The sequence below is a fragment of the Mesoplodon densirostris genome, chromosome 6 (genome assembly GCF_025265405.1).
Source record: "Mesoplodon densirostris isolate mMesDen1 chromosome 6, mMesDen1 primary haplotype, whole genome shotgun sequence".
In the NCBI taxonomy this organism is placed as follows: Eukaryota; Metazoa; Chordata; class Mammalia; order Artiodactyla; family Ziphiidae; genus Mesoplodon; species Mesoplodon densirostris.
In genome coordinates, this window is record NC_082666.1 from 96656517 (window position 1) to 96728605 (window position 72089).

Sequence of the window (72089 nt, forward strand, 5' to 3'; positions counted from 1 at the left end):
AGGGTATTTCAAATGGCTTGTCTGCAATGAAAGGTGCTATGTAGGGAATCACAGAAAGTCGAGGGGAAAATATGTCAATATATACATTGCTATATGTTGAACTAAGCCTTAGGACAGCAACAATGTAGAGCACCTGACACTTAGAAACTTGCAAGTAAGCTAGAATCTTCAAAAGTTCAAATCTTTATAAGTAAAAAGATTTATTAAAATGAATAACCAAGTGTTTTAATTGACATCAGAAGATCAAACAAATAAACCCTGAGAACATAGATAAAAGATAAATAAAGATATGAGCAGAACTTAATACAACAGGAAAAGTATAAAATTGAGGTGAATTGGTAAGTCCAAAGAATATTCTTTGAAAAGATTGAAAAGACACACTTTGATTAAGGAAAACAAAAACATAAGTAAAGAATATACAGAAAGAGTCAGGACAATGTTATAGCAGAGAATATATGAAATGACAGTAAATTTGAACATTTCTGTAAAGGGGACCATTTCCTAGCTCCTAAAGTTTACCAAAACTGACACAAGTGGAAGTCATTTAAGGTCTTCATGTCTGCCCTTGGCATTCTCGGAACGCCCTGGCCTCAGAATGCAGCAACTGTAGTCCATGGTAACCTGCGGAGAGGGGGCGGGGCTGAGGGAGGTTGGAACACTGCCCTCACTGAGGGAGTGGGTGTGGCCATCTCTGCTGTGACTGAACAAAGGGAAGGGGAGCATGGGGCCGAGGGCAGGGCCCTCAGAGCCCGGCAGGCCCAGTGGGGTGTCACAAGCATTTAGGCCCAGGCCAAAGGGCGCCTTCTTTGTCTGAACAGCTGCCCAAACTCTCACCTTTCCACTCAGGCCGCCCTCTTACTTGAAGTGTGTGTGGAACCAGTCCAAGCAGTACACCTCGATGCACAGCTAACCATAGGTCTGGGCATCGTAGCTTCCTGTCAGGTGACCGAAGTTCGCAGGTAGATGGGTCCCTGGGAAACACGCGGAGAGGCTCCTGCCCGGTCCACAGGCCACCCACTACCCCAGGCCCAGATTGAGGCCACAGAGCAGCCCAGTCTGAGTCCCCTCCCTCTAGAGGGAGTATTGGACCAACATTTCTAGAAAACGGAGTCCTCGCGGGCAACTCATTGGAGGGACACAAATTAATCTTTGCCGACTTTCTGCTGAAACTTAGGAGCATTCACACCTAAGCCTCTTAAAAGGTCATCTGTTTAGCTAAACATGAGCTCATGATCTAAATTTACACAATAATGAAGAGATCAGCTAAAAGGGGAGACAATCCGCAAAAACAATCAATACCAGAATTAGATTTCCAAGGCCATCCATCAGATGTTGGAATAATCAGGTGCAAGGCAGGATATATACATAAAACTGGAACTGAAATAAGAAACCAGGATGTTTTCAAAGTCTGGTAGGATCTCTAAAACATTTTTAAAGTACATGTCATTGATAAAGCTAAATACTCAAAGTTTGTGTAATACAACAGATTAATCATTGAGAAGAGTGTAATTATGCTGTTTTGAAAACTATGGCAGGTCAGATTTTCTGCCTAATTATATAAGAAGATTTATCTAAAACATACACATTATTTCAAAGACTTATTGGCTGTGAAATAAGTTAAGGGTATTTCAAATGGCTTGTCTGCAATGAAAGGTGCTATGTAGGGAATCACAGAAAGTCGAGGGGAAAATATGTCAATATATACATTGCTATAGGTTGAACTAAGCCTTAGGACAGCAACAATGTATTGGACCATACCCTTAGAAGCTTACAAGTAAGCTGGAATCTTCAAAAGTTCCAATATTTATAAGTAAAAAGATTTATTAAAATGAATAACCAAGTGTTTTAATTGACATCAGAAGATCAAACCAATAAACCCTGAGAACATAGATAAAAGATAAATAAAGATATGAGCAGAACTTAATACAACAGCAAACGTATAAAATTGAGGTGATTTAGTAAGTCCAAAGAATATTCTTTGAAAAGATTGAGAAGACACACTTTGATTAAGGAAAACAAAAACGTAAGTAAAGAATATCCAGAAAGAGACAGGACAAAGTTATAGCAGAGAATATATGAAATGCCAGTAAATTTGAATATTTCTGTAAAGGGGACCATTTCCTAGCTCCTAAAGTTTACCAAAACTGACACAAGAGGAAATCATTTAAGGTCATCAGGTCTGCCCTTGGCATTCTCGGAACGCCCTGGCCTCAGAATTCACCATCTGTAGTCCATGGTAACCTGCGGAGAGGGAGCGGGGCTGAGTGAGGTTGGAACACTGCCCTCACTGAGGGAGTGGGTGTGGCCATCTCTGCTGTGACTGAACAATGGCAGGGGAGCAGGGGTCCCAGGGAACGGCCCTCAGAGCCCAGCAGGCCCAGTGTGGTGTCACAAGCATTTAGGCCCAAACCAAAGGGCGCCTTCTTTGTCTGAAGAGCGGCCCAAACTCTCACCTTTCCACTCAGGCCGCCCTCTTACTTGAAGTGTGTTTGGAAGCTGTCCGCGCAGTACACTTCGCTACACAGCTAACCATAGGTCTGGGCATCGTAGCTTCCTGGCAGGTGACCGAAGTTCGCAGGCATATGAGTCCCTGGGACCCACGCGGAGAGGCTCCTGCCCGGGCCACAGGCCGCCCACTGCCCCAGCCCCAGATCAGGGGCCGCAAAGCAGCCCTGTCTGAGTCCCCTGCCTCTGGAGGGAGTATTGTACCAACACTTCTAGAAATAGGTGTCGTCGCGGGCAACTCATTGGAGGGACACAAATAAATCTTTGCCGACTTTCTGCTGAAACTTAGGAGCGTTCACACCTAAGCCTCTTACAAGGTCAGCTGTTTAGCTAAACATGAGCTCATGATCTAAATTTACACAATAATGAAGAGATCAGCTACAAGGGGAGACAATCAGCACAAACAATCAATACCAGAATTAGATTCCCAAGGCCATCCATCAGATGTTGGAATAATCAGGTGCAAGGCAGGATATATACATAAAACTGGAACTGAAACAAGAAACAAGGATGTTTTCAAAGTCTGGTACGATCTCTAAAACATTTTTAAAGTACATGTCATTGATAAAGCTAAATACTCAAAGGTTGTGTAATCCAACAGATTAATCATTGAGAAGAGTGAAATTATGCTGTTTTGAAAACTATGGCAGGTCAGATTTTCTGCCTAATTATATAAGAAGATTTATCTAAAACATACACATTATTTCAAAGACTTATTGGCTGTGAAATAAGTTAACGGTATATCAAATGGCTTGTCTGCAATGAAAGGTGCTATGTAGGGAATCACAGAAAGTCAAGGGGAAAATATGTCAATATATACATTGCTATACGTAGAACTAAGCCTTAGGACAGCAACAATGTAGAGGACCTGACACTTAGAAACTTGCAAGTAAGCTGGAATCTTCAAAAGTTCAAATATTTATAAGTAAAAAGATTTATTAAAATGAATAACCAAGTGTTTTAATTGACATCAGAAGATCAAACCAATAAACCCTGAGAACATAGATAAAAGATAAATAAAGATATGAGCAGAACTTAATACAACAGCAAACGTATGAAATTGAGGTGATTTAGTAAGTCCAAAGAATATTCTTTGAAAGTTTGAAAAGACACACTTTGATTAAGGCAAACAAAAACATAAGTGAAGAATATACAGAAAGAATCAGGACAATGTTATAGCAGAGAATATATGAAATGCCAGTAAATTTGAACATTTCTGTAAAGGGGACCATTTCCTAGCTCCTAAAGTTTACCAAAACTGACACAAGAGGAAGTCATTTAAGGTCATCATGTCTACCCTTGGCATTCTCGGAACGCCCTGGCCTCAGAATGCAGCAACTGTAGTCCATGGTAACCTGCGGAGAGGGGGCGGGGCTGAGCGAGGTTGGAACACTGCCCTCACTGAGGGAGTGGGTGTGGCCAGCTCTGCTGTGACTGACAAAGTCCAGGGGAGCATGTGGCCGAGGGCAGGGCCCTCAGTGCCCGGCAGGCCCAGTGGGGTGTCACAAGCTTTTACGCCCAGGCCAAAAGGCGCCTTCTTTGTCTGTACAGCTGCCCAAACACTCATCTTACCACTCAGGCCGCCCTCTTACTTGAAGTGTGTGTGGAACCTGTCCACGCAGTACACCTCGCTGCACAGCTAACCATAGGTCTGGGCATCGTAGATTCCTGCCAGGTGACCGAAGTTCGCAGGCAGATGGTTCCCTGGGACACACGCGGAGAGGCTCCTGCCTGGGCCACAGGCCGCCAACTACCCCAGCCCCAGATTGGGGGCCACACAGCAGCCCTGTCTGAGTCCTCTGACTGTAGAGGGAGTATTGGACCAACACATCTAGAAAACGGGGTCCTCGCGGGCAACTCATTGGAGGGACACAAATAAATCTTTGCCGACTTTCTGCTGAAACTTTGGAGCGTTCACACCTAAGCCTCTTACAAGCTCAGCTGTTTAGCTAAACATGATCTCGTGATCGAAATTTACACAATAATGAAGAGATAAGCTACAAGGGGAGAAAATAAGCAAAAACAATCAATACCAGAATTAGATTCCCAAGGCCATCCATCAGATGTTGGAACAATCAGGTGCAAGGCAGGATATATACATAAAACTGGAACTGAAAGAAGAAACCAGGATGTTTTCAAAGTCTAGTACGATCTCTAAAACATTTTTAAAGTACATGTCATTGATAAAGCTAAATACTCAAAGGTTGTGTAATACAACAGATTAATCATTGAGAAGAGTGAAATTATGCTGTTTTGAAAACTATGGCAGGTCAGATTTTCTGCCTAATTATATAAGAAGATTTATCTAAAACCTACACATTATTTCAAAGACTTATTGGCTGTGAAATAAGTTAAGGGTATTTCAAATGGCTTGTCTGCAATGAAAGGTACTATCTAGGGAATCACAGAAAGTCGAGGGGAAAATATGTCAATATATACATTGCTATATGTTGAACTAAGCATTAGGACAGCAACAATGTAGAGCACCTGACACTTAGGAACTTGCAAGTAAGCTAGAATCTTCAAAAGTTCAAATCTTTATAAGTAAAAAGATTTATTAAAATGAATAACCAAGTGTTTTAATTGACATCAGAAGATCAAACAAATAAACCCTGAGAACATAGATAAAAGATAAATAAAGATATGAGCAGAACTTAATACAACAGGAAAAGTATAAAATTGAGGTGATTTGGTAAGTCCAAAGAATATTCTTTGAAAAGATTGAAAAGACACACTTTGAATAAGGAAAACAAAAACATAAGTAAAGAATATACAGAAAGAGTCAGGACAATGTTATAGCAGAGAATATATGAAATGCCAGTAAATTTGAACATTTCTGTAAAGGGGACCATTTCCTAGCTCCTAAAGTTTACCAAAACTGACACAAGAGGAAGTCATTTAAGGTCATCATGTCTGCCCTTGGCATTCTCGGAACGCCCGGGCCTCAGAATGCAGCAACTGTAGTCCATGGTAACCTGCGGAGAGGGGGCGGGGCTGAGGGAGGTTGGAACACTGCCCTCACTGAGGGACTGGGTGTGGCCATCTATGCTGTGACTGAACAAAGGGCAGGGGAGCTTGGGGCCAAGGGCAGGGCCCTCAGAGCCCGGCAGGCCCAGTGGGGTGTCAAAAGCATTTAGGCCCAGGCCAAAGGGCGCCTTCTTTGTCTGAACAGCTGCCCAAACTCTCACCTTTCCACTCAGGCCGCCCTCTTACTTGAAGTGTGTGTGGAACCCGTCCACGCAGTACACCTCGCTGCACAGCTAACCATAGGTCTGGGCATCGTAGCTTCCTGTCAGGTGACCGAAGTTCGCAGGTAGATGGGTCCCTGGGACACACGCGGAGAGGCTCCTGCCCGGGCCACAGGCCGCCCACTACCCCAGCCCCAGATTGAGGCCACAGAGCAGCCCTGTCTGAGTCCCCTCCCTCTAGAGGGAGTATTGGACCAACATTTCTAGAAAACGGAGTCCTCGCGGGCAACTCATTGGAGGGACACAAATAAATCTTTGCCGACTTTCTGCTGAAACTTAGGAGCATTCACACCTAAGCCTCTTACAAGGTCATCTGTTTAGCTAAACATGAGCTCATGATCTAAATTTACACAATAATGAAGAGATCAGCTAAAAGGGGAGACAATCCGCAAAAACAATCAATACCAGAATTAGATTTCCAAGGCCATCCATCAGATGTTGGAATAATCAGGTGCAAGGCAGGATATATACATAAAACTGGAACTGAAATAAGAAACCACATGTTTTCAAAGTCTGGTAGGATCTCTAAAACATTTTTAAAGTACATGTCATTGATAAAGCTAAATACTCAAAGTTTGTGTAATACAACAGATTAATCATTGAGAAGAGTGTAATTATGCTGTTTTGAAAACTATGGCAGGTCAGATTTTCTGCCTAATTATATAAGAAGATTTATCTAAAACATACACCTTATTTCAAAGACTTATTGGCTGTGAAATAAGTTAAGGGTATTTCAAATGGCTTGTCTGCAATGAAAGGTGCTATGTAGGGAATCACAGAAAGTCGAGGGGAAAATATGTCAATATATACATTGCTATAGGTTGAACTAAGCCTTAGGACAGCAACAATGTAGAGGACCTGACCCTTAGAAGCTTACAAGTAAGCTGGAATCTTCAAAAGTTCCAATATTTATAAGTAAAAAGATTTATTAAAATGAATAACCAAGTGTTTTAATTGACATCAGAAGATCAAACCAATAAACCCTGAGAACATAGATAAAAGATAAATAAAGATATGAGCAGAACTTAATACAACAGCAAACGTATAAAATTGAGGTGATTTAGTAAGTCCAAAGAATATTCTTTGAAAGTTTGAAAAGACACACTTTGATTAAGGCAAACAAAAACATAAGTGAAGAATATACAGAAAGAATCAGGACAAAGTTATAGGAGAGAATATATGAAATGCCAGTAAATTTGAACATTTCTGTAAAGGGGACCATTTCCTAGCTCCTAAAGTTTACCAAAACTGACACAAGAGGAAGTCATTTAAGGTCATCATGTCTGCCCTTGGCATTCTCGGAACGCCCTGGCCTCAGAATGCAGCAACTGTAGTCCATGGTAACCTGCGGAGAGGGGGCGGGGCTCAGCGAGGTTGGAACACTGCCCTCACTGAGGGAGTGGGTGTGGCCAGCTCTGCTGTGACTGACAAAGTCCAGGGGAGCATGTGGCCGAGGGCAGGGCCCTCAGTGCCCGGCAGGCCCAGTGGGGTGTCACAAGCTTTTACGCCCAGGCCAAAAGGCGCCTTCTTTATCTGAACAGCTGCCCAAACACTCATCTTACCACTCAGGCCGCCCTCTTACTTGAAGTGTGTGTGGAACCTGTCCACGCAGTACACCTCGCTGCACAGCTAACCATAGGTCTGGGCATCGTAGATTCCTGCCAGGTGACCGAAGTTCGCAGGCAGATGGGTCCCTGGGACACACGCGGAGAGGCTCCTGCCTGGGCCACAGGCCGCCCACTACCCCAGCCCCAGATTGGGGGCCACACAGAAGCCCTGTCTGAGTCCTCTGACTGTAGAGGGAGTATTGGACCAACACATCTAGAAAACGGGGTCCTCGCGGGCAACTCATTGGAGGGACACAAATAAATCTTTGCCGACTTTCTGCTGAAACTTTGGAGCGTTCACACCTAAGCCTCTTAGAAGCTCAGCTGTTTAGCTAAACATGATCTCGTGATCGAAATTTACACAATAATGAAGAGATAAGCTACAAGGGGAGAAAATAAGCAAAAACAATCAATACCAGAATTAGATTCCCAAGGCCATCCATCAGATGTTGGAACAATCAGGTGCAAGGCAGGATATATACATAAAACTGGAACTGAAAGAAGAAACAAGGATGTTTTCAAAGTCTAGTACGATCTCTAAAACATTTTTAAAGTACATGTCTTTGATAAAGCTAAATACTCAAAGGTTGTGTAATACAACAGATTAATCATTGAGAAGAGTGAAATTATGCTGTTTTGAAAACTATGGCAGGTCAGATTTTCTGCCTAATTATATAAGAAGATTTATCTAAAACCTACACATTATTTCAAAGACTTATTGGCTGTGAAATAAGTTAAGGGTATTTCAAATGGCTTGTCTGCAATGAAAGGTACTATCTAGGGAATCACAGAAAGTCGAGGGGAAAATATGTCAATATATACATTGCTATATGTTGAACTAAGCCTTAGGACAGCAACAATGTAGAGCACCTGACACTTAGGAACTTGCAAGTAAGCTAGAATCTTCAAAAGTTCAAATCTTTATAAGTAAAAAGATTTATTAAAATGAATAACCAAGTGTTTTAATTGACATCAGAAGATCAAACAAATAAACCCTGAGAACATAGATAAAAGATAAATAAAGATATGAGCAGAACTTAATACAACAGGAAAAGTATAAAATTGAGGTGATTTGGTAAGTCCAAAGAATATTCTTTGAAAAGATTGAAAAGACACACTTTGATTAAGGAAAACAAAAAAATAAGTAAAGAATATACAGAAAGAGTCAGGACAATGTTATAGCAGAGAATATATGAAATGACAGTAAATTTGAACATTTCTGTAAAGGGGACCATTTCCTAGCTCCTAAAGTTTACCAAAACTGACACAAGAGGAAGTCATTTAAGGTCATCATGTCTGCCCTTGGCATTCTCGGAACGCCCTGGCCTCAGAATGCAGCAACTGTAGTCCATGGTAACCTGCGGAGAGGGGGCGGGGCTGAGGGAGGTTGGAACACTGCCCTCACTGAGGGACTGGGTGTGGCCATCTATGCTGTGACTGAACAAAGGGCAGGGGAGCTTGGGGCCGAGGGCAGGGCCCTCAGAGCCCGGCAGGCCCAGTGGGGTGTCAAAAGCATTTAGGCCCAGGCCAAAGGGCGCCTTCTTTGTCTGAACAGCTGCCCAAACTCTCACCTTTCCACTCAGGCCGCCCTCTTACTTGAAGTGTGTGTGGAACCAGTCCACGCAGTACACCTCGCTGCACAGCTAACCATAGGTCTGGGCATCGTAGCTTCCTGTCAGGTGACCGAAGTTCGCAGGTAGATGGGTCCCTGGGACACACGCGGAGAGGCTCCTGCCCGGGCCACAGGCCGCCCACTACCCCAGCCCCAGATTGAGGCCACAGAGCAGCCCTGTCTGAGTCCCCTCCCTCTAGAGGGAGTATTGGACCAACATTTCTAGAAAACGGAGTCCTCGCGGGCAACTCATTGGAGGGACACAAATAAATCTTTGCCGACTTTCTGCTGAAACTTAGGAGCATTCACACCTAAGCCTCTTACAAGGTCATCTGTTTAGCTAAACATGAGCTCATGATCTAAATTTACACAATAATGAAGAGATCAGCTAAAAGGGGAGACAATCCGCAAAAACAATCAATACCAGAATTAGATTTCCAAGGCCATCCATCAGATGTTGGAATAATCAGGTGCAAGGCAGGATATATACATAAAACTGGAACTGAAAGAAGAAACAAGGATGTTTTCAAAGTCTGGTAGGATCTCTAAAACATTTTTAAAGTACATGTCATTGATAAAGCTAAATACTCAAAGTTTGTGTAATACAACAGATTAATCATTGAGAAGAGTGTAATTATGCTGTTTTGAAAACTATGGCAGGTCAGATTTTCTGCCTAATTATATAAGAAGATTTATCTAAAACATACACATTATTTCAAAGACTTATTGGCTGTGAAATAAGTTAAGGGTATTTCAAATGGCTTGTCTGCAATGAAAGGTGCTATGTAGGGAATCACAGAAAGTCGAGGGGAAAATATGTCAATATATACATTGCTATATGTTGAACTAAGCCTTAGGACAGCAACAATGTAGAGGACCTGACCCTTAGAAGCTTACAAGTAAGCTGGAATCTTCAAAAGTTCCAATATTTATAAGTAAAAAGATTTATTAAAATGAATAACCAAGTGTTTTAATTGACATCAGAAGATCAAACCAATAAACCCTGAGAACATAGATAAAAGATAAATAAAGATATGAGCAGAACTTAATACAACAGCAAACGTATAAAATTGAGGTGATTTAGTAAGTCCAAAGAATATTCTTTGAAAGTTTGAAAAGACACACTTTGATTAAGGCAAACAAAAACATAAGTGAAGAATATACAGAAAGAATCAGGACAATGTTATAGCAGAGAATATATGAAATGCCAGTAAATTTGAACATTTCTGTAAAGGGGACCATTTCCTAGCTCCTAAAGTTTACCAAAACTGACACAAGAGGAAGTCATTTAAGGTCATCATGTCTGCCCTTGGCATTCTCGGAACGCCCTGGCCTCAGAATGCAGCAACTGTAGTCCATGGTAACCTGCGGAGAGGGGGCGGGGCTCAGCGAGGTTGGAACACTGCCCTCACTGAGGGAGTGGGTGTGGCCAGCTCTGCTGTGACTGACAAAGTCCAGGGGAGCATGTGGCCGAGGGCAGGGCCCTCAGTGCCCGGCAGGCCCAGTGGGGTGTCACAAGCTTTTACGCCCAGGCCAAAAGGCGCCTTCTTTATCTGAACAGCTGCCCAAACACTCATCTTACCACTCAGGCGGCCCTCTTACTTGAAGTGTGTGTGGAACCTGTCCACGCAGTACACCTCGCTGCACAGCTAACCATAGGTCTGGGCATCGTAGATTCCTGCCAGGTGACCGAACTTCGCAGGCAGATGGGTCCCTGGGACACACGCGGAGAGGCTCCTGCCTGGGCCACAGGCCGCCCACTACCCCAGCCCCAGATTGGGGGCCACACAGCAGCCCTCTCTGAGTCCTCTGACTGTAGAGGGAGTATTGGACCAACACATCTAGAAAACGGGGTCCTCGCGGGCAACTCATTGGAGGGACACAAATAAATCTTTGCCGACTTTCTGCTGAAACTTTGGAGCGTTCACACCTAAGCCTCTTAGAAGCTCAGCTGTTTAGCTAAACATGATCTCGTGATCGAAATTTACACAATAATGAAGAGATAAGCTACAAGGGGAGAAAATAAGCAAAAACAATCAATACCAGAATTAGATTCCCAAGGCCATCCATCAGATGTTGGAACAATCAGGTGCAAGGCAGGATATATACATAAAACTGGAACTGAAAGAAGAAACAAGGATGTTTTCAAAGTCTAGTACGATCTCTAAAACATTTTTAAAGTACATGTCATTGATAAAGCTAAATACTCAAAGTTTGTGTAATACAACAGATTAATCATTGAGAAGAGTGTAATTATGCTGTTTTGAAAACTATGGCAGGTCAGATTTTCTGCCTAATTATATAAGAAGATTTATCTAAAACATACACATTATTTCAAAGACTTATTGGCTGTGAAATAAGTTAAGGGTATTTCAAATGGCTTGTCTGCAATGAAAGGTGCTATGTAGGGAATCACAGAAAGTCGAGGGGAAAATATGTCAATATATACATTGCTATAGGTTGAACTAAGCCTTAGGACAGCAACAATGTAGAGGACCTGACCCTTAGAAGCTTACAAGTAAGCTGGAATCTTCAAAAGTTCCAATATTTATAAGTAAAAAGATTTATTAAAATGAATAACCAAGTGTTTTAATTGACATCAGAAGATCAAACCAATAAACCCTGAGAACATAGATAAAAGATAAATAAAGATATGAGCAGAACTTAATACAACAGCAAACGTATAAAATTGAGGTGATTTAGTAAGTCCAAAGAATATTCTTTGAAAGTTTGAAAAGACACACTTTGATTAAGGCAAACAAAAACATAAGTGAAGAATATACAGAAAGAATCAGGACAATGTTATAGCAGAGAATATATGAAATGCCAGTAAATTTGAACATTTCTGTAAAGGGGACCATTTCCTAGCTCCTAAAGTTTACCAAAACTGACACAAGAGGAAGTCATTTAAGGTCATCATGTCTGCCCTTGGCATTCTCGGAACGCCCTGGCCTCAGAATGCAGCAACTGTAGTCCATGGTAACCTGCGGAGAGGGGGCGGGGCTCAGCGAGGTTGGAACACTGCCCTCACTGAGGGAGTGGGTGTGGCCAGCTCTGCTGTGACTGACAAAGTCCAGGGGAGCATGTGGCCGAGGGCAGGGCCCTCAGTGCCCGGCAGGCCCAGTGGGGTGTCACAAGCTTTTACGCCCAGGCCAAAAGGCGCCTTCTTTATCTGAACAGCTGCCCAAACACTCATCTTACCACTCAGGCCGCCCTCTTACTTGAAGTGTGTGTGGAACCTGTCCACGCAGTACACCTCGCTGCACAGCTAACCATAGGTCTGGGCATCGTAGATTCCTGCCAGGTGACCGAAGTTCGCAGGCAGATGGGTCCCTGGGACACACGCGGAGAGGCTCCTGCCTGGGCCACAGGCCGCCCACTACCCCAGCCCCAGATTGGGGGCCACACAGCAGCCCTGTCTGAGTCCTCTGACTGTAGAGGGAGTATTGGACCAACACATCTAGAAAACGGGGTCCTCGCGGGCAACTCATTGGAGGGACACAAATAAATCTTTGCCGACTTTCTGCTGAAACTTTGGAGCGTTCACACCTAAGCCTCTTAGAAGCTCAGCTGTTTAGCTAAACATGATCTCGTGATCGAAATTTACACAATAATGAAGAGATAAGCTACAAGGGGAGAAAATAAGCAAAAACAATCAATACCAGAATTAGATTCCCAAGGCCATCCATCAGATGTTGGAACAATCAGGTGCAAGGCAGGATATATACATAAAACTGGAACTGAAAGAAGAAACAAGGATGTTTTCAAAGTCTAGTACGATCTCTAAAACATTTTTAAAGTACATGTCTTTGATAAAGCTAAATACTCAAAGGTTGTGTAATACAACAGATTAATCATTGAGAAGAGTGAAATTATGCTGTTTTGAAAACTATGGCAGGTCAGATTTTCTGCCTAATTATATAAGAAGATTTATCTAAAACCTACACATTATTTCAAAGACTTATTGGCTGTGAAATAAGTTAAGGGTATTTCAAATGGCTTGTCTGCAATGAAAGGTACTATCTAGGGAATCACAGAAAGTCGAGGGGAAAATATGTCAATATATACATTGCTATATGTTGAACTAAGCCTTAGGACAGCAACAATGTAGAGCACCTGACACTTAGGAACTTGCAAGTAAGCTAGAATCTTCAAAAGTTCAAATCTTTATAAGTAAAAAGATTTATTAAAATGAATAACCAAGTGTTTTAATTGACATCAGAAGATCAAACAAATAAACCCTGAGAACATAGATAAAAGATAAATAAAGATATGAGCAGAACTTAATACAACAGGAAAAGTATAAAATTGAGGTGATTTGGTAAGTCCAAAGAATATTCTTTGAAAAGATTGAAAAGACACACTTTGATTAAGGAAAACAAAAAAATAAGTAAAGAATATACAGAAAGAGTCAGGACAATGTTATAGCAGAGAATATATGAAATGACAGTAAATTTGAACATTTCTGTAAAGGGGACCATTTCCTAGCTCCTAAAGTTTACCAAAACTGACACAAGAGGAAGTCATTTAAGGTCATCATGTCTGCCCTTGGCATTCTCGGAACGCCCTGGCCTCAGAATGCAGCAACTGTAGTCCATGGTAACCTGCGGAGAGGGGGCGGGGCTGAGGGAGGTTGGAACACTGCCCTCACTGAGGGACTGGGTGTGGCCATCTATGCTGTGACTGAACAAAGGGCAGGGGAGCTTGGGGCCGAGGGCAGGGCCCTCAGAGCCCGGCAGGCCCAGTGGGGTGTCAAAAGCATTTAGGCCCCGGCCAAAGGGCGCCTTCTTTGTCTGAACAGCTGCCCAAACTCTCACCTTTCCACTCAGGCCGCCCTCTTACTTGAAGTGTGTTTGGAACCAGTCCACGCAGTACACCTCGATGCACAGCTAACCATAGGTCTGGGCATCGTAGCTTCCTGTCAGGTGACCAATGTTCGCAGGTAGATGGGTCCCTGGGACACACGCGGAGAGGCTCCTGCCCGGGCCACAGGCCGGCCACTACCCCAGCCCCAGATTGAGGCCACAGAGCAGCCCTGTCTGAGTCCCCTCCCTCTAGAGGGAGTATTGGACCAACATTTCTAGAAAACGGAGTCCTCGCGGGCAACTCATGGGAGGGACACAAATAAATCTTTGCCGACTTTCTGCTGAAACTTAGGAGCATTCACACCTAAGCCTCTTACAAGGTCATCTGTTTAGCTAAACATGAGCTCATGATCTAAATTTACACAATAATGAAGAGATCAGCTAAAAGGGGAGACAATCCGCAAAAACAATCAATACCAGAATTAGATTTCCAAGGCCATCCATCAGATGTTGGAATAATCAGGTGCAAGGCAGGATATATACATAAAACTGGAACTGAAATAAGAAACCAGGATGTTTTCAAAGTCTGGTAGGATCTCTAAAACATTTTTAAAGTACATGTCATTGATAAAGCTAAATACTCAAAGTTTGTGTAATACAACAGATTAATCATTGAGAAGAGTGTAATTATGCTGTTTTGAAAACTATGGCAGGTCAGATTTTCTGCCTAATTATATAAGAAGATTTATCTAAAACATACACATTATTTCAAAGACTTATTGGCTGTGAAATAAGTTAAGGGTATTTCAAATGGCTTGTCTGCAATGAAAGGTGCTATGTAGGGAATCACAGAAAGTCGAGGGGAAAATATGTCAATATATACATTGCTATAGGTTAAACTAAGCCTTAGGACAGCAACAATGTAGAGGACCTGACCCTTAGAAGCTTACAAGTAAGCTGGAATCTTCAAAAGTTCCAATATTTATAAGTAAAAAAATTTATTAAAATGAATAACCAAGTGTTTTAATTGACATCAGAAGATCAAACCAATAAACCCTGAGAACATAGATAAAAGATAAATAAAGATATGAGCAGAACTTAATACAACAGCAAACGTATAAAATTGAGGTGATTTAGTAAGTCCAAAGAATATTCTTTGAAAAGATTGAGAAGACACACTTTGATTAAGGAAAACAAAAACGTGAGTAAAGAATATCCAGAAAGAGACAGGACAAAGTTATAGCAGAGAATATATGAAATGCCAGTAAATTTGAATATTTCTGTAAAGGGGACCATTTCCTAGCTCCTAAAGTTTACCAAAACTGACACAAGAGGAAATCATTTAAGGTCATCAGGTCTGCCCTTGGCATTCTCGGAACGCCCTGGCCTCAGAATTCAGCATCTGTAGTCCATGGTAACCTGCGGAGAGGGGGCGGGGCTGAGTGTGGTTGGAACACTGCCCTCACTGAGGGAGTGGGTGTGGCCATCTCTGCTTTGACTGAACAATGGCAGGGGAGCAGGGGTCCCCGGGAACGGCCCTCAGAGCCCAGCAGGCCCAGTGTGGTGTCACAAGCATTTAGGCCCAGACCAAAGGGCGCCTTCTTTGTCTGAAGAGCTGCCCAAACTCTCACCTTTCCACTCAGGCCGCCCTCCTACTTGAAGTGTGTTTGGAAGCTGTCCGCGCAGTACACTTCGCTACACAGCTAACGATAGGTCTGGGCATCGTAGCGTCCTGGCAGGTGACCGAAGTTCGCAGGCATATGAGTCCCTGGGACCCACGCGGAGAGGCTCCTGCCCGGGCCACAGGCCGCCCGCTGCCCCAGCCCCAGATCAGGGGCCGCAAAGCAGCCCTGTCTGAGTCCCCTGCCTCTGGAGGGAGTATTGTACCAACACTTCTAGAAATAGGTGTCGTCGCGGGCAACTCATTGGAGGGACACAAATAAATCTTTGCCGACTTTCTGCTGAAACTTAGGAGCGTTCACACCTAAGCCTCTTACAAGGTCAGCTGTTTAGCTAAACATGAGCTCATGATCTAAATTTACACAATAATGAAGAGATCAGCTACAAGGGGAGACAATCAGCAAAAACAATCAATACCAGAATTAGATTCCCAAGGCCATCCATCAGATGTTGGAATAATCAGGTGCAAGGCAGGATATATACATAAAACTGGAACTGAAACAAGAAACAAGGATGTTTTCAAAGTCTGGTACGATCTCTAAAACATTTTTAAAGTACATGTCATTGATAAAGCTAAATACTCAAAGGTTGTGTAATCCAACAGATTAATCATTGAGAAGAGTGAAATTATGCTGTTTTGAAAACTATGGCAGGTCAGATTTTCTGCCTAATTATATAAGAAGATTTATCTAAAACATACACATTATTTCAAAGACTTATTGGCTGTGAAATAAGTTAACGGTATTTCAAATGGCTTGTCTGCAATGAAAGGTGCTATGTAGGGAATCACAGAAAGTCAAGGGGAAAATATGTCAATATATACATTGCTATACGTAGAACTAAGCCTTAGGACAGCAACAATGTAGAGGACCTGACACTTAGAAACTTGCAAGTAAGCTGGAATCTTCAAAAGTTCAAATATTTATAAGTAAAAAGATTTATTAAAATGAATAACCAAGTGTTTTAATTGACATCAGAAGATCAAACAAATAAACCCTGAGAACATAGATAAAAGATAAATAAAGATATGAGCAGAACTTAATACAACAGGAAAAGTATAAAATTGAGGTGAATTGGTAAGTCCAAAGAATATTCTTTGAAAAGATTGAAAAGACACACTTTGATTAAGGAAAACAAAAACATAAGTAAAGAATATACAGAAAGAGTCAGGACAATGTTATAGCAGAGAATATATGAAATGACAGTAAATTTGAACATTTCTGTAAAGGGGACCATTTCCTAGCTCCTAAAGTTTACCAAAACTGACACAAGTGGAAGTCATTTAAGGTCATCATGTCTGCCCTTGGCATTCTCGGAACGCCCTGGCCTCAGAATGCAGCAACTGTAGTCCATGGTAACCTGCGGAGAGGGGGCGGGGCTGAGGGAGGTTGGAACACTGCCCTCACTGAGGGACTGGGTGTGGCCATCTCTGCTGTGACTGAACAAAGGGAAGGGGAGCATGGGGCCGAGGGCAGGGCCCTCAGAGCCCGGCAGGCCCAGTGGGGTGTCACAAGCATTTAGGCCCAGGCCAAAGGGCGCCTTCTTTGTCTGAACAGCTGCCCAAACTCTCACCTTTCCACTCAGGCCGCCCTCTTACTTGAAGTGTGTGTGGAACCAGTCCAAGCAGTACACCTCGATGCACAGCTAACCATAGGTCTGGGCATCGTAGCTTCCTGTCAGGTGACCGAAGTTCGCAGGTAGATGGGTCCCTGGGAAACACGCGGAGAGGCTCCTGCCCGGTCCACAGGCCACCCACTACCCCAGGCCCAGATTGAGGCCACAGAGCAGCCCAGTCTGAGTCCCCTCCCTCTAGAGGGAGTATTGGACCAACATTTCTAGAAAACGGAGTCCTCGCGGGCAACTCATTGGAGGGACACAAATTAATCTTTGCCGACTTTCTGCTGAAACTTAGGAGCATTCAAACCTAAGCCTCTTAAAAGGTCATCTGTTTAGCTAAACATGAGCTCATGATCTAAATTTACACAATAATGAAGAGATCAGCTACAAGGGGAGACAATCCGCAAAAACAATCAATACCAGAATTAGATTTCCAAGGCCATCCATCAGATGTTGGAATAATCAGGTGCAAGGCAGGATATATACATAAAACTGGAACTGAAAGAAGAAACAAGGATGTTTTCAAAGTCTGGTAGGATCTCTAAAACATTTTTAAAGTACATGTCATTGATAAAGCTAAATACTCAAAGTTTGTGTAATACAACAGATTAATCATTGAGAAGAGTGTAATTATGCTGTTTTGAAAACTATGGCAGGTCAGATTTTCTGCCTAATTATATAAGAAGATTTATCTAAAACATACACATTATTTCAAAGACTTATTGGCTGTGAAATAAGTTAAGGGTATTTCAAATGGCTTGTCTGCAATGAAAGGTGCTATGTAGGGAATCACAGAAAGTCGAGGGGAAAATATGTCAATATATACATTGCTATAGGTTAAACTAAGCCTTAGGACAGCAACAATGTAGAGGACCTGACCCTTAGAAGCTTACAAGTAAGCTGGAATCTTCAAAAGTTCCAATATTTATAAGTAAAAAAATTTATTAAAATGAATAACCAAGTGTTTTAATTGACATCAGAAGATCAAACCAATAAACCCTGAGAACATAGATAAAAGATAAATAAAGATATGAGCAGAACTTAATACAACAGCAAACGTATAAAATTGAGGTGATTTAGTAAGTCCAAAGAATATTCTTTGAAATGATTGAGAAGACACACTTTGATTAAGGAAAACAAAAACGTGAGTAAAGAATATCCAGAAAGAGACAGGACAAAGTTATAGCAGAGAATATATGAAATGCCAGTAAATTTGAATATTTCTGTAAAGGGGACCATTTCCTAGCTCCTAAAGTTTACCAAAACTGACACAAGAGGAAATCATTTAAGGTCATCAGGTCTGCCCTTGGCATTCTCGGAACGCCCTGGCCTCAGAATTCAGCATCTGTAGTCCATGGTAACCTGCGGAGAGGGGGCGGGGCTGAGTGTGGTTGGAACACTGCCCTCACTGAGGGAGTGGGTGTGGCCATCTCTGCTGTGACTGAACAATGGCAGGGGAGCAGGGGTCCCCGGGAACGGCCCTCAGAGCCCAGCAGGCCCAGTGTGGTGTCACAAGCATTTAGGCCCAGACCAAAGGGCGCCTTCTTTGTCTGAAGAGCTGCCCAAACTCTCACCTTTCCACTCAGGCCGCCCTCCTACTTGAAGTGTGTTTGGAAGCTGTCCGCGCAGTACACTTCGCTACACAGCTAACCATAGGTCTGGGCATCGTAGCTTCCTGGCAGGTGACCGAAGTTCGCAGGCATATGAGTCCCTGGGACACACGCGGAGAGGCTCCTGCCCGGGCCACAGGCCGCCCACTGCCCCAGCCCCAGATCAGGGGCCACAAAGCAGCCCTGTCTGAGTCCCCTGCCTCTGGAGGGAGTATTGTACCAACACTTCTAGAAATAGGTGTCGTCGCGGGCAACTCATTGGAGGGACACAAATAAATCTTTGCCGACTTTCTGCTGAAACTTAGGAGCGTTCACACCTAAGCCTCTTACAAGGTCAGCTGTTTAGCTAAACATGAGCTCATGATCTAAATTTACACAATAATGAAGAGATCAGCTACAAGGGGAGACAATCAGCAAAAACAATTAATACCAGAATTAGATTCCCAAGGCCATCCATCAGATGTTGGAATAAACAGGTGCAAGGCAGGATATATACATAAAACTGGAACTGAAACAAGAAACAAGGATGTTTTCAAAGTCTGGTACGATCTCTAAAACATTTTTAAAGTACATGTCATTGATAAAGCTAAATACTCAAAGGTTGTGTAATCCAACAGATTAATCATTGAGAAGAGTGAAATTATGCTGTTTCGAAAACTATGGCTGGTCAGATTTTCTGCCTAATTATATAAGAAGATTTATCTAAAACATACACATTATTTCAAAGAGTTATTGGCTGTGAAATAAGTTAAGGGTATTTCAAATGGCTTGTCTGCAATGAAAGGTGCTATGTAGGGAATCACAGAAAGTCGAGGGGAAAATGTGTCAATATATACATTGCTATAGGTGAACTAAGCCTTAGGACAGCAACAATGTAGAGAACCTGACCCTTAGAAGCTTACAAGTAAGCTGGAATCTTCAAAAGTTACAATTTTTATAAGTAAAAATATTTATTAAAATGAATAACAAAGTGTTTTAATTGACATCAGGAGATCAAACCAATATACCCTGAGAACATAGATAAAAGAAAAATAAAGATATGAGCAGAACTTAATACAACAGCAAACGTATAAAATTGAGGTGATTTAGTAAGTCCAAAGAATATTCTTTGAAAAGATTTAAAAGACACACTTTGAGTAAGGAAAACAAAAACATAAGTAAAGAATATATAGAAAGAGTCAGGACAATGTTATAGCAAAGAATATATGAAATGCCAGTAAATTTGAATATTTCTGTAAAGGGGACCATTTCCTAGCTCCTAAAGTTTACCAAAACTGAGACAAGAGGAAATCATTTAAGGTCCTCATGCCTGCCCTTGTCATTCTGAGAACGCCCTGGCCTCAGAATGCAGCATCTGTAGTCCATGGTAACCTGCGGAGGGGGGGCGGGACTGAGGGAGTTTGGAACACTGCCCTCATTGAGGGAGTGGGTGTGGCCATCTCTGCTGTGACTGAACAAAGTGCAGGGGAGCAGGGGTCCCAGGGAAGGGCACTCAGAGCCCAGCAGGCCCAGTGTGGTTTCACAAGCATTTAGGCCCAGGCCAAAGGGTGCCTTCTTTGCCTGAACAGCTGCCCAAACTCTCACCTTTCCACTCAGGCCACCCTCTTTCTTGAAGTGTGTGTGGAAGCTGTCCACGCAGTACACCTCGCTGCACAGCTAACCATAGGACTGGGCATCGTAGCTTCCTGCCAGGTGACCGAAGTTCGCAGGAAGATGGGTCCTGGGACACACACGGAGAGGCTCCTGCCCGGGCCACAGGCCGCCCACTGCCCCAGCCCCAGTTCAGCGGCCGAAAACCAGCCCTGTCTGAGTCTCCTGCCTCTAGAAGGAGTATTGGACCAACACTTCTAGAAAATGGGATCCTCACGGGCAACTCATTGGAGGGACAGAAATAAATCTTTGCCGACTTTCTGCTGAAACTTAGGAGCGTTCACACCTAAGCCTCTTACAAGGTCAGCTCTTTAGCTAAACATGAGCTCATTATCGAAATTTACACAATAATGAAGTGATCAGCTACAAGGGGAGACAATCAGCAAAAATAATCAATACCAGAATTAGATTCCCAAGGCCATCCATCAGATGTTGGAATAATCAGGTGCAAGGCAGGATATATACATAACACTGGAACTGAAACAAGAAACAAGGGTGTTTTCAAATTCTGGTACGATCTCTAAAACATTTTTAAAGTACATGTCATTGATAAAGCTAAATACTCAAAGGTTGTGTAATACAACAGATTAATCATTGAGGAGAGTGAAATTATGCTGTTTTGAAAATTATGGCAGGTGAGATTTTCTTCCTAATTATATAAGAAGATTTCTCTAAAACATACACATTATTTCAAAGACTTATTGGCTGTGAAATAAGTTAGGGTATTTCAAATGGCTTGTCTGCAATGAAAGGTGCTATGTAGGGAATCACAGAAAGTCGAGGGGAAAATATGTCAATATATACATTGCTATACGTAGAACTAAGCCTTAGGACAGCAACAATGTAGAGGACCTGACACTTAGAAACTTGCAAGTAAGCTGGAATCTTCAAAAGTTCAAATCTTTATAAGTAAAAAGATTTATTAAAATGAATAACCAAGTGTTTTAATTGACATCAGAAGATCAAACCAATAAACCCTGAGAACATAGATAAAAGATAAATAAAGATATGAGCAGAACTTAATACAACAGCAAACGTATAAAATTGAGGTGATTTAGTAAGTCCAAAGAATAATCTTTGAAAAGATTGAAAAGACACACTTTGATTAAGGAAAACAAAAACATAAGTGAAGAATATACAGAAAGAATCAGGACAATGTTATAGCAGAGAATATATGAAATGACAGTAAATTTGAACATTTCTGTAAAGGGGACCATTTCCTACCTCCTAAAGTTTACCAAAACTGACACAAGAGGAAGTCATTTAAGGTCATCATGTCTGCCCTTGGCATTCTCGGAACGCCCTGGCCTCAGAATGCAGCAACTGTAGTCCATGGTAACCTGAGGAGAGGGGGCGGGGCTGAGGCAGGTTGGAACACTGCCCTCACTGAGGGAGTGGGTGTGGCCAACTCTTCTGTGACTGAACAAAGGGAAGGGGAGCATGGGGCCGAGGGCAGGGCCGTCAGAGCCCGGCAGGCCCTGTGGGGTGTCACAAGCATTTAGGCCCAGGCCAAAGGGCGCCTTCTTTGTCTGAACAGCTGCCCAAACTCTCACCTTTCCACTCAGGCCGCCCTCTTACTTGAAGTGTGTGTGGAACCTCTCCACGCAGTACACCTCGCTGCACAGCTAACCATAGGTCTGGGCATCGTAGCTTCCTGCCAGGTGACCGATGTTCGCAGGTAGATCGGTCCCTGGGACACACGCGGAGAGGCTCCTGCCCGGGCCACAGGCCGCCCACTACCCCAGCCCCAGATTGGTGCCGCACAGCAGCCCTGTCTGAATCCCCTCCCTCTAGAGGGAGTATTTAAACAACACTTCTAGAAAACGGAGTCCTCGCGCGCAACTCATTGGAGGGACACAAATTAATCTTTGCCGACTTTCTGCTGAAACTTAGGAGCATTCACACCTAAGCCTCTTACACGGTCAGCTGTTTAGCTAAACATGAGCTCATGATCTAAATTTACACAATAATGAAGAGATCAGCTACAAGGGGAAACAATCAGCAAAAACAATCAATACCAGAATTAGATTCCCAAGGCCATCCATCAGAAGTTGGAATAATCAGGTGCAACGCAGGATATATACATAAAACTGGAACTGAAACAAGAAACAAGGATGTTTTCAAAGTCTGGTAGGATCTCTAAAACATTATTAAAGTACATGTCATTGATAAAGCTAAATACTCAAAGGTTGTGTAATACAACAGATTAATCATTGAGAAGAGTGAAATTTTGCTGTTTCGAAAACTATGGCAGGTCAGATTTTCTGCCTAATTATATAAGAAGATTTATCTAAAACATACACATTATTTCAAAGAGTTATTGGCTGTGAAATAACTTAAGGGTATTTCAAATGGCTTGTCTGCAATGAAAGGTGCTATGTAGGGAATCACAGAAAGTCGAGGGGAAAATGTGTCAATATATACATTGCTATAGGTGAACTAAGCCTTAGGACAGCAACAATGTAGAGGACCTGACCCTTAGAAGCTTACAAGTAAGCTGGAATCTTCAAAAGTTACAATTTTTATAAGTAAAAATATTTATTAAAATGAATAACCAAGTGTTTTAATTGACATCAGAAGATCAAACCAATAAACCCTGAGAACATAGATAAAAGAAAAATAAAGATATGAGCAGAACTTAATACAACAGCAAACGTATAAAATTGAGGTGATTTAGTAAGTCCAAAGAATATTCTTTGAAAAGATTTAAAAGACACACTTTGAGTAAGGAAAACAAAAACATAAGTAAAGAATATATAGAAAGAGTCAGGACAATGTTATAGCAAAGAATATATGAAATGCCAGTAAATTTGAATATTTCTGTAAAGGGGACCATTTCCTAGCTCCTAAAGTTTACCAAAACTGAGACAAGAGGAAATCATTTAAGGTCCTCATGCCTGCCCTTGTCATTCTGAGAACGCCCTGGCCTCAGAATGCAGCATCTGTAGTCCATGGTAACCTGCGGAGGTGGGGCGGGGCTGAGGGAGTTTGGAACACTGCCCTCACTGAGGGAGTGGGTGTGGCCATCTCTGCTGTGACTGAACAAAGTGCAGGGGAGCAGGGGTCCCAGGAAAGGGCACTCAGAGCCCAGCAGGCCCAGTGTGGTTTCACAAGCATTTAGGCCCAGGCCAAAGGGTGCCTTCTTTGCCTGAAAAGCTGCCCAAACTCTCACCTTTCCACTCAGGCCACCCTCTTTCTTGAAGTGTGTGTGGAAGCTGTCCGCACAGTACACCTCGCTGCACAGCTAACTATAGGACTGGGCATCATAGCTTCCTGCCAGGTGACCGAAGTTCGCAGGAAGATGGGTCCCTGGGACCCACACGGAGAGGCTCCTGCCCGGGCCACAGGCCCCCCACTGCCCCAGCCCCAGTTCAGTGGCCGAAAACCAGCCCTGTCTGAGTCTCCTGCCTCTAGAAGGAGTATTGGACCAACACTTCTAGAAAATGGGGTCCTCACGGGCAACTCATTGGAGGGACAGAAATAAATCTTTGCCGACTTTCTGCTGAAACTTAGAAGCGGTCACACCTAAGCCTCTTACAAGGTCAGCTCTTTAGCTAAACATGAGCTCATTATCGAAATTTACACAATAATGAAGTGATCAGCTACAAGGGGAGACAATCAGCAAAAACAATCAATACCAGAATTAGATTCCCAAGGCCATCCATCAGATGTTGGAATAATCAGGTGCAAGGCAGGATATATACATAACACTGGAACTGAAACAAGAAACAAGGGTGTTTTCAAATTCTGGTACGATCTCTAAAACATTTTTAAAGTACATGTCATTGATAAAGCTAAATACTCAAAGGTTGTGTAATCCAACAGATTAATCATTGAGAAGAGTGAAATTATGCTGTTTTGAAAATTATGGCAGGTGAGATTTTCTTCCTAATTATATAAGAAGATTTCTCTAAAACATACACATTATTTCAAAGACTTATTGGCTGTGAAATAAGTTAGGGTATTTCAAATGGCTTGTCTGCAATGAAAGGTGCTATGTAGGGTATCACAGAAAGTCGAGGGGAAAATATGTCAATATATACATTGCTATACGTAGAACTAAGCCTTAGGACAGCAACAATGTAGAGGACCTGACACTTAGAAACTTGCAAGTAAGCTGGAATCTTCAAAAGTTCAAATTTTATAAGTAAAAAGATTTATTAAATGAATAACCAAGTGTTTTAATTGACATCAGAAGATCAAACCAATAAACCCTGAGAACATAGATAAAAGATAAATAAAGATATGAGCAGAACTTAATACAACAGCAAACGTATAAAATTGAGGTGATTTAGTAAGTCCAAAGAATATTCTTTGAAAAGATTGAAAAGACACACTTTGATTAAGGAAAACAAAAACATAAGTGAAGAATATACAGAAAGAATCAGGACAATGTTATAGCAGAGAATATATGAAATGCCAGTAAATTTGAACATTTCTGTAAAGGGGACCATTTCCTAGCTCCTAAAGTTTACCAAAACTGACACAAGAGGAAGTCATTTAAGGTCATCATGTCTGCCCTTGGGATTCTCGGAACGCCCTGGCCTCAGAATGCAGCAACTGTAGTCCATGGTAACCTGAGGAGATGGGGCGGGGCTGAGGCTGGTTGGAACACTGCCCTCACTGAGGGAGTGGGTGTGGCCAACTCTGCTGTGACTGAACAAAGGGAAGGGGAGCATGGGGCCGAGGGCAGGTCCGTCATATCCCAGCAGGCCCTGTGGGGTGTCACAAGCATTTAGGCCCAGGCCAAAGGGCGCCTTCTTTGTCTGAACAGCTGCCCAAACTCTCACCTTTCCACTCAGGCCGCCCTCTTACTTGAAGTGTGTGTGGAACCTCTCCACGCAGTACACCTCGCTGCATAGCTAACCATAGGTCTGGGCATCGTAGCTTCCTGCCAGGTGACCGATGTTCGCAGGTAGATCGGTCCCTGGGACACACGCGGAGAGGCTCCTGCCCGGGCCACAGGCCGCCCACTACCCCAGCCCCAGATTGGTGCCGCACAGCAGCCCTGTCTGAGTCCCCTCCCTCTAGAGGGAGTATTTAAACAACACTTCTAGAAAACGGAGTCCTCGCGCGCAACTCATTGGAGGGACACAAATTAATCTTTGCCGACTTTCTGCTGAAACTTAGGAGCATTCACACCTAAGCCTCTTACACGGTCAGCTGTTTAGCTAAACATGAGCTCATGATCTAAATTTACACAATAATGAAGAGATCAGCTACAAGGGGAGACAATCAGCAAAAACAATCAATACCAGAATTAGATTCCCAAGGCCATCCATCAGAAGTTGGAATAATCAGGTGCAACGCAGGATATATACATAAAACTGGAACTGAAACAAGAAACAAGGATGTTTTCAAAGTCTGGTAGGATCTCTAAAACATTATTAAAGTACATGTCATTGATAAAGCTAAATACTCAAAGGTTTTGTAATACAACAGATTAATCATTGAGAAGAGTGAAATTATGCTGTTTTGAAAACTATTGCAGGTCAGATTTGTGCTTAATTATATAAAAAGATTTCTATAAAACATATACATTATTTCAAAGACTTATTGGCTGTGAAATAAGTTAAGGGTATTTCAAATGGCTTGTCTGCATTGAAAGGTGCTTTGTAGGGAATCACATAAAGTCGAGGGGAAAATATGTCAATATATACATTGCTATAGGTTGAACTAAACCTTAAGACAGCAACAATATAGAGGACCTGACTTTTAGTAACTTACAAGTAAGATGGAATCTTCAAAAGTTCAAGTATTTATATGTAAAAATATTTATTAAAATGAATAACCAAGTATTTTAATTGACACCAGAAGATCAAACAAATAAACCCTGAGAACATAGATAAAAGATAAATAAAGATATGAGCAGAACTTAATACAACAGCAAACGTATAAAATTGGGGTGATTTAGTAAGTCCAAAGAATATTCTTTGAAAAGATTGAAAAGACACACTTTGATTAAGGAAAACAAAAACGTAAGTAAAGAATATAAAGAAAGAGTCAGGACAAAGTTATAGCAGAGAATATATGAAATGCCAGTAAATTTGAACATTTCTGTAAAGGGGACCATTTCGTAGCTCCTAAAGTTTACCAAAACTGACACAAGAGGAAATCATTTAAGGTCATCATGTCTGCCCTTGGCATGCTCGGAACGCCCTGGCCTCAGAATGCAGCATCTGTAGTCCATGGTAACCTGCGGAGAGGGGGCGGGGATGAGCGAGGTTGGAACACTGCCCTCACTGAGGGAGTGGGTGTGGCCAGCTCTGCTGTGACTGAAAAAGGCCAGGGGAGCATGTGGCCGAGGGCAGGGCCCTCAGTGCCCGGCAGGCCCAGTGGGGTGTCACAAGCTTTTACGCCCAGGCCAAAGGGCGCCTTCTTTGTCTGAACAGCTGCCCAAACACTCATCTTACCACTCAGGCCGCCCTCTTACTTGAAGTGTGTGTGGAACCTGTCCACGCAGTACACCTCGCTGCACAGCTAACCATAGGTCTGGGCATCGTAGATTCCTGCCAGGTGACCGAAGTTCGCAGGCAGATGTGTCCCTGGGACACACGCTGAGAGGCTCCTGCCTGGGCCACAGGCCGCCCACTACCCCAGCCCCAGATTGGGGGCCGCGCAGCAGCCCTGTCTGAGTCCTCTGCCTGTAGAGGGAGTATTGGACCAACACATCTAGAAAACGGGGTCCTCGCGGGCAACTCATTGGAGGGACACAAATAAATCTTTGCCGACTTTCTGCTGAAACTTTGGAGCGTTCACACCTAAGCCCCTTACAAGCTCAGCTGTTTAGCTAAACATGATCTCGTGATCGAAATTTACACAATAATGAAGAGATCAGCTACAAGGGGAGAAAATCAGCAAAAACAATCAATACCAGAATTAGATTCCCAAGGCCATCCATCAGATGTTGGAACAATCAGGTGCAAGGCAGGATATATACATAAAACTGGAACTGAAAGAAGAAACCAGGATGTTTTCAAAGTCTAGTACGATCTCTAAAACATTTTTAAAGTACATGTCATTGATAAAGCTAAATACTCAAAGGTTGTGTAATACAACAGATTAATCATTGAGAAGAGTGAAATTATGCTGTTTTGAAAACTATGGCAGGTCAGATTTTCTGCCTAATTATATAAGAAGATTTATCTAAAACCTACACATTATTTCAAAGACTTATTGGCTGTGAAATAAGTTAAGGGTATTTCAAATGGCTTGTCTGCAATGAAAGGTGCTATGTAGGGAATCACAGAAAGTCGAGGGGAAAATATGTCAATATATACATTGCTATATGTTGAACTAAGCCTTAGGACAGCAACAATGTAGAGCACCTGACACTTAGAAACTTGCAAGTAAGCTAGAATCTTCAAAAGTTCAAATCTTTATAAGTAAAAAGATTTATTAAAATGAATAACCAAGTGTTTTAATTGACATCAGAAGATCAAACAAATAAACCCTGAGAACATAGATAAAAGATAAATAAAGATATGAGCAGAACTTAATACAACAGGAAAAGTATAAAATTGAGGTGAATTGGTAAGTCCAAAGAATATTCTTTGAAAAGATTGAAAAGACACACTTTGATTAAGGAAAACAAAAACATAAGTAAAGAATATACAGAAAGAGTCAGGACAATGTTATAGCAGAGAATATATGAAATGACAGTAAATTTGAACATTTCTGTAAAGGGGACCATTTCCTAGCTCCTAAAGTTTACCAAAACTGACACAAGTGGAAGTCATTTAAGGTCATCATGTCTGCCCTTGGCATTCTCGGAACGCCCTGGCCTCAGAATGCAGCAACTGTAGTCCATGGTAACCTGCGGAGAGGGGGCGGGGCTGAGGGAGGTTGGAACACTGCCCTCACTGAGGGACTGGGTGTAGCCATCTCTGCTGTGACTGAACAAAGGGAAGGGGAGCATGGGGCCGAGGGCAGGGCCCTCAGAGCCCGGCAGGCCCAGTGGGGTGTCAAAAGCATTTAGGCCCAGGCCAAAGGGCGCCTTCTTTGTCTGAACAGCTGCCCAAACTCTCACCTTTCCACTCAGGCCGCCCTCTTACTTGAAGTGTGTGTGGAACCAGTCCAAGCAGTACACCTCGATGCACAGCTAACCATAGGTCTGGGCATCGTAGCTTCCTGTCAGGTGACCGAAGTTCGCAGGTAGATGGGTCCCTGGGAAACACGCGGAGAGGCTCCTGCCCGGTCCACAGGCCACCCACTACCCCAGGCCCAGATTGAGGCCACAGAGCAGCCCAGTCTGAGTCCCCTCCCTCTAGAGGGAGTATTGGACCAACATTTCTAGAAAACGGAGTCCTCGCGGGCAACTCATTGGAGGGACACAAATTAATCTTTGCCGACTTTCTGCTGAAACTTAGGAGCATTCACACCTAAGCCTCTTAAAAGGTCATCTGTTTAGCTAAACATGAGCTCATGATCTAAATTTACACAATAATGAAGAGATCAGCTAAAAGGGGAGACAATCCGCAAAAACAATCAATACCAGAATTAGATTTCCAAGGCCATCCATCAGATGTTGGAATAATCAGGTGCAAGGCAGGATATATACATAAAACTGGAACTGAAATAAGAAACCAGGATGTTTTCAAAGTCTGGTAGGATCTCTAAAACATTTTTAAAGTACATGTCATTGATAAAGGTAAATACTCAAAGTTTGTGTAATACAACAGATTAATCATTGAGAAGAGTGTAATTATGCTGTTTTGAAAACTATGGCAGGTCAGATTTTCTGCCTAATTATATAAGAAGATTTATCTAAAACATACACATTATTTCAAAGACTTATTGGCTGTGAAATAAGTTAAGGGTATTTCAAATGGCTTGTCTGCAATGAAAGGTGCTATGTAGGGAATCACAGAAAGTCGAGGGGAAAATATGTCAATATATACATTGCTATAGGTTGAACTAAGCCTTAGGACAGCAACAATGTATTGGACCATACCCTTAGAAGCTTACAAGTAAGCTGGAATCTTCAAAAGTTCCAATATTTATAAGTAAAAAGATTTATTAAAATGAATAACCAAGTGTTTTAATTGACATCAGAAGATCAAACCAATAAACCCTGAGAACATAGATAAAAGATAAATAAAGATATGAGCAGAACTTAATACAACAGCAAACGTATAAAATTGAGGTGATTTAGTAAGTCCAAAGAATATTCTTTGAAAAGATTGAGAAGACACACTTTGATTAAGGAAAACAAAAACGTAAGTAAAGAATATCCAGAAAGAGACAGGACAAAGTTATAGCAGAGAATATATGAAATGCCAGTAAATTTGAATATTTCTGTAAAGGGGACCATTTCCTAGCTCCTAAAGTTTACCAAAACTGACACAAGAGGAAATCATTTAAGGTCATCAGGTCTGCCCTTGGCATTCTCGGAACGCCCTGGCCTCAGAATTCAGCATCTGTAGTCCATGGTAACCTGCGGAGAGGGAGCGGGGCTGAGTGAGGTTGGAACACTGCCCTCACTGAGGGAGTGGGTGTGGCCATCTCTGCTGTGACTGAACAATGGCAGGGGAGCAGGGGTCCCAGGGAACGGCCCTCAGAGCCCAGCAGGCCCAGTGTGGTGTCACAAGCATTTAGGCCCAAACCAAAGGGCGCCTTCTTTGTCTGAAGAGCTGCCCAAACTCTCACCTTTCCACTCAGGCCGCCCTCTTACTTGAAGTGTGTTTGGAAGCTGTCCGCGCAGTACACTTCGCTACACAGCTAACCATAGGTCTGGGCATCGTAGCTTCCTGGCAGGTGACCGAAGTTCGCAGGCATATGAGTCCCTGAGACCCACGCGGAGAGGCTCCTGCCCGGGCCACAGGCCGCCCACTGCCCCAGCCCCAGATCAGGGGCCGCAAAGCAGCCCTGTCTGAGTCCCCTGCCTCTGGAGGGAGTATTGTACCAACACTTCTAGAAATAGGTGTCGTCGCGGGCAACTCATTGGAGGGACACAAATAAATCTTTGCCGACTTTCTGCTGAAACTTAGGAGCGTTCACACCTAAGCCTCTTACAAGGTCAGCTGTTTAGCTAAACATGAGCTCATGATCTAAATTTACACAATAATGAAGAGATCAGCTACAAGGGGAGACAATCAGCAAAAACAATCAATACCAGAATTAGATTCCCAAGGCCATCCATCAGATGTTGGAATAATCAGGTGCAAGGCAGGATATATACATAAAACTGGAACTGAAACAAGAAACAAGGATGTTTTCAAAGTCTGGTACGATCTCTAAAACATTTTTAAAGTACATGTCATTGATAAAGCTAAATACTCAAAGGTTGTGTAATCCAACAGATTAATCATTGAGAAGAGTGAAATTATGCTGTTTTGAAAACTATGGCAGGTCAGATTTTCTGCCTAATTATATAAGAAGATTTATCTAAAACATACACATTATTTCAAAGACTTATTGGCTGTGAAATAAGTTAACGGTATTTCAAATGGCTTGTCTGCAATGAAAGGTGCTATGTAGGGAATCACAGAAAGTCAAGGGGAAAATATGTCAATATATACATTGCTATACGTAGAACTAAGCCTTAGGACAGCAACAATGTAGAGGACCTGACACTTAGAAACTTGCAAGTAAGCTGGAATCTTCAAAAGTTCAAATATTTATAAGTAAAAAGATTTATTAAAATGAATAACCAAGTGTTTTAATTGACATCAGAAGATCAAACAAATAAACCCTGAGAACATAGATAAAAGATAAATAAAGATATGAGCAGAACTTAATACAACAGGAAAAGTATAAAATTGAGGTGAATTGGTAAGTCCAAAGAATATTCTTTGAAAAGATTGAAAAGACACACTTTGATTAAGGAAAACAAAAACATAAGTAAAGAATATACAGAAAGAGTCAGGACAATGTTATAGCAGAGAATATATGAAATGACAGTAAATTTGAACATTTCTGTAAAGGGGACCATTTCCTAGCTCCTAAAGTTTACCAAAACTGACACAAGTGGAAGTCATTTAAGGTCATCATGTCTGCCCTTGGCATTCTCGGAACGCCCTGGCCTCAGAATGCAGCAACTGTAGTCCATGGTAACCTGCGGAGAGGGGGCGGGGCTGAGGGAGGTTGGAACACTGCCCTCACTGAGGGACTGGGTGTGGCCATCTCTGCTGTGACTGAACAAAGGGAAGGGGAGCATGGGGCCGAGGGCAGGGCCCTCAGAGCCCGGCAGGCCCAGTGGGGTGTCACAAGCATTTAGGCCCAGGCCAAAGGGCGCCTTCTTTGTCTGAACAGCTGCCCAAACTCTCACCTTTCCACTCAGGCCGCCCTCTTACTTGAAGTGTGTGTGGAACCAGTCCAAGCAGTACACCTCGATGCACAGCTAACCATAGGTCTGGGCATCGTAGCTTCCTGTCAGGTGACCGAAGTTCGCAGGTAGATGGGTCCCTGGGAAACACGCGGAGAGGCTCCTGCCCGGTCCACAGGCCACCCACTACCCCAGGCCCAGATTGAGGCCACAGAGCAGCCCAGTCTGAGTCCCCTCCCTCTAGAGGGAGTATTGGACCAACATTTCTAGAAAACGGAGTCCTCGCGGGCAAATCATTGGAGGGACACAAATTAATCTTTGCCGACTTTCTGCTGAAACTTAGGAGCATTCACACCTAAGCCTCTTAAAAGGTCATCTGTTTAGCTAAACATGAGCTCATGATCTAAATTTACACAATAATGAAGAGATCAGCTACAAGGGGAGACAATCCGCAAAAACAATCAATACCAGAATTAGATTTCCAAGGCCATCCATCAGATGTTGGAATAATCAGGTGCAAGGCAGGATATATACATAAAACTGGAACTGAAATAAGAAACCAGGATGTTTTCAAAGTCTGGTAGGATCTCTAAAACATTTTTAAAGTACATGTCATTGATAAAGCTAAATACTCAAAGTTTGTGTAATCCAACAGATTAATCATTGAGAAGAGTGTAATTATGCTGTTTTGAAAACTATGGCAGGTCAGATTTTCTGCCTAATTATATAAGAAGATTTATCTAAAACATACACATTATTTCAAAGACTTATTGGCTGTGAAATAAGTTAAGGGTATTTCAAATGGCTTGTCTGCAATGAAAGGTGCTATGTAGGGAATCACAGAAAGTCGAGGGGAAAATATGTCAATATATACATTGCTATAGGTTGAACTAAGCCTTAGGACAGCAACAATGTATTGGACCATACCCTTAGAAGCTTACAAGTAAGCTGGAATCTTCAAAAGTTCCAATATTTATAAGTAAAAAGATTTATTAAAATGAATAACCAAGTGTTTTAATTGACATCAGAAGATCAAACCAATAAACCCTGAGAACATAGATAAAAGATAAATAAAGATATGAGCAGAACTTAATACAACAGCAAACGTATAAAATTGAGGTGATTTAGTAAGTCCAAAGAATATTCTTTGAAAAGATTGAGAAGACACACTTTGATTAAGGAAAACAAAAACGTAAGTAAAGAATATCCAGAAAGAGACAGGACAAAGTTATAGCAGAGAATATATGAAATGCCAGTAAATTTGAATATTTCTGTAAAGGGGACCATTTCCTAGCTCCTAAAGTTTACCAAAACTGACACAAGAGGAAATCATTTAAGGTCATCAGGTCTGCCCTTGGCATTCTCGGAACGCCCTGGCCTCAGAATTCACCATCTGTAGTCCATGGTAACCTGCGGAGAGGGAGCGGGGCTGAGTGAGGTTGGAACACTGCCCTCACTGAGGGAGTGGGTGTGGCCATCTCTGCTGTGACTGAACAATGGCAGGGGAGCAGGGGTCCCAGGGAACGGCCCTCAGAGCCCAGCAGGCCCAGTGTGGTGTCACAAGCATTTAGGCCCAAACCAAAGGGCGCCTTCTTTGTCTGAAGAGCTGCCCAAACTCTCACCTTTCCACTCAGGCCGCCCTCTTACTTGAAGTGTGTTTGGAAGCTGTCCGCGCAGTACACTTCGCTACACAGCTAACCATAGGTCTGGGCATCGTAGCTTCCTGGCAGGTGACCGAAGTTCGCAGGCATATGAGTCCCTGGGACCCACGCGGAGAGGCTCCTGCCCGGGCCACAGGCCCCCCACTGCCCCAGCCCCAGATCAGGGGCCGCAAAGCAGCCCTGTCTGAGTCCCCTGCCTCTGGAGGGAGTATTGTACCAACACTTCTAGAAATAGGTGTCGTCGCGGGCAACTCATTGGAGGGACACAAATAAATCTTTGCCGACTTTCTGCTGAAACTTAGGAGCGTTCACACCTAAGCCTCTTACAAGGTCAGCTGTTTAGCTAAACATGAGCTCATGATCTAAATTTACACAATAATGAAGAGATCAGCTACAAGGGGAGACAATCAGCAAAAACAATCAATACCAGAATTAGATTCCCAAGGCCATCCATCAGATGTTGGAATAATCAGGTGCAAGGCAGGATATATACATAAAACTGGAACTGAAACAAGAAACAAGGATGTTTTCAAAGTCTGGTACGATCTCTAAAACATTTTTAAAGTACATGTCATTGATAAAGCTAAATACTCAAAGGTTGTGTAATCCAACAGATTAATCATTGAGAAGAGTGAAATTATGCTGTTTTGAAAACTATGGCAGGTCAGATTTTCTGCCTAATTATATAAGAAGATTTATCTAAAACATAAACATTATTTCAAAGACTTATTGGCTGTGAAATAAGTTAACGGTATTTCAAATGGCTTGTCTGCAATGAAAGGTGCTATGTAGGGAATCACAGAAAGTCAAGGGGAAAATATGTCAATATATACATTGCTATACGTAGAACTAAGCCTTAGGACAGCAACAATGTAGAGGACCTGACACTTAGAAACTTGCAAGTAAGCTGGAATCTTCAAAAGTTCAAATATTTATAAGTAAAAAGATTTATTAAAATGAATAACCAAGTGTTTTAATTGACATCAGAAGATCAAACCAATAAACCCTGAGAACATAGATAAAAGATAAATAAAGATATGAGCAGAACTTAATACAACAGCAAACGTATGAAATTGAGGTGATTTAGTAAGTCCAAAGAATATTCTTTGAAAGTTTGAAAAGACACACTTTGATTAAGGCAAACAAAAACATAAGTGAAGAATATACAGAAAGAATCAGGACAATGTTATAGCAGAGAATATATGAAATGCCAGTAAATTTGAACATTTCTGTAAAGGGGACCATTTCCTAGCTCCTAAAGTTTACCAAAACTGACACAAGAGGAAGTCATTTAAGGTCATCATGTCTACCCTTGGCATTCTCGGAACGCCCTGGCCTCAGAATGCAGCAACTGTAGTCCATGGTAACCTGCGGAGAGGGGGCGGGGCTGAGCGAGGTTGGAACACTGCCCTCACTGAGGGAGTGGGTGTGGCCAGCTCTGCTGTGACTGACAAAGTCCAGGGGAGCATGTGGCCGAGGGCAGGGCCCTCAGTGCCCGGCAGGCCCAGTGGGGTGTCACAAGCTTTTACGCCCAGGCCAAAAGGCGCCTTCTTTGTCTGTACAGCTGCCCAAACACTCATCTTACCACTCAGGCCGCCCTCTTACTTGAAGTGTGTGTGGAACCTGTCCACGCAGTACACCTCGCTGCACAGCTAACCATAGGTCTGGGCATCGTAGATTCCTGCCAGGTGACCGAAGTTCGCAGGCAGATGGTTCCCTGGGACACACGCGGAGAGGCTCCTGCCTGGGCCACAGGCCGCCAACTACCCCAGCCCCAGATTGGGGGCCACACAGCAGCCCTGTCTGAGTCCTCTGACTGTAGAGGGAGTATTGGACCAACACATCTAGAAAACGGGGTCCTCGCGGGCAACTCATTGGAGGGACACAAATAAATCTTTGCCGACTTTCTGCTGAAACTTTGGAGCGTTCACACCTAAGCCTCTTACAAGCTCAGCTGTTTAGCTAAACATGATCTCGTGATCGAAATTTACACAATAATGAAGAGATAAGCTACAAGGGGAGAAAATAAGCAAAAACAATCAATACCAGAATTAGATTCCCAAGGCCATCCATCAGATGTTGGAACAATCAGGTGCAAGGCAGGATATATACATAAAACTGGAACTGAAAGAAGAAACCAGGATGTTTTCAAAGTCTAGTACGATCTCTAAAACATTTTTAAAGTACATGTCATTGATAAAGCTAAATACTCAAAGGTTGTGTAATACAACAGATTAATCATTGAGAAGAGTGAAATTATGCTGTTTTGAAAACTATGGCAGGTCAGATTTTCTGCCTAATTATATAAGAAGATTTATCTAAAACCTACACATTATTTCAAAGACTTATTGGCTGTGAAATAAGTTAAGGGTATTTCAAATGGCTTGTCTGCAATGAAAGGTACTATCTAGGGAATCACAGAAAGTCGAGGGGAAAATATGTCAATATATACATTGCTATATGTTGAACTAAGCCTTAGGACAGCAACAATGTAGAGCACCTGACACTTAGGAACTTGCAAGTAAGCTAGAATCTTCAAAAGTTCAAATCTTTATAAGTAAAAAGATTTATTAAAATGAATAACCAAGTGTTTTAATTGACATCAGAAGATCAAACAAATAAACCCTGAGAACATAGATAAAAGATAAATAAAGATATGAGCAGAACTTAATACAACAGGAAAAGTATAAAATTGAGGTGATTTGGTAAGTCCAAAGAATATTCTTTGAAAAGATTGAAAAGACACACTTTGATTAAGGAAAACAAAAACATAAGTAAAGAATATACAGAAAGAGTCAGGACAATGTTATAGCAGAGAATATATGAAATGACAGTAAATTTGAACATTTCTGTAAAGGGGACCATTTCCTAGCTCCTAAAGTTTACCAAAACTGACACAAGAGGAAGTCATTTAAGGTCATCATGTCTGCCCTTGGCATTCTCGGAACGCCCGGGCCTCAGAATGCAGCAACTGTAGTCCATGGTAACCTGCGGAGAGGGGGCGGGGCTGAGGGAGGTTGGAACACTGCCCTCACTGAGGGACTGGGTGTGGCCATCTATGCTGTGACTGAACAAAGGGCAGGGGAGCTTGGGGCCAAGGGCAGGGCCCTCAGAGCCCGGCAGGCCCAGTGGGGTGTCAAAAGCATTTAGGCCCAGGCCAAAGGGCGCCTTCTTTGTCTGAACAGCTGCCCAAACTCTCACCTTTCCACTCAGGCCGCCCTCTTACTTGAAGTGTGTGTGGAACCCGTCCACGCAGTACACCTCGCTGCACAGCTAACCATAGGTCTGGGCATCGTAGCTTCCTGTCAGGTGACCGAAGTTCGCAGGTAGATGGGTCCCTGGGACACACGCGGAGAGGCTCCTGCCCGGGCCACAGGCCGCCCACTACCCCAGCCCCAGATTGAGGCCACAGAGCAGCCCTGTCTGAGTCCCCTCCCTCTAGAGGGAGTATTGGACCAACATTTCTAGAAAACGGAGTCCTCGCGGGCAACTCATTGGAGGGACACAAATAAATCTTTGCCGACTTTCTGCTGAAACTTAGGAGCATTCACACCTAAGCCTCTTACAAGGTCATCTGTTTAGCTAAACATGAGCTCATGATCTAAATTTACACAATAATGAAGAGATCAGCTAAAAGGGGAGACAATCCGCAAAAACAATCAATACCAGAATTAGATTTCCAAGGCCATCCATCAGATGTTGGAATAATCAGGTGCAAGGCAGGATATATACATAAAACTGGAACTGAAATAAGAAACCACATGTTTTCAAAGTCTGGTAGGATCTCTAAAACATTTTTAAAGTACATGTCATTGATAAAGCTAAATACTCAAAGTTTGTGTAATACAACAGATTAATCATTGAGAAGAGTGTAATTATGCTGTTTTGAAAACTATGGCAGGTCAGATTTTCTGCCTAATTATATAAGAAGATTTATCTAAAACATACACCTTATTTCAAAGACTTATTGGCTGTGAAATAAGTTAAGGGTATTTCAAATGGCTTGTCTGCAATGAAAGGTGCTATGTAGGGAATCACAGAAAGTCGAGGGGAAAATATGTCAATATATACATTGCTATAGGTTGAACTAAGCCTTAGGACAGCAACAATGTAGAGGACCTGACCCTTAGAAGCTTACAAGTAAGCTGGAATCTTCAAAAGTTCCAATATTTATAAGTAAAAAGATTTATTAAAATGAATACCCAAGTGTTTTAATTGACATCAGAAGATCAAACCAATAAACCCTGAGAACATAGATAAAAGATAAATAAAGATATGAGCAGAACTTAATACAACAGCAAACGTATAAAATTGAGGTGATTTAGTAAGTCCAAAGAATATTCTTTGAAAGTTTGAAAAGACACACTTTGATTAAGGCAAACAAAAACATAAGTGAAGAATATACAGAAAGAATCAGGACAATGTTATAGCAGAGAATATATGAAATGCCAGTAAATTTGAACATTTCTGTAAAGGGGACCATTTCCTAGCTCCTAAAGTTTACCAAAACTGACACAAGAGGAAGTCATTTAAGGTCATCATGTCTGCCCTTGGCATTCTCGGAACGCCCTGGCCTCAGAATGCAGCAACTGTAGTCCATGGTAACCTGCGGAGACGGGGCGGGGCTGAGCGAGGTTGGAACACTGCCCTCACTGAGGGAGTGGGTGTGGCCAGCTCTGCTGTGACTGACAAAGTCCAGGGGAGCATGTGGCCGAGGGCAGGGCCCTCAGTGCCCGGCAGGCCCAGTGGGGTGTCACAAGCTTTTACGCCCAGGCCAAAAGGCGCCTTCTTTATCTGAACAGCTGCCCAAACACTCATCTTACCACTCAGGCCGCCCTCTTACTTGAAGTGTGTGTGGAACCTGTCCACGCAGTACACCTCGCTGCACAGCTAACCATAGGTCTGGGCATCGTAGATTCCTGCCAGGTGACCGAAGTTCGCAGGCAGATGGGTCCCTGGGACACACGCGGAGAGGCTCCTGCCTGGGCCACAGGCCGCCCACTACCCCAGCCCCAGATTGGGGGCCACACAGAAGCCCTGTCTGAGTCCTCTGACTGTAGAGGGAGTATTGGACCAACACATCTAGAAAACGGGGTCCTCGCGGGCAACTCATTGGAGGGACACAAATAAATCTTTGCCGACTTTCTGCTGAAACTTTGGAGCGTTCACACCTAAGCCTCTTAGAAGCTCAGCTGTTTAGCTAAACATGATCTCGTGATCGAAATTTACACAATAATGAAGAGATAAGCTACAAGGGGAGAAAATAAGCAAAAACAATCAATACCAGAATTAGATTCCCAAGGCCATCCATCAGATGTTGGAACAATCAGGTGCAAGGCAGGATATATACATAAAACTGGAACTGAAAGAAGAAACAAGGATGTTTTCAAAGTCTAGTACGATCTCTAAAACATTTTTAAAGTACATGTCTTTGATAAAGCTAAATACTCAAAGGTTGTGTAATACAACAGATTAATCATTGAGAAGAGTGAAATTATGCTGTTTTGAAAACTATGGCAGGTCAGATTTTCTGCCTAATTATATAAGAAGATTTATCTAAAACCTACACATTATTTCAAAGACTTATTGGCTGTGAAATAAGTTAAGGGTATTTCAAATGGCTTGTCTGCAATGAAAGGTACTATCTAGGGAATCACAGAAAGTCGAGGGGAAAATATGTCAATATATACATTGCTATATGTTGAACTAAGCCTTAGGACAGCAACAATGTAGAGCACCTGACACTTAGGAACTTGCAAGTAAGCTAGAATCTTCAAAAGTTCAAATCTTTATAAGTAAAAAGATTTATTAAAATGAATAACCAAGTGTTTTAATTGACATCAGAAGATCAAACAAATAAACCCTGAGAACATAGATAAAAGATAAATAAAGATATGAGCAGAACTTAATACAACAGGAAAAGTATAAAATTGAGGTGATTTGGTAAGTCCAAAGAATATTCTTTGAAAAGATTGAAAAGACACACTTTGATTAAGGAAAACAAAAAAATAAGTAAAGAATATACAGAAAGAGTCAGGACAATGTTATAGCAGAGAATATATGAAATGACAGTAAATTTGAACATTTCTGTAAAGGGGACCATTTCCTAGCTCCTAAAGTTTACCAAAACTGACACAAGAGGAAGTCATTTAAGGTCATCATGTCTGCCCTTGGCATTCTCGGAACGCCCTGGCCTCAGAATGCAGCAACTGTAGTCCATGGTAACCTGCGGAGAGGGGGCGGGGCTGAGGGAGGTTGGAACACTGCCCTCACTGAGGGACTGGGTGTGGCCATCTATGCTGTGACTGAACAAAGGGCAGGGGAGCTTGGGGCCGAGGGCAGGGCCCTCAGAGCCCGGCAGGCCCAGTGGGGTGTCAAAAGCATTTAGGCCCAGGCCAAAGGGCGCCTTCTTTGTCTGAACAGCTGCCCAAACTCTCACCTTTCCACTCAGGCCGCCCTCTTACTTGAAGTGTGTGTGGAACCAATCCACGCAGTACACCTCGCTGCACAGCTAAGCATAGGTCTGGGCATCGTAGCTTCCTGTCAGGTGACCGAAGTTCGCAGGTAGATGGGTCCCTGGGACACACGCGGAGAGGCTCCTGCCCGGGCCACAGGCCGCCCACTACCCCAGCCCCAGATTGAGGCCACAGAGCAGCCAGGTCTGAGTCCCCTCCCTCTAGAGGGAGTATTGGACCAACATTTCTAGAAAACGGAGTCCTCGCGGGCAACTCATTGGAGGGACACAAATAAATCTTTGCCGACTTTCTGCTGAAACTTAGGAGCATTCACACCTAAGCCTCTTACAAGGTCATCTGTTTAGCTAAACATGAGCTCATGATCTAAATTTACACAATAATGAAGAGATCAGCTAAAAGGGGAGACAATCCGCAAAAACAATCAATACCAGAATTAGATTTCCAAGGCCATCCATCAGATGTTGGAATAATCAGGTGCAAGGCAGGATATATACATAAAACTGGAACTGAAATAAGAAACCACATGTTTTCAAAGTCTGGTAGGATCTCTAAAACATTTTTAAAGTACATGTCATTGATAAAGCTAAATACTCAAAGTTTGTGTAATACAACAGATTAATCATTGAGAAGAGTGTAATTATGCTGTTTTGAAAACTATGGCAGGTCAGATTTTCTGCCTAATTATATAAGAAGATTTATCTAAAACATACACATTATTTCAAAGACTTATTGGCTGTGAAATAAGTTAAGGGTATTTCAAATGGCTTGTCTGCAATGAAAGGTGCTATGTAGGGAATCACAGAAAGTCGAGGGGAAAATATGTCAATATATACATTGCTATAGGTTGAACTAAGCCTTAGGACAGCAACAATGTAGAGGACCTGACCCTTAGAAGCTTACAAGTAAGCTGGAATCTTCAAAAGTTCCAATATTTATAAGTAAAAAGATTTATTAAAATGAATACCCAAGTGTTTTAATTGACATCAGAAGATCAAACCAATAAACCCTGAGAACATAGATAAAAGATAAATAAAGATATGAGCAGAACTTAATACAACAGCAAACGTATAAAATTGAGGTGATTTAGTAAGTCCAAAGAATATTCTTTGAAAGTTTGAAAAGACACACTTTGATTAAGGCAAACAAAAACATAAGTGAAGAATATACAGAAAGAATCAGGACAATGTTATAGCAGAGAATATATGAAATGCCAGTAAATTTGAACATTTCTGTAAAGGGGACCATTTCCTAGCTCCTAAAGTTTACCAAAACTGACACAAGAGGAAGTCATTTAAGGTCATCATGTCTGCCCTTGGCATTCTCGGAACGCCCTGGCCTCAGAATGCAGCAACTGTAGTCCATGGTAACCTGCGGAGACGGGGCGGGGCTCAGCGAGGTTGGAACACTGCCCTCACTGAGGGAGTGGGTGTGGCCAGCTCTGCTGTGACTGACAAAGTCCAGGGGAGCATGTGGCCGAGGGCAGGGCCGTCAGTGCCCGGCAGGCCCAGTGGGGTGTCACAAGCTTTTACGCCCAGGCCAAAAGGCGCCTTCTTTATCTGAACAGCTGCCCAAACACTCATCTTACCACTCAGGCCGCCCTCTTACTTGAAGTGTGTGTGGAACCTGTCCACGCAGTACACCTCGCTGCACAGCTAACCATAGGTCTGGGCATCGTAGATTCCTGCCAGGTGACCGAACTTCGCAGGCAGATGGGTCCCTGGGACACACGCGGAGAGGCTCCTGCCTGGGCCACAGGCCGCCCACTACCCCAGCCCCAGATTGGGGGCCACACAGCAGCCCTGTCTGAGTCCTCTGACTGTAGAGGGAGTATTGGACCAACACATCTAGAAAACGGGGTCCTCGCGGGCAACTCATTGGAGGGACACAAATAAATCTTTGCCGACTTTCTGCTGAAACTTTGGAGCGTTCACACCTAAGCCTCTTAGAAGCTCAGCTGTTTAGCTAAACATGATCTCGTGATCGAAATTTACACAATAATGAAGAGATAAGCTACAAGGGGAGAAAATAAGCAAAAACAATCAATACCAGAATTAGATTCCCAAGGCCATCCATCAGATGTTGGAACAATCAGGTGCAAGGCAGGATATATACATAAAACTGGAACTGAAAGAAGAAACAAGGATGTTTTCAAAGTCTAGTACGATCTCTAAAACATTTTTAAAGTACATGTCATTGATAAAGCTAAATACTCAAAGTTTGTGTAATACAACAGATTAATCATTGAGAAGAGTGTAATTATGCTGTTTTGAAAACTATGGCAGGTCAGATTTTCTGCCTAATTATATAAGAAGATTTATCTAAAACATACACATTATTTCAAAGACTTATTGGCTGTGAAATAAGTTAAGGGTATTTCAAATGGCTTGTCTGCAATGAAAGGTGCTATGTAGGGAATCACAGAAAGTCGAGGGGAAAATATGTCAATATATACTTTGCTATAGGTTGAACTAAGCCTTAGGACAGCAACAATGTAGAGGACCTGACCCTTAGAAGCTTACAAGTAAGCTGGAATCTTCAAAAGTTCCAATATTTATAAGTAAAAAGATTTATTAAAATGAATAACCAAGTGTTTTAATTGACATCAGAAGATCAAACCAATAAACCCTGAGAACATAGATAAAAGATAAATAAAGATATGAGCAGAACTTAATACAACAGCAAACGTATAAAATTGAGGTGATTTAGTAAGTCCAAAGAATATTCTTTGAAAGTTTGAAAAGACACACTTTGATTAAGGCAAACAAAAACATAAGTGAAGAATATACAGAAAGAATCAGGACAATGTTATAGCAGAGAATATATGAAATGCCAGTAAATTTGAACATTTCTGTAAAGGGGACCATTTCCTAGCTCCTAAAGTTTACCAAAACTGACACAAGAGGAAGTCATTTAAGGTCATCATGTCTGCCCTTGGCATTCTCGGAACGCCCTGGCCTCAGAATGCAGCAACTGTAGTCCATGGTAACCTGCGGAGAGGGGGCGGGGCTCAGCGAGGTTGGAACACTGCCCTCACTGAGGGAGTGGGTGTGGCCAGCTCTGCTGTGACTGACAAAGTCCAGGGGAGCATGTGGCCGAGGTCAGGGCCCTCAGTGCCCGGCAGGCCCAGTGGGGTGTCACAAGCTTTTACGCCCAGGCCAAAAGGCGCCTTCTTTATCTGAACAGCTGCCCAAACACTCATCTTACCACTCAGGCCGCCCTCTTACTTGAAGTGTGTGTGGAACCTGTCCACGCAGTACACCTTGCTGCACAGCTAACCATAGGTCTGGGCATCGTAGATTCCTGCCAGGTGACCGAAGTTCGCAGGCAGATGGGTCCCTGGGACACACGCGGAGAGGCTCCTGCCTGGGCCACAGGCCGCCCACTACCCCAGCCCCAGATTGGGGGCCACACAGCAGCCCTGTCTGAGTCCTCTGACTGTAGAGGGAGTATTGGACCAACACATCTAGAAAACGGGGTCCTCGCGGGCAACTCATTGGAGGGACACAAATAAATCTTTGCCGACTTTCTGCTGAAACTTTGGAGCGTTCACACCTAAGCCTCTTAGAAGCTCAGCTGTTTAGCTAAACATGATCTCGTGATCGAAATTTACACAATAATGAAGAGATAAGCTACAAGGGGAGAAAATAAGCAAAAACAATCAATACCAGAATTAGATTCCCAAGGCCATCCATCAGATGTTGGAACAATCAGGTGCAAGGCAGGATATATACATAAAACTGGAACTGAAAGAAGAATCAAGGATGTTTTCAAAGTCTAGTACGATCTCTAAAACATTTTTAAAGTACATGTCTTTGATAAAGCTAAATACTCAAAGGTTGTGTAATACAACAGATTAATCATTGAGAAGAGTGAAATTATGCTGTTTTGAAAACTATGGCAGGTCAGATTTTCTGCCTAATTATATAAGAAGATTTATCTAAAACCTACACATTATTTCAAAGACTTATTGGCTGTGAAATAAGTTAAGGGTATTTCAAATGGCTTGTCTGCTTTGAAAGGTACTATCTAGGGAATCACAGAAAGTCGAGGGGAAAATATGTCAATATATACATTGCTATATGTTGAACTAAGCCTTAGGACAGCAACAATGTAGAGCACCTGACACTTAGGAACTTGCAAGTAAGCTAGAATCTTCAAAAGTTCAAATCTTTATAAGTAAAAAGATTTATTAAAATGAATAACCAAGTGTTTTAATTGACATCAGAAGATCAAACAAATAAACCCTGAGAACATAGATAAAAGATAAATAAAGATATGAGCAGAACTTAATACAACAGGAAAAGTATAAAATTGAGGTGATTTGGTAAGTCCAAAGAATATTCTTTGAAAAGATTGAAAAGACACACTTTGATTAAGGAAAACAAAAAAATAAGTAAAGAATATACAGAAAGAGTCAGGACAATGTTATAGCAGAGAATATATGAAATGACAGTAAATTTGAACATTTCTGTAAAGGGGACCATTTCCTAGCTCCTAAAGTTTACCAAAACTGACACAAGAGGAAGTCATTTAAGGTCATCATGTCTGCCCTTGGCATTCTCGGAACGCCCTGGCCTCAGAATGCAGCAACTGTAGTCCATGGTAACCTGCGGAGAGGCGGCGGGGCTGAGGGAGGTTGGAACACTGCCCTCACTGAGGGACTGGGTGTGGCCATCTATGCTGTGACTGAACAAAGGGCAGGGGAGCTTGGGGCCGAGGGCAGGGCCCTCAGAGCCCGGCAGGCCCAGTGGGGTGTCAAAAGCATTTAGGCCCAGGCCAAAGGGCGCCTTCTTTGTCTGAACAGCTGCCCAAACTCTCACCTTTCCACTCAGGCCGCCCTCTTACTTGAAGTGTGTGTGGAACCAGTCCACGCAGTACACCTCGATGCACAGCTAACCATAGGTCTGGGCATCGTAGCTTCCTGTCAGGTGACCAATGTTCGCAGGTAGATGGGTCCCTGGGACACACGCGGAGAGGCTCCTGCCCGGGCCACAGGCCGGCCACTACCCCAGCCCCAGATTGAGGCCACAGAGCAGCCCTGTCTGAGTCCCCTCCCTCTAGAGGGAGTATTGGACCAACATTTCTAGAAAACGGAGTCCTCGCTGGCAACTCATGGGAGGGACACAAATAAATCTTTGCCGACTTTCTGCTGAAACTTAGGAGCATTCACACCTAAGCCTCTTACAAGGTCATCTGTTTAGCTAAACATGAGCTCATGATCTAAATTTACACAATAATGAAGAGATCAGCTAAAAGGGGAGACAATCCGCAAAAACAATCAATACCAGAATTAGATTTCCAAGGCCATCCATCAGATGTTGGAATAATCAGGTGCAAGGCAGGATATATACATAAAACTGGAACTGAAAGAAGAAACAAGGATGTTTTCAAAGTCTGGTAGGATCTCTAAAACATTTTTAAAGTACATGTCATTGATAAAGCTAAATACTCAAAGTTTGTGTAATACAACAGATTAATCATTGAGAAGAGTGTAATTATGCTGTTTTGAAAACTATGGCAGGTCAGATTTTCTGCCTAATTATATAAGAAGATTTATCTAAAACATACACATTATTTCAAAGACTTATTGGCTGTGAAATAAGTTAAGGGTATTTCAAATGGCTTGTCTGCAATGAAAGGTGCTATGTAGGGAATCACAGAAAGTCGAGGGGAAAATATGTCAATATATACATTGCTATAGGTTAAACTAAGCCTTAGGACAGCAACAATGTAGAGGACCTGACCCTTAGAAGCTTACAAGTAAGCTGGAATCTTCAAAAGTTCCAATATTTATAAGTAAAAAAATTTATTAAAATGAATAACCAAGTGTTTTAATTGACATCAGAAGATCAAACCAATAAACCCTGAGAACATAGATAAAAGATAAATAAAGATATGAGCAGAACTTAATACAACAGCAAACGTATAAAATTGAGGTGATTTAGTAAGTCCAAAGAATATTCTTTGAAATGATTGAGAAGACACACTTTGATTAAGGAAAACAAAAACGTGAGTAAAGAATATCCAGAAAGAGACAGGACAAAGTTATAGCAGAGAATATATGAAATGCCAGTAAATTTGAATATTTCTGTAAAGGGGACCATTTCCTAGCTCCTAAAGTTTACCAAAACTGACACAAGAGGAAATCATTTAAGGTCATCAGGTCTGCCCTTGGCATTCTCGGAACGCCCTGGCCTCAGAATTCAGCATCTGTAGTCCATGGTAACCTGCGGAGAGGGGGCGGGGCTGAGTGTGGTTGGAACACTGCCCTCACTGAGGGAGTGGGTGTGGCCATCTCTGCTGTGACTGAACAATGGCAGGGGAGCAGGGGTCCCCGGGAACGGCCCTCAGAGCCCAGCAGGCCCAGTGTGGTGTCACAAGCATTTAGGCCCAGACCAAAGGGCGCCTTCTTTGTCTGAAGAGCTGCCCAAACTCTCACCTTTCCACTCAGGCCGCCCTCCTACTTGAAGTGTGTTTGGAAGCTGTCCGCGCAGTACACTTCGCTACACAGCTAACGATAGGTATGGGCATCGTAGCTTCCTGGCAGGTGACCGAATTTCGCAGGCATATGAGTCCCTGGGACACACGCGGAGAGGCTCCTGCCCGGGCCACAGGCCGCCCACTGCCCCAGCCCCAGATCAGGGGCCGCAAAGCAGCCCTGTCTGAGTCCCCTGCCTCTGGAGGGAGTATTGTACCAACACTTCTAGAAATAGGTGTCGTCGCGGGCAACTCATTGGAGGGACACAAATAAATCTTTGCCGACTTTCTGCTGAAACTTAGGAGCGTTCACACCTAAGCCTCTTACAAGGTCAGCTGTTTAGCTAAACATGAGCTCATGATCTAAATTTACACAATAATGAAGAGATCAGCTACAAGGGGAGACAATCAGCAAAAACAATCAATACCAGAATTAGATTCCCAAGGCCATCCATCAGATGTTGGAATAAACAGTTGCAAGGCAGGATATATACATAAAACTGGAACTGAAACAAGAAACAAGGATGTTTTCAAAGTCTGGTACGATCTCTAAAACATTTTTAAAGTACATGTCATTGATAAAGCTAAATACTCAAAGGTTGTGTAATCCAACAGATTAATCATTGAGAAGAGTGAAATTATGCTGTTTCGAAAACTATGGCTGGTCAGATTTTCTGCCTAATTATATAAGAAGATTTATCTAAAACATACACATTATTTCAAAGAGTTATTGGCTGTGAAATAAGTTAAGGGTATTTCAAATGGCTTGTCTGCAATGAAAGGTGCTATGTAGGGAATCACAGAAAGTCGAGGGGAAAATGTGTCAATATATACATTGCTATAGGTGAACTAAGCCTTAGGACAGCAACAATGTAGAGAACCTGACCCTTAGAAGCTTACAAGTAAGCTGGAATCTTCAAAAGTTACAATTTTTATAAGTAAAAATATTTATTAAAATGAATAACCAAGTGTTTTAATTGACATCAGAAGATCAAACCAATATACCCTGAGAACATAGATAAAAGAAAAATAAAGATATGAGCAGAACTTAATACAACAGCAAACGTATAAAATTGAGGTGATTTAGTAAGTCCAAAGAATATTCTTTGAAAAGATTTAAAAGACACACTTTGAGTAAGGAAAACAAAAACATAAGTAAAGAATATATAGAAAGAGTCAGGACAATGTTATAGCAAAGAATATATGAAATGCCAGTAAATTTGAATATTTCTGTAAAGGGGACCATTTCCTAGTTCCTAAAGTTTACCAAAACTGAGACAAGAGGAAATCATTTAAGGTCCTCATGCCTGCCCTTGTCATTCTGAGAACGCCCTGGCCTCAGAATGCAGCATCTGTAGTCCATGGTAACCTGCGGAGGGGGGGCGGGACTGAGGGAGTTTGGAACACTGCCCTCACTGAGGGAGTGGGTGTGGCCATCTCTGCTGTGACTGAACAAAGTGCAGGGGAGCAGGGGTCCCAGGGAAGGGCACTCAGAGCCCAGCAGGCCCAGTGTGGTTTCACAAGCATTTAGGCCCAGGCCAAAGGGTGCCTTCTTTGCCTGAACAGCTGCCCAAACTCTCACCTTTCCACTCAGGCCACCCTCTTTCTTGAAGTGTGTGTGGAAGCTGTCCACGCAGTACACCTCGCTGCACAGATAACCATAGGACTGGGCATCGTAGCTTCCTGCCAGGTGACCGAAGTTCGCAGGAAGATGGGTCCCTGGGACACACACGGAGAGGCTCCTGCCCGGGCCACAGGCCGCCCACTGCCCCAGCCCCAGTTCAGCGGCCGAAAACCAGCCCTGTCTGAGTCTCCTGCCTCTAGAAGGAGTATTGGACCAACACTTCTAGAAAATGGGATCCTCACGGGCAACTCATTGGAGGGACAGAAATAAATCTTTGCCGACTTTCTGCTGAAACTTAGGAGCGTTCACACCTAAGCCTCTTACAAGGTCAGCTCTTTAGCTAAACATGAGCTCATTATCGAAATTTACACAATAATGAAGTGATCAGCTACAAGGGGAGACAATCAGCAAAAATAATCAATACCAGAATTAGATTCCCAAGGCCATCCATCAGATGTTGGAATAATCAGGTGCAAGGCAGGATATATACATAACACTGGAACTGAAACAAGAAACAAGGGTGTTTTCAAATTCTGGTACGATCTCTAAAACATTTTTAAAGTACATGTCATTGATAAAGCTAAATACTCAAAGGTTGTGTAATACAACAGATTAATCATTGAGGAGAGTGAAATTATGCTGTTTTGAAAATTATGGCAGGTGAGATTTTCTTCCTAATTATATAAGAAGATTTCTCTAAAACATACACATTATTTCAAAGACTTATTGGCTGTGAAATAAGTTAGGGTATTTCAAATGGCTTGTCTGCAATGAAAGGTGCTATGTAGGGAATCACAGAAAGTCGAGGGGAAAATATGTCAATATATACATTGCTATACGTAGAACTAAGCCTTAGGACAGCAACAATGTAGAGGACCTGACACTTAGAAACTTGCAAGTAAGCTGGAATCTTCAAAAGTTCAAATCTTTATAAGTAAAAAGATTTATTAAAATGAATAACCAAGTGTTTTAATTGACATCAGAAGATCAAACCAATAAACCCTGAGAACATAGATAAAAGATAAATAAAGATATGAGCAGAACTTAATACAACAGCAAACGTATAAAATTGAGGTGATTTAGTAAGTCCAAAGAATAATCTTTGAAAAGATTGAAAAGACACACTTTGATTAAGGAAAACAAAAACATAAGTGAAGAATATACAGAAAGAATCAGGACAATGTTATAGCAGAGAATATATGAAATGCCAGTAAATTTGAACATTTCTGTAAAGGGGACCATTTCCTACCTCCTAAAGTTTACCAAAACTGACACAAGAGGAAGTCATTTAAGGTCATCATGTCTGCCCTTGGCATTCTCGGAACGCCCTGGCCTCAGAATGCAGCAACTGTAGTCCATGGTAACCTGAGGAGAGGGGGCGGGGCTGAGGCAGGTTGGAACACTGCCCTCACTGAGGGAGTGGGTGTGGCCAACTCTTCTGTGACTGAACAAAGGGAAGGGGAGCATGGGGCCGAGGGCAGGGCCGTCAGAGCCCGGCAGGCCCTGTGGGGTGTCACAAGCATTTAGGCCCAGGCCAAAGGGCGCCTTCTTTGTCTGAACAGCTGCCCAAACTCTCACCTTTCCACTCAGGCCGCCCTCTTACTTGAAGTGTGTGTGGAACCTCTCCACGCAGTACACATCGCTGCACAGCTAACCATAGGTCTGGGCATCGTAGCTTCCTGCCAGGTGACCGATGTTCGCAGGTAGATCGGTCCCTGGGACACACGCGGAGAGGCTCCTGCCCGGGCCACAGGCCGCCCACTACCCCAGCCCCAGATTGGTGCCGCACAGCAGCCCTGTCTGAATCCCCTCCCTCTAGAGGGAGTATTTAAACAACACTTCTAGAAAACGGAGTCCTCGCGCGCAACTCATTGGAGGGACACAAATTAATCTTTGCCGACTTTCTGCTGAAACTTAGGAGCATTCACACCTAAGCCTCTTACACGGTCAGCTGTTTAGCTAAACATGAGCTCATGATCTAAATTTACACAATAATGAAGAGATCAGCTACAAGGGGAGACAATCAGCAAAAACAATCAATACCAGAATTAGATTCCCAAGGCCATCCATCAGAAGTTGGAATAATCAGGTGCAACGCAGGATATATACATAAAACTGGAACTGAAACAAGAAACAAGGATGTTTTCAAAGTCTGGTAGGATCTCTAAAACATTATTAAAGTACATGTCATTGATAAAGCTAAATACTCAAAGGTTGTGTAATACAACAGATTAATCATTGAGAAGAGTGAAATTTTGCTGTTTCGAAAACTATGGCAGGTCAGATTTTCTGCCTAATTATATAAGAAGATTTATCTAAAACATACACATTATTTCAAAGAGTTATTGGCTGTGAAATAACTTAAGGGTATTTCAAATGGCTTGTCTGCAATGAAAGGTGCTATGTAGGGAATCACAGAAAGTCGAGGGGAAAATGTGTCAATATATACATTGCTATAGGTGAACTAAGCCTTAGGACAGCAACAATGTAGAGGACCTGACCCTTAGAAGCTTACAAGTAAGCTGGAATCTTCAAAAGTTACAATTTTTATAAGTAAAAATATTTATTAAAATGAATAACCAAGTGTTTTAATTGACATCAGAAGATCAAACCAATAAACCCTGAGAACATAGATAAACGAAAAATAAAGATATGAGCAGAACTTAATACAACAGCAAACGTATAAAATTGAGGTGATTTAGTAAGTCCAAAGAATATTCTTTGAAAAGATTTAAAAGACACACTTTGAGTATGGAAAACAAAAACATAAGTAAAGAATATATAGAAAGAGTCAGGACAATGTTATAGCAAAGAATATATGAAATGCCAGTAAATTTGAATATTTCTGTAAAGGGGACCATTTCCTAGCTCCTAAAGTTTACCAAAACTGAGACAAGAGGAAATCATTTAAGGTCCTCATGCCTGCCCTTGTCATTCTGAGAACGCCCTGGCCTCAGAATGCAGCATCTGTAGTCCATGGTAACCTGCGGAGGGGGGGCGGGGCTGAGGGAGTTTGGAACACTGCCCTCACTGAGGGAGTGGGTGTGGCCATCTCTGCTGTGACTGAACAAAGTGCAGGGGAGCAGGGGTCCCAGGAAAGGGCACTCAGAGCCCAGCAGGCCCAGTGTGGTTTCACAAGCATTTAGGCCCAGGCCAAAGGGTGCCTTCTTTGCCTGAAAAGCTGCCCAAACTCTCACCTTTCCACTCAGGCCACCCTCTTTCTTGAAGTGAGTGTGGAAGCTGTCCGCACAGTACACCTCGCTGCACAGCTAACTATAGGACTGGGCATCATAGCTTCCTGCCAGGTGACCGAAGTTCGCAGGAAGATGGGTCCCTGGGACCCACACGGAGAGGCTTCTGCCCGGGCCACAGGCCCCCCACTGCCCCAGCCCCAGTTCAGTGGCCGAAAACCAGCCCTGTCTGAGTCTCCTGCCTCTAGAAGGAGTATTGGACCAACACTTCTAGAAAATGGGGTCCTCACGGGCAACTCATTGGAGGGACAGAAATAAATCTTTGCCGACTTTCTGCTGAAACTTAGAAGCGGTCACACCTAAGCCTCTTACAAGGTCAGCTCTTTAGCTAAACATGAGCTCATTATCGAAATTTACACAATAATGAAGTGATCAGCTACAAGGGGAGACAATCAGCAAAAACAATCAATACCAGAATTAGATTCCCAAGGCCATCCATCAGATGTTGGAATAATCAGGTGCAAGGCAGGATATATACATAACACTGGAACTGAAACAAGAAACAAGGGTGTTTTCAAATTCTGGTACGATCTCTAAAACATTTTTAAAGTACATGTCATTGATAAAGCTAAATACTCAAAGGTTGTGTAATCCAACAGATTAATCATTGAGAAGAGTGAAATTATGCTGTTTTGAAAATTATGGCAGGTGAGATTTTCTTCCTAATTATATAAGAAGATTTCTCTAAAACATACACATTATTTCAAAGACTTATTGGCTGTGAAATAAGTTAGGGTATTTCAAATGGCTTGTCTGCAATGAAAGGTGCTATGTAGGGTATCACAGAAAGTCGAGGGGAAAATATGTCAATATATACATTGCTATACGTAGAACTAAGCCTTAGGACAGCAACAATGTAGAGGACCTGACACTTAGAAACTTGCAAGTAAGCTGGAATCTTCAAAAGTTCAAATCTTTATAAGTAAAAAGATTTATTAAATGAATAACCAAGTGTTTTAATTGACATCAGAAGATCAAACCAATAAACCCTGAGAACATAGATAAAAGATAAATAAAGATATGAGCAGAACTTAATACAACAGCAAACGTATAAAATTGAGGTGATTTAGTAAGTCCAAAGAATATTCTTTGAAAAGATTGAAAAGACACACTTTGATTAAGGAAAACAAAAACATAAGTGAAGAATATACAGAAAGAATCAGGACAATGTTATAGCAGAGAATATATGAAATGCCAGTAAATTTGAACATTTCTGTAAAGGGGACCATTTCCTAGCTCCTAAAGTTTACCAAAACTGACACAAGAGGAAGTCATTTAAGGTCATCATGTCTGCCCTTGGGATTCTCGGAACGCCCTGGCCTCAGAATGCAGCAACTGTAGTCCATGGTAACCTGAGGAGATGGGGCGGGGCTGAGGCTGGTTGGAACACTGCCCTCACTGAGTGAGTGGGTGTGGCCAACTCTGCTGTGACTGAACAAAGGGAAGGGGAGCATGGGGCCGAGGGCAGGTCCGTCAGATCCCAGCAGGCCCTGTGGGGTGTCACAAGCATTTAGGCCCAGGCCAAAGGGCGCCTTCTTTGTCTGAACAGCTGCCCAAACTCTCACCTTTCCACTCAGGCCGCCCTCTTACTTGAAGTGTGTGTGGAACCTCTCCACGCAGTACACCTCGCTGCATAGCTAACCATAGGTCTGGGCATCGTAGCTTCCTGCCAGGTGACCGATGTTCGCAGGTAGATCGGTCCCTGGGACACACGCGGAGAGGCTCCTGCCCGGGCCACAGGCCGCCCACTACCCCAGCCCCAGATTGGTGCCGCACAGCAGCCCTGTCTGAGTCCCCTCCCTCTAGAGGGAGTATTTAAACAACACTTCTAGAAAACGGAGTCCTCGCGCGCAACTCATTGGAGGGACACAAATTAATCTTTGCCGACTTTCTGCTGAAACTTAGGAGCATTCACACCTAAGCCTCTTACACGGTCAGCTGTTTAGCTAAACATGAGCTCATGATCTAAATTTACACAATAATGAAGAGATCAGCTACAAGGGGAGACAATCAGCAAAAACAATCAATACCAGAATTAGATTCCCAAGGCCATCCATCAGAAGTTGGAATAATCAGGTGCAACGCAGGATATATACATAAAACTGGAACTGAAACAAGAAACAAGGATGTTTTCAAAGTCTGGTAGGATCTCTAAAACATTATTAAAGTACATGTCATTGATAAAGCTAAATACTCAAAGGTTGTGTAATACAACAGATTAATCATTGAGAAGAGTGAAATTATGCTGTTTTGAAAACTATTGCAGGTCAGATTTGTGCTTAATTATATAAAAAGATTTCTATAAAACATACACATTATTTCAAAGACTTATTGGCTGTGAAATAAGTTAAGGGTATTTCAAATGGCTTGTCTGCATTGAAAGGTGCTTTGTAGGGAATCACAGAAAGTCGAGGGGAAAATATGTCAATATATACATTGCTATAGGTTGAACTAAGCCTTAAGACAGCAACAATATAGAGGACCTGACTTTTAGTAACTTACAAGTAAGATGGAATCTTCAAAAGTTCAAGTATTTATATGTAAAAATATTTATTAAAATGAATAACCAAGTATTTTAATTGACACCAGAAGATCAAACAAATAAACCCTGAGAACATAGATAAAAGATAAATAAAGATATGAGCAGAACTTAATACAACAGCAAACGTATAAAATTGGGGTGATTTAGTAAGTCCAAAGAATATTCTTTGAAAAGATTGAAAAGACACACTTTGATTAAGGAAAACAAAAACGTAAGTAAAGAATATAAAGAAAGAGTCAGGACAAAGTTATAGCAGAGAATATATGAAATGCCAGTAAATTTGAACATTTCTGTAAAGGGGACCATTTCCTAGCTCCTAAAGTTTACCAAAACTGACACAAGAGGAAATCATTTAAGGTCATCATGTCTGCCCTTGGCATGCTCGGAACGCCCTGGCCTCAGAATGCAGCATCTGTAGTCCATGGTAACCTGCGGAGAGGGGGCGGGGATGAGCGAGGTTGGAACACTGCCCTCACTGAGGGAGTGGGTGTGGCCAGCTCTGCTGTGACTGAAAAAGGCCAGGGGAGCATGTGGCCGAGGGCAGGGCCCTCAGTGCCCGGCAGGCCCAGTGGGGTGTCACAAGCTTTTACGCCCAGGCCAAAGGGCGCCTTCTTTGTCTGAACAGCTGCCCAAACACTCATCTTACCACTCAGGCCGCCCTCTTACTTGAAGTGTGTGTGGAACCTGTTCACGCAGTACACCTCGCTGCACAGCTAACCATAGGTCTGGGCATCGTAGATTCCTGCCAGGTGACCGAAGTTCGCAGGCAGATGGGTCCCTGGGACACACGTGGAGAGGCTCCTGCCTGGGCCACAGGCCGCCCACTACCCCAGCCCCAGATTGGGGGCCACACAGCAGCCCTGTCTGAGTCCTCTGCCTGTAGAGGGAGTATTGGACCAACACATCTAGAAAACGGGGTCCTCGCGGGCAACTCATTGGAGGGACACAAATAAATCTTTGCCGACTTTCTGCTGAAACTTTGTAGCGTTCACACCTAAGCCTCTTACAAGCTCAGCTGTTTAGCTAAACATGAGCTCGTGATCGAAATTTACACAATAATGAAGAGATCAGCTAAAAGAGGAGAAAATCAGCAAAAACAATCAATACCAGAAATAGATTCCCAAGGCCATCCATCAGATGTTGGAACAATCAGGTGCAAGGCAGGATATATACATAAAACTGGAACTGAAAGAAGAAACAAGGATGTTTTCAAAGTCTAGTACGATCTCTAAAACATTTTTAAAGTACATGTCATTGATAAAGCTAAATACTCAAAGGTTGTGTAATACAACAGATTAATCATTGAGAAGAGTGAAATTATGCTGTTTTGAAAACTATGGCAGGTCAGATTTTCTGCCTAATTATATAAGAAGATTTATCTAAAACATACACATTATTTCAAAGACTTATTGGCTGTGAAATAAGTTAACGGTATTTCAAATGGCTTGTCTGCAATGAAAGGTGCTATGTAGGGAATCACAGAAAGTCGAGGGGAAAATCTGTCAATATATACATTGCTATAGGTGAACTAAGCCTTAGGACAGCAACAATGTAGAGGACCTGACCCTTAGAAGCTTACAAGTAAGCTGGAATCTTCAAAAGTTACAATTTTTATAAGTAAAAATATTTATTAAAATGAATAACCAAGTGTTTTAATTGACATCAGAAGATCAAACCAATATACCCTGAGAACATAGATAAAAGAAAAATAAAGATATGAGCAGAACTTAATACAACAGCAAACATATAAAATTGAGGTGATTTAGTAAGTCCAAAGAATATTCTTTGAAAAGATTTAAAAGACACACTTTGAGTAAGGAAAACAAAAACATAAGTAAAGAATATATAGAAAGAGTCAGGACAATGTTATAGCAAAGAATATATGTAATGCCAGTAAATTTGAATATTTCTGTAAAGGGGACCATTTCCTAGCTCCTAAAGTTTACCAAAACTGAGACAAGAGGAAATCATTTAAGGTCCTCATGCCTGCCCTTGTCATTCTGAGAACGCCCTGGCCTCAGAATGCAGCATCTGTAGTCCATGGTAACCTGCGGAGGTGGGGCGGGGCTGAGGGAGTTTGGAACACTGCCCTCACTGAGGGAGTGGGTGTGGCCATCTCTGCTGTGACTGAACAAAGTGCAGGGGAGCAGGGGTCCCAGGGAAGGGCACTCAGAGCCCAGCAGGCCCAGTGTGGTTTCACAAGCATTTAGGCCCAGGCCAAAGGGCGCCTTCTTTGTCTGAACAGCTGCCCAAACTCTCACCTTTCCACTCAGGCCGCCCTCTTACTTGAAGTGTGTTTGGAACCAGTCCACGCAGTACACCTCGATGCACAGCTAACCATAGGTCTGGGCATCGTAGCTTCCTGTCAGGTGACCGAAGTTCGCAGGTAGATGGGTCCCTGGGACACACGCGGAGAGGCTCCTGCCCGGGCCACAGGCCGCCCACTACCCCAGCCCCAGATTGAGGCCACAGAGCAGCCCTGTCTGAGTCCCCCCCCTCTAGAGGGAGTATTGGACCAACATTTCTAGAAACGGAGTCCTCGCGGGCAACTCATTGGAGGGACACAAATAAATCTTTGCCGACTTTCTGCTGAAACTTAGGAGCATTCACACCTAAGCCTCTTACAAGGTCATCTGTTTAGCTAAACATGAGCTCATGATCTAAATTTACACAATAATGAAGAGATCAGCTAAAAGGGGAGACAATCCGCAAAAACAATCAATACCAGAATTAGATTTCCAAGGCCATCCATCAGATGTTGGAATAATCAGGTGCAAGGCAGGATATATACATAAAACTGGAACTGAAATAAGAAACCAGGATGTTTTCAAAGTCTGGTAGGATCTCTAAAACCTTTTTAAAGTACATGTCATTGATAAAGCTAAATACTCAAAGTTTGTGTAATACAACAGATTAATCATAGAGAAGAGTGAAATTATGCTGTTTTGAAAACTATGGCAGGTCAGATTTTCTGCCTAATTATATAAGAAGATTTATCTAAAACATACACATTATTTCAAAGACTTATTGGCTGTGAAATAAGTTAAGGGTATTTCAAATGGCTTGTCTGCAATGAAAGGTGCTATGTAGGGAATCACAGAAAGTCGAGGGGAAAATATGTCAATATATACATTGCTATAGGTTGAACTAAGCCTTAGGACAGCAACAATGTAGAGGACCATACCCTTAGAAGCTTACAAGTAAGCTGGAATCTTCAAAAGTTCCAATATTTATAAGTAAAAAGATTTATTAAAATGAATAACCAAGTGTTTTAATTGACATAAGAAGATCAAACCAATAAACCCTGAGAACATAGATAAAAGATAAATAAAGATATGAGCAGAACTTAATACAACAGCAAACGTATAAAATTGAGGTGATTTATTAAGTCCAAAGAATATTCTTTGAAAAGATTGAGAAGACACACTTTGATTAAGGAAAACAAAAACGTAAGTAAAGAATATCCAGAAAGAGACAGGACAAAGTTATAGCAGAGAATATATGAAATGCCAGTAAATTTGAATATTTCTGTAAAGGGGACCATTTCCTAGCTCCTAAAGTTTACCAAAACTGACACAAGAGGAAATCATTTAAGGTCATCAGGTCTGCCCTTGGCATTCTCGGAACGCCCTGGCCTCAGAATTCAGCATCTGTAGTCCATGGTAACCTGCGGAGAGGGGGCGGGGCTGAGTGTGGTTGGAACACTGCCCTCACTGAGGGAGTGGGTGTGGCCATCTCTGCTGTGACTGAACAATGGCAGGGGAGCATGGGTCCCAGGGAAGGGCCCTCAGAGCCCAGCAGGCCCAGTGTGGTGTCACAAGCATTTAGGCCCAGACCAAAGGGCGCCTTCTTTGTCTGAAGAGCTGCCCAAACTCTCACCTTTCCACTCAGGCCGCCCTCTTACTTGAAGTGTGTTTGGAAGCTGTCCGCGCAGTACACTTCGCTACACAGCTAACCATAGGTCTGGGCATCGTAGCTTCCTGGCAGGTGACCGAAGTTCGCAGGCATATGAGTCCCTGGGACACACGTGGAGAGGCTCCTGCCCGGGCCACAGGCCGCCCACTGCCCCAGCCCCAGATCAGGGGCCGCAAAGCAGCCCTGTCTGAGTCCCCTGCCTCTGGAGGGAGTATTGTACCAACACTTCTAGAAATAGGTGTCGTCGCGGGCAACTCATTGGAGGGACACAAATAAATCTTTGCCGACTTTCTGCTGAAACTTAGGAGCGTTCACACCTAAGCCTCTTACAAGGTCAGCTGTTTAGCTAAACATGAGCTCATGATCTAAATTTACACAACAATGAAGAGATCAGCTACAAGGGGAGACAATCAGCAAAAACAATCAGTACCAGAATTAGATTCCCAAGGCCATCCATCAGATGTTGGAATAATCAGGTGCAAGGCAGGATATATACATAAAACTGGAACTGAAACAAGAAACAAGGATGTTTTCAAAGTCTGGTACGATCTCTAAAACATTTTTAAAGTACATGTCATTGATAAAGCTAAATACTCAAAGGTTGTGTAATCCAACAGATTAATCATTGAGAAGAGTGAAATTATGCTGTTTTGAAAACTATGCCAGGTCAGATTTTCTGCCTAATTATATAAGAAGATTTATCTAAAACATACACATTATTTCAAAGACTTATTGGCTGTGAAATAAGTTAACGGTATTTCAAATGGCTTGTCTGCAATGAAAGGTGCTTTGTAGGGAATCACAGAAAGTCGAGGGGAAAATGTGTCAATATATACATTGCTATAGGTGAACTAAGCCTTAGGACAGCAACAATGTAGAGGACCTGACCCTTAGAAGCTTACAAGTAAGCTGGAATCTTCAAAAGTTACAATTTTTATAAGTAAAAATATTTATTAAAATGAATAACCAAGTGTTTTAATTGACATCAGAAGATCAAACCAATATACCCTGAGAACATAGATAAAAGAAAAATAAAGATATGAGCAGAACTTAATACAACAGCAAACATATAAAATTGAGGTGATTTAGTAAGTCCAAAGAATATTCTTTGAAAAGATTTAAAAGACACACTTTGAGTAAGGAAAACAAAAACATAAGTAAAGAATATATAGAAAGAGTCAGGACAATGTTATAGCAAAGAATATATGTAATGCCAGTAAATTTGAATATTTCTGTAAAGGGGACCATTTCCTAGCTCCTAAAGTTTACCAAAACTGAGACAAGAGGAAATCATTTAAGGTCCTCATGCCTGCCCTTGTCATTCTGAGAACGCCCTGGCCTCAGAATGCAGCATCTGTAGTCCATGGTAACCTGCGGAGGTGGGGCGGGGCTGAGGGAGTTTGGAACACTGCCCTCACTGAGGGAGTGGGTGTGGCCATCTCTGCTGTGACTGAACAAAGTGCAGGGGAGCAGGGGTCCCAGGGAAGGGCACTCAGAGCCCAGCAGGCCCAGTGTGGTTTCACAAGCATTTAGGCCCAGGCCAAAGGGTGCCTTCTTTGCCTGAACAGCTGCCCAAACTCTCACCTTTCCACTCAGGCCACCCTCTTTCTTGAAGTGCGTGTGGAAGCTGTCCGCACAGTACACCTCGCTGCACAGCTAACCATAGGACTGGGCATCGTAGCTTTCTGCCAGGTGACCGAAGTTCGAAGGAAGATGGGTCCCTGGGACACACACGGAGAGGCTCCTGCCGGGGCCACAGGCCGCCCACTGCCCCAGCCCCAGTTCAGCGGCCGAAAATCAGCCCTGTCTGAGTCTCCTGCCTCTAGAAGGAGTATTGGACCAACACTTCTAGAAAATGGGGTCCTCACGGGCAACTCATTGGAGGGACAGAAATAAATCTTTGCCGACTTTCTGCTGAAACTTAGGAGCGTTCACACCAAAGCCTCTTACAAGGTCAGCTCTTTAGCTAAACATGAGCTCATTATCGAAATTTACACAATAATGAAGTGATCAGCTACAAGGGGAGACAATCAGCAAAAACAATCAATACCAGAATTAGATTCCAAAGGCCATCCATCAGATGTTGGAATAATCAGGTGCAAGGCAGGATATATACATAACACTGGAACTGAAACAAGAAACAAGGGTGTTTTCAAATTCTGGTACGATCTCTAAAACATTTTTAAAGTACATGTCATTGATAAAGCTAAATACTCAAAGGTTGTGTAATACAACAGATTAATCATTGAGAAGAGTGAAATTATGCTGTTTTGAAAATTATGGCAGGTGAGATTTTCTTCCTAATTATATAAGAAGATTTCTCTAAAACATACACATTATTTCAAAGACTTATTGGCTGTGAAATAAGTTAGGGTATTTCAAATGGCTTGTCTGCAATGAAAGGTGCTATGTAGGGAATCACAGAAAGTCGAGGGGAAAATATGTCAATATATACATTGCTATAGGTTGAACTAAGCCTTAGGACAGCAACAATGTAGAGGACCTGACCCTTAGAAGCTTACAAGTAAGCTGGAATCTTCAAAAGTTCCAATATTTATAAGTAAAAAGATTTATTAAAATGAATAACCAAGTGTTTTAATTGACATCAGAAGATCAAACCAATAAACCCTGAGAACATAGATAAAAGATAAATAAAGATATGAGCAGAACTTAATACAACAGCAAACGTATAAAATTGAGGTGATTTAGTAAGTCCAAAGAATATTCTTTGAAAAGATTGAGAAGACACACTTTGATTAAGGAAAACAAAAACGTAAGTAAAGAATATCCAGAAAGAGACAGGACAAAGTTATAGCAGAGAATATATGAAATGCCAGTAAATTTGAATATTTCTGTAAAGGGGACCATTTCCTAGCTCCTAAAGTTTACCAAAACTGACACAAGAGGAAATCATTTAAGGTCATCAGGTCTTCCCTTGGCATTCTCGGAACGCCCTGGCCTCAGAATTCAGCATCTGTAGTCCATGGTAACCTGCGGAGAGGGGGCGGGGCTGAGTGTGGTTGGAACACTGCCCTCACTGAGGGAGTGGGTGTGGCCATCTCTGCTGTGACTGAACAATGGCAGGGGAGCAGGGGTCCCCGGGAACGGCCCTCAGAGCCCAGCAGGCCCAGTGTGGTGTCACAAGCATTTAGGCCCAGACCAAAGGGCGCCTTCTTTGTCTGAAGAGCTGCCCAAACTCTCACCTTTCCACTCAGGCCGCCCTCTTACTTGAAGTGTGTTTGGAAGCTGTCCGCGCAGTACACTTCGCTACACAGCTAACCATAGGTCTGGGCATCGTAGCTTCCTGGCAGGTGACCGAAGTTCGCAGGCATATGAGTCCCTGGGACACACGTGGAGAGGCTCCTGCCCGGGCCACAGGCCGCCCACTGCCCCAGCCCCAGATCAGGGGCCGCAAAGCAGCCCTGTCTGAGTCCCCTGCCTCTGGAGGGAGTATTGTACCAACACTTCTAGAAATAGGTGTCGTCGCGGGCAACTCATTGGAGGGACACAAATAAATCTTTGCCGACTTTCTGCTGAAACTTAGGAGCGTTCACACCTAAGCCTCTTACAAGGTCAGCTGTTTAGCTAAACATGAGCTCATGATCTAAATTTACACAATAATGAAGAGATCAGCTACAAGGGGAGACAATCAGCAAAAACAATCAATACCAGAATTAGATTCCCAAGGCCATCCATCAGATGGTGGAATAATCAGGTGCAAGGCAGGATATATACATAACACTGGAACTGAAACAAGAAACAAGGATGTTTTGAAAGTCTGGTACGATCTCTAAAACATTTTTAAAGTACATGTCATTGATAAAGCTAAATACTCAAAGGTTGTGTAATCCAACAGATTAATCATTGAGAAGAGTGAAATTATGCTGTTTTGAAAACTATGCCAGGTCAGATTTTCTGCCTAATTATATAAGAAGATTTATCTAAAACATACACATTATTTCAAAGACTTATTGGCTGTGAAATAAGTTAACGGTATTTCAAATGGCTTGTCTGCAATGAAAGGTGCTATGTAGGGAATCACAGAAAGTCGAGGGGAAAATGTGTCAATATATACATTGCTATAGGTGAACTAAGCCTTAGGACAGCAACAATGTAGAGGACCTGACCCTTAGAAGCTTACAAGTAAGCTGGAATCTTCAAAAGTTACAATTTTTATAAGTAAAAATATTTATTAAAATGAATAACCAAGTGTTTTAATTGACATCAGAAGATCAAACCAATATACCCTGAGAACATAGATAAAAGAAAAATAAAGATATGAGCAGAACTTAATACAACAGCAAACGTATAAAATTGAGGTGATTTAGTAAGTCCAAAGAATATTCTTTGAAAAGATTTAAAAGACACACTTTGAGTAAGGAAAACAAAAACATAAGTAAAGAATATATAGAAAGAGTCAGGACAATGTTATAGCAAAGAATATATGAAATGCCAGTAAATTTGAATATTTCTGTAAAGGGGACCATTTCCTAGCTCTTAAAGTTTACCAAAACTGAGACAAGAGGAAATCATTTAAGGTCCTCATGCCTGCCCTTGTCATTCTGAGAACAACCTGGCCTCAGAATGCAGCATCTGTAGTCCATGGTAACCTGCGGAGGTGGCTCGGGGCTGAGGGAGTTTGGAACACTCCCCTCACTGAGGGAGTGGGTGTGGCCATCTCTGCTGTGACTGAACAAAGTGCAGGGGAGCAGGGGTCCCAGGGAAGGGCACTCAGAGCCCAGCAGGCCCAGTGTGGTTTCAAACACATTTAGGCCCAGGCCAAAGGGTGCCTTCTTTGCCTGAACAGCTGCCCAAACTCTCACCTTTCCACTCAGGCCACCCTCTTTCTTGAAGTGCGTGTGGAAGCTGTCCCCTCAGTACACCTCGCTGCACAGCTAACCATAGGACTGGGCATCGTAGCTTCCTGCCAGGTGACCGAAGTTCGCAGGAAGATGGGTCCCTGGGACACACACGGAGAGGCTCCTGCCGGGGCCACAGGCCGCCCACTGCCCCAGCCCCAGTTCAGCGGCCGAAAATCAGCCCTGTCTGAGTCTCCTGCCTCTAGAAGGAGTATTAGACCAACACTTCTAGAAAATGGGGTCCTCACGGGCAACTCATTGGAGGGACAGAAATAAATCTTTGCCGACTTTCTGCTGAAACTTAGGAGCGTTCACACCAAAGCCTCTTACAAGGTCAGCTCTTTAGCTAAACATGAGCTCATTATCGAAATTTACACAATGATGAAGTGATCAGCTACAAGGGGAGACAATCAGCAAAAACAATCAATACCAGAATTAGATTCCCAAGGCCATCCATCAGATGTTGGAATAATCAGGTGCAAGGCAGGATATATACATAACACTGGAACTGAAACAAGAAACATGGGTGTTTTCAAATTCTGGTACGATCTCTAAAATATTTTTAAAGTACATGTCATTGATAAAGCTAAATACTCAAAGGTTGTGTAATACAACAGATTAATCATTGAGAAGAGTGAAATTATGCTGTTTTGAAAATTATGGCAGGTGAGATTTTCTTCCTAATTATATAAGAAGATTTCTCTAAAACATACACACTATTTCAAAGACTTATTGGCTGTGAAATAAGTTAGGGTATTTCAAATGGCTTGTCTGCAATGAAAGGTGCTATGTAGGGAATCACAGAAAGTCGAGGGGAAAATATGTCAATATATACATTGCTATAGGTTGAACTAAGCCTTAGGACAGCAACAATGTAGAGGACCTGACCCTTAGAAGCTTACAAGTAAGCTGGAACCTTCAAAAGTTCCAATATTTATAAGTAAAAAGATTTATTAAAATGAATAACCAAGTGTTTTAATTGACATCAGAAGATCAAACCAATAAACCCTGAGAACATAGATAAAAGATAAATAAAGATATGAGCAGAACTTAATACAACAGCAAACGTATAAAATTGAGGTGATTTAGTAAGTCCAAAGAATATTCTTTGAAAAGATTGAGAAGACACACTTTGATTAAGGAAAACAAAAACGTAAGTAAAGAATATCCAGAAAGAGACAGGACAAAGTTATAGCAGAGAATATATGAAATGCCAGTAAATTTGAATATTTCTGTAAAGGGGACCATTTCCTAGCTCCTAAAGTTTACCAAAACTGACACAAGAGGAAATCATTTAAGGTCATCAGGTCTTCCCTTGGCATTCTCGGAATGCCCTGGCCTCAGAATTCAGCCTCTGTAGTCCATGGTAACCTGCGGAGAGGGGGCGGGGCTGAGTGTGGTTGGAACACTGCCCTCACTGAGGGAGTGGGTGTGGCCATCTCTGCTGTGACTGAACAATGGCAGGGGAGCATGGGTCCCAGGGAAGGGCCCTCAGAGCCCAGCAGGCCCAGTGTGGTGTCACAAGCATTTAGGCCCAGACCAAAGGGCGCCTTCTTTGTCTGAAGTGCTGCCCAAACTCTCACCTTTCCACTCAGGCCGCCCTCTTACTTGAAGTGTGTTTGGAAGCTGTCCGCGCAGTACACTTCGCTAAACAGCTAAACATAGGTCTGGGCATCGTAGCTTCCTGGAAGGTGACCGAAGTTCGCAGGCATATGAGTCCCTGGGACACACGAGTAGAGGCTCCTGCCCGGGCCACAGGCCACCCACTGCCCCAGCCCCAGATCAGGGGCCGCAAAGCAGCCCTGTCTGAGTCCCCTGCTTCTGGAGGGAATATTGTACCAACACTTCTAGAAATAGGTGTCGTCGCGGGCAACTCATTGGAGGGACACAAATAAATCTTTGCCGACTTTCTGCTGAAACTTAGGAGCATTCACACCTAAGCCTCTTACAAGGTCAGCTGTTTAGCTAAACATGAGCTCATGATCTAAATTTACACAATAATGAAGAGATCAGCTACAAGGGGAGACAATCAGCAAAAACAATCAATACCAGAATTAGATTCCCAAGGCCATCCATCAGATGTTGGAATAATCAGGTGCAAGGCAGGATATATACATAAAACTGGAACTGAAACAAGAAACAAGGATGTTTTCAAAGTCTGGTACGATCTCTAAAACATTTTTAAAGTACATGTCATTGATAAAGCTAACTACTCAAAGGTTGTGTAATCCAACAGATTAATCATTGAGAAGAGTGAAATTATGCTGTTTCGAAAACTATGGCAGGTCAGATTTTCTGCCTAATTATATAAGAAGATTTCTCTAAAACATAAACATTATTTCAAAGACTTATTGGCTGTGAAATAAGTTAACGGTATTTCAAATGGCTTGTCTGCAATGAAAGGTGCTATGTAGGGAATCACAGAAAGTCGAGGGGAAAATGTGTCAATATATACATTGCTATATGTTGAACTAAGCCTTAGGACAGCAACAATGTAGAGCACCTGACACTTAGAAACTTGCAAGTAAGCTGGAATCTTCAAAAGTTACAATTTTTATAAGTAAAAATATTTATTAAAATGAATAACCAAGTGTTTTAATTGACATCTGAAGATCAAACCAATATACCCTGAGAACATAGATAAAAGAAAAATAAAGATATGAGCAGAACTTAATACAACAGCAAACGTATAAAATTGAGGTGATTTAGTAAGTCCAAAGAATATTCTTTGAAAAGATTTAAAAGACACACTTTGAGTAAGGAAAACAAAAGCATAAGTAAAGAATATATAGAAAGAGTCAGGACAATGTTATAGCAAAGAATATATGAAATGCCAGTAAATTTGAATATTTCTGTAAAGGGGACCATTTCCTAGCTCCTAAAGTTTACCAAAACTGAGACAAGAGGAAATCATTTAAGGTCCTCATGCCTGCCCTTGTCATTCTGAGAACGCCCTGGCCTCAGAATGCAGCATCTGTAGTCCATGGTAACCTGCGGAGGGGGGGCGGGGCTGAGGGAGTTTGGAACACTGCCCTCACTGAGGGAGTGGGTGTGGCCATCTCAGCTGTGACTGAACAAAGTGCAGGGGAGCAGGGGTCCCAGGGAAGGGCACTCAGAGCCCAGCAGGCCCAGTGTGGTTTCACAAGCATTTAGGGCCAGGCCAAAGGGTGCCTTCTTTGCCTGAACAGCTGCCCAAACTCTCACCTTTCCACTCAGGCCACCCTCTTTCTTGAAGTGTGTGTGGAAGCTGTCCGCACAGTACACCTCGCTGCACAGATAACCATAGGACTGGGCATCATAGCTTCCTGCCAGGTGACCGAAGTTCGCAGGAAGATGGGTCCCTGGGACACACACGGAGAGGCTCCTGCCCGGGCCACAGGCCGCCCACTGCCCCAGCCCCAGTTCAGCGGCCGAAAACCAGCCCTGTCTGAGTCTCCTGCCTCTAGAAGGAGTATTGGACCAACACTTCTAGAAAATGGGGTCCTCACGGGCAACTCATTGGAGGGACAGAAATAAATCTTTGCCGACTTTCTGCTGAAACTTAGGAGCGTTCACACCTAAGCCTCTTACAAGGTCAGCTGTTTAGCTAAACATGAGCTCATGATCTAAATTTACACAATAATGAAGAGATCAGCTACAAGGGGAGACAATCAGCAAAAACAATCAATACCAGAATTAGATTCCCAAGGCCATCCATCAGATGGTGGAATAATCAGGTGCAAGGCAGGATATATACATAACACTGGAACTGAAACAAGAAACAAGGATGTTTTGAAAGTCTGGTACGATCTCTAAAACATTTTTAAAATACATGTCATTGATAAAGCTAAATACTCAAAGGTTGTGTAATCCAACAGATTAATCATTGAGAAGAGTGAAATTATGCTGTTTTGAAAACTATGCCAGGTCAGATTTTCTGCCTAATTATATAAGAAGATTTATCTAAAACATACACATTATTTCAAAGACTTATTGGCTGTGAAATAAGTTAACGGTATTTCAAATGGCTTGTCTGCAATGAAAGGTGCTATGTAGGGAATCACAGAAAGTCGAGGGGAAAATGTGTCAATATATACATTGCTATAGGTGAACTAAGCCTTAGGACAGCAACAATGTAGAGGACCTGACCCTTAGAAGCTTACAAGTAAGCTGGAATCTTCAAAAGTTACAATTTTTATAAGTAAAAATATTTATTAAAATGAATAACCAAGTGTTTTAATTGACATCAGAAGATCAAACCAATATACCCTGAGAACATAGATAAAAGAAAAATAAAGATATGAGCAGAACTTAATACAACAGCAAACGTATAAAATTGAGGTGATTTAGTAAGTCCAAAGAATATTCTTTGAAAAGATTTAAAAGACACACTTTGAGTAAGGAAAACAAAAGCATAAGTAAAGAATATATAGAAAGAGTCAGGACAATGTTATAGCAAAGAATATATGAAATGCCAGTAAATTTGAATATTTCTGTAAAGGGGACCATTTCCTAGCTCCTAAAGTTTACCAAAACTGAGACAAGAGGAAATCATTTAAGGTCCTCATGCCTGCCCTTGTCATTCTGAGAACAACCTGGCCTCAGAATGCAGCATCTGTAGTCCATGGTAACCTGCGGAGGTGGGGCGGGGCTGAGGGAGTTTGGAACACTGCCCTCACTGAGGGAGTGGGTGTGGCCATCTCTGCTGTGACTGAACAAAGTGCAGCGGAGCAGGTGTCCCAGGGAAGGGCACTCAGAGCCCAGCAGGCCCAGTGTGGTTTCAAAAGCATTTAGGCCCAGGCCAAAGGGTGCCTTCTTTGCCTGAACAGCTGCCCAAACTCTCACCTTTCCACTCAGGCCATCCTCTTTCTTGAAGTGCGTGTGGAAGCTGTCCCCACAGTACACCTCGCTGCACAGCTAACCATAGGACTGGGCATCGTAGCTTCCTGCCAGGTGACCGAAGTTCGCAGGAAGATGGTTCCCTGGGACACACACGGAGAGGCTCCTGCCGGGGCCACAGGCCGCCCACTGCCCCAGCCCCAGTTCAGCGGCCGAAAATCAGCCCTGTCTGAGTCTCCTGCCTCTAGAAGGAGTATTGGACCAACACTTCTAGAAAATGGGGTCCTCACGGGCAACTCATTGGAGGGACAGAAATAAATCTTTGCCGACTTTCTGCTGAAACTTAGGAGCGTTCACACCAAAGCCTCTTACAAGGTCAGCTCTTTAGCTAAACATGAGCTCATTATCGAAATTTACACAATGATGAAGTGATCAGCTACAAGGGGAGACAATCAGCAAAAACAATCAATACCAGAATTAGATTCCCAAGGCCATCCATCAGATGTTGGAATAATCAGGTGCAAGGCAGGATATATACATAACACTGGAACTGAAACAAGAAACAAGGGTGTTTTCAAATTCTGGTACGATCTCTAAAACATTTTTAAAGTACATGTCATTGATAAAGCTAAATACTCAAAGGTTGTGTAATACAACAGATTAATCATTGAGAAGAGTGAAATTATGCTGTTTCGAAAATTATGGCAGGTGAGATTTTCTTCCTAATTATATAAGAAGATTTCTCTAAAACATACACATTATTTCAAAGACTTATTGGCTGTGAAATAAGTTAGGGTATTTCAAATGGCTTGTCTGCAATGAAAGGTGCTATGTAGGGAATCACAGAAAGTCGAGGGGAAAATATGTCAATATATACATTGCTATATGTTGAACTAAGCCTTAGGACAGCAACAATGTAGAGGACCTGACCCTTAGAAGCTTACAAGTAAGCTGGAATCTTCAAAAGTTCCAATATTTATAAGTAAAAAGATTTATTAAAATGAATAACCAAGTGTTTTAATTGACATCAGAAGATCAAACCAATAAACCCTGAGAACATAGATAAAAGATAAATAAAGATATGAGCAGAACTTAATACAACAGCAAACGTATAAAATTGAGGTGATTTAGTAAGTCCAAAGAATATTCTTTGAAAAGATTGAGAAGACACACTTTGATTAAGGAAAACAAAAACGTAAGTAAAGAATATCCAGAAAGAGACAGGACAAAGTTATAGCAGAGAATATATGAAATGCCAGTAAATTTGAATATTTCTGTAAAGGGGACCATTTCCTAGCTCCTAAAGTTTACCAAAACTGACACAAGAGGAAATCATTTAAGGTCATCAGGTCTTCCCTTGGCATTCTCGGAACGCCCTGGCCTCAGAATTCAGCATCTGTAGTCCATGGTAACCTGCGGAGAGGGGGCGGGGCTGAGTATGGTTGGAACACTGCCCTCACTGAGGGAGTGGGTGTGGCCATCTCTGCTGTGACTGAACAATGGCAGGGGAGCATGGGTCCCAGGGAAGGGCCCTCAGAGCCCAGCAGGCCCAGTGTGGTGTCACAAGCATTTAGGCCCAGACCAAAGGGCGCCTTCTTTGTCTGAAGAGCTGCCCAAACTCTCACCTTTCCACTCAGGCCGCCCTCTTACTTGAAGTGTGTTTGGAAGCTGTCCGCGCAGTACACTTCGCTACACAGCTAACCATAGGTCTGGGCATCGTAGCTTCCTGGCAGGTGACCGAAGTTCGCAGGCATATGAGTCCCTGGGACACACGCGGAGAGGCTCCTGCCCGGGCCACAGGCCGCCCACTGCCCCAGCCCCAGATCAGGGGCCGCAAAGCAGCCCTGTCTGAGTCCCCTGCCTCTGGAGGGAGTATTGTACCAACACTTCTAGAAATAGGTGTCGTCGCGGGCAACTCATTGGAGGGACACAAATAAATCTTTGCTGACTTTCTGCTGAAACTTAGGAGCGTTCACACCTAAGCCTCTTACAAGGTCAGCTGTTTAGCTAAACATGAGCTCATGATCTAAATTTACACAATAATGAAGAGATCAGCTACAAGGGGAGACAATCAGCAAAAACAATCAATACCAGAATTAGATTCCCAAGGCCATCCATCAGATGTTGGAATAATCAGGTGCAAGGCAGGATATATACATAAAACTGGAACTGAAACAAGAAACAAGGATGTTTTCAAAGTCTGGTACGATCTCTAAAACATTTTTAAAGTACATGTCATTGATAAAGCTAACTACTCAAAGGTTGTGTAATCCAACAGATTAATCATTGAGAAGAGTGAAATTATGCTGTTTCGAAAACTATGGCAGGTCAGATTTTCTGCCTAATTATATAAGAAGATTTCTCTAAAACATACACATTATTTCAAAGACTTACTGGCTGTGAAATAAGTTAACGGTATTTCAAATGGCTTGTCTGCAATGAAAGGTGCTATGTAGGGAATCACAGAAAGTCGAGGGGAAAATGTGTCAATATATACATTGCTATATGTTGAACTAAGCCTTAGGACAGCAACAATGTAGAGCACCTGACACTTAGAAACTTGCAAGTAAGCTGGAATCTTCAAAAGTTACAATTTTTATAAGTAAAAATATTTATTAAAATGAATAACCAAGTGTTTTAATTGACATCAGAAGATCAAACCAATATACCCTGAGAACATAGATAAAAGAAAAATAAAGATATGAGCAGAACTTAATACAACAGCAAACGTATAAAATTGAGGTGATTTAGTAAGTCCAAAGAATATTCTTTGAAAAGATTTAAAAGACACACTTTGAGTAAGGAAAACAAAAACATAAGTAAAGAATATATAGAAAGAGTCAGGACAATGTTATAGCAAAGAATATATGAAATGCCAGTAAATTTGAATATTTCTGTAAAGGGGACCATTTCCTAGCTCCTAAAGTTTACCAAAACTGAGACAAGAGGAAATCATTTAAGGTCCTCATGCCTGCCCTTGTCATTCTGAGAACGCCCTGGCCTCAGAATGCAGCATCTGTAGTCCATGGTAACCTGCGGAGGGGGGGCGGGGCTGAGGGAGTTTGGAACACTGCCCTCACTGAGGGAGTGGGTGTGGCCATCTCTGCTGTGACTGAACAAAGTGCAGGGGAGCAGGGGTCCCAGGGAAGGGCACTCAGAGCCCAGCAGGCCCAGTGTGGTTTCACAAGCATTTAGGCCCAGGCCAAAGGGTGCCTTCTTTGCCTGAACAGCTGCCCAAACTCTCACCTTTCCACTCAGGCCACCCTCTTTCTTGAAGTGTGTGTGGAAGCTGTCCGCACAGTACACCTCGCTGCACAGATAACCATAGGACTGGGCATCATAGCTTCCTGCCAGGTGACCGAAGTTCGCAGGAAGATGGGTCCCTGGGACACACACGGAGAGGCTCCTGCCCGGGCCACAGGCCGCCCACTGCCCCAGCCCCAGTTCAGCGGCCGAAAACCAGCCCTGTCTGAGTCTCCTGCCTCTAGAAGGAGTATTGGACCAACACTTCTAGAAAATGGGGTCCTCACGGACAACTCATTGGAGGGACAGAAATAAATCTTTGCCGACTTTCTGCTGAAACTTAGGAGCGTTCACACCTAAGCCTCTTACAAGGTCAGCTCTTTAGCTAAACATGAGCTCATTATCGAAATTTACACAATAATGAAGTGATCAGCTACAAGGGGAGACAATCAGCAAAAACAATCAATACCAGAATTAGATTACCAAGGCCATCCATCAGATGTTGGAATAATCAGGTGCAAGGCAGGATATATACATAACACTGGAACTGAAACAAGAAACAAGGGTGTTTTCAAATTCTGGTACGATCTCTAAAACATTTTTAAAGTACATGTCATTGATAAAGCTAAATACTCAAAGGTTGTGTAATCCAACAGATTAATCATTGAGAAGAGTGAAATTATGCTGTTTTGAAAATTATGGCAGGTGAGATTTTCTTCCTAATTATATAAGAAGATTTCTCTAAAACATACACATTATTTCAAAGACTTATTGGCTGTGAAATAAGTTAGGGTATTTCAAATGGCTTGTCTGCAATGAAAGGTGCTATGTAGGGAATCACAGAAAGTCGAGGGGAAAATATGTCAATATATACATTGCTATACGTAGAACTAAGCCTTAGGACAGCAACAATGTAGAGGACCTGACACTTAGAAACTTGCAAGTAAGCTGGAATCTTCAAAAGTTCAAATCTTTATAAGTAAAAAGATTTATTAAAATGAATAACCAAGTGTTTTAATTGACATCAGAAGATCAAACCAATAAACCCTGAGAACATAGATAAAAGATAAATAAAGATATTAGCAGAACTTAATACAACAGCAAACGTATAAAATTGAGGTGATTTAGTAAGTCCAAAGAATATTCTTTGAAAAGATTGAAAAGACACACTTTGATTAAGGAAAACAAAAACATAAGTGAAGAATATACAGAAAGAATCAGGACAATGTTATAGCAGAGAATATATGAAATGCCAGTAAATTTGAACATTTCTGTAAAGGGGACCATTTCCTAGCTCCTAAAGTTTACCAAAACTGACACAAGAGGAAGTCATTTAAGGTCATCATGTCTGCCCTTGGCATTCTCGGAACGCCCTGGCCTCAGAATGCAGCAACTGTAGTCCATGGTAACCTGAGGAGAGGGGGCGGGGCTGAGGCAGGTTGGAACACTGCCCTCACTGAGGGAGTGGGTGTGGCCATCTCTGCTGTGACTGAACAAAGGGAAGGGGAGCATGGGGCCGAGGGCAGGGCCGTCAGAGCCCGGCAGGCCCAGTGGGGTGTCACAAGCATTTAGGCCCAGGCCAAAGGGCGCCTTCTTTGTCTGAACAGCTGCCCAAAATCTCAC